This window comes from Vigna umbellata, chromosome 10 (genome assembly GCF_029865625.1).
Source record: "Vigna umbellata cultivar VRB3 chromosome 10, Vumbellata_1.0, whole genome shotgun sequence".
Lineage (NCBI taxonomy): Eukaryota > Viridiplantae > Streptophyta > Magnoliopsida > Fabales > Fabaceae > Vigna > Vigna umbellata.
Genome location: NC_142174.1, coordinates 18697190 through 18765677, shown reverse-complemented (window position 1 = coordinate 18765677; position 68488 = coordinate 18697190). Strand labels below are relative to the sequence as shown.

Here is a 68488-nt window from a genome sequence, read left to right as displayed (position 1 = left end):
TTACCAACTACAATGAATATGTCTATGTCTGTCTGATTCTAATTTAGAGGCTGAAAGAAGTTCTTTTTATTATTATTTATTTTAAAGGATAGTAGTCAATCCACATGACTAGTCTATTGAGGTGGGAGATTCTAATTTCACCACCACCATTCTAAAGGGAAAAAAAATGTAATAACCTTTTTTATATTCACCAAATTTGGTTGATTTAGCGTATCCAATTCCGTTCTGAAAAGACAAAACAAAGAATCTGATTCATTTATATTTATTGGAGGGGCTCACAACATTTACTTTTATAGTATGTGGAAAGGGAATTTTAGAAGGATAACTCATTTTTTAAAAAGTTTAGAATATTATGAAAATTATATTTTTAGATAAACAATTCTAAAATAAATTAAAATTTTGAATTATAAAAGTAATTAAACTTTAAAAAAAGGTCATTACATTGTTATTTATTTTGACTAAAATAAAGATATTATTTGGAGTGGTTATGTTTATCGTTTAATATTATTTAAGATTTTCTTGATTAATGTTTAATTTTTTTTATAAATGAAAATAATATTTTTTTATTAATATTTATTGTTGGGGTATAATGACTTTTTGATCCTCGACATTAATATTTTTATTTTTGAATAATTTGTTATGATTTTTTTAATACTAACTAGGAAAACTTGAGTCAACATTAATTAATACTTGTATGTGATAATTTGGAAAAAAATTTGGTTGTCATGATTTTTCTTTCTAGACCATAATTGATCGTGAAAAAATTTCAACAATATTAATTAAAAAGAAATGTTTCGATAGGGTTTGGAGGTTTCTTGCTCAAAACACTCCATGTTGTCTCTAAGACCAAACGAACCTTGAAGACTAGATGAACCTTGAAGACTGGACGAACCTTACTCGTTGTCTCTAAGATCGGGCATGTTCATTGAAGGCCAGACAGGCTCCCTAGTCGTCCTCGCACTCCAAGTTATGATGTTCGTTCTCCCTCCTCCATCTTCAAGCCGAATGAGCGAGTACCAGGCACTCCAACGCTCAAGTTAGTAATGTAACCGAGCGGTTGGCACAACAAGTAATGCATGTATATTGTGCATCCTAGTTTAAAGTCATACCTGAGACCTTTATTTATACTAGTTGTAATGGACTTTTACCTTTCACTGGCCTAATAACAGCCTAATCCCACCTTAATCTGTCTTTAGAGGCTTAATGAGTCATTACTAGTGGGCCTGGCCTAGGTGGACGACCATGGGAGGACGGTAGACGACTTGGGCGGTCAGATTGGATGATGGTCAGCCTAGATGGTCAGTCGACCTGAATAGTCGACCTGAGAAGAATCATTCGGTACATGGTGTTGAGAGGACCTTGCGGTATGTTGACCTTGGAAGAGTGTTCGATTCACAGGGATTAGGAGAACCATCCGATGCAAAAGTGTTTTCATAGTATACCCTTTTCTCCTTTTGTTAATTTTCTCCTTTTGTTAACTTAGAGACGCAGGATTATTGATCAAAATATGCATGCTTAAATAGGATTTAAAGTGAGAAACAAGTGATTTTTGTTTCTTTTATTATTGATAATATATTTTAGTTTTGAAGTTTTCAATCACCTAAATAAGATCTTTTATATTTTCGAAATCAATAATACTGTAATTACAATTAATAGAAAGTAAAAGGAAATAATTTAATGAAATACTAGTACAAAAGGGATTTTTAAGTGAACTTTATGAGGAAATGTAGAGTGGAAATATGATTTTATTCAGATAATTAAATTATTTTTCAATTTAATCATATTTTAAGATTGATTCAATAATAGTTAAGGTTAAAAATCTTTTTACCGCATTCTCATGTACTGATTTAAACAAATAAAAGAAATAAAAAATCTATACTTAAAAATACTTGACATATCTACTAGCAGAGAGAATCAATGATCTTGTCAAGATGAGATATGTAAGAACAGTACACAACAGTTTTTCGTATGCATGTGTTTAGTTTATGAAGAGTCTCCAAAAAGTATCAAGGAAGTTCCAAAAAGAAGTCAATACAATAACCCTAAACACCTGCTTTATCAAAAGACATCCTGACTAAAAAAGGAAAATACAACAAAGAACTTGTCTGAACCAAAACTAAATTTATCCTCAATTGCAATATGTTCTTTCATCTTTTAATATATAATAATGTACATTTTAAACTCACAATTTACATTGTAATATAAAACTAGTTTTAACTATTAATAATTTTCTTTCAATTTAGAAAAAAAAAAGATAAAGGAACAGATAAAAGTATCAAGGATGTCTCGTTAAGAACACCGATAGAGCAAGATTTCCATTTTCAAATTGGATGTTATAATATATAAGAATAGATTAGATGGAGTGTTAATTCTTTTTTATTAATTTAAAAAGTAGAAGTACTTAATTTAAGCAAATAAAATAACAGGCACCAAAATCAGCCACGTAGTATAGAGATAAAACCCAATTGGGAAATAACAAATTAAAAATGTCAATAATTATTAATTTTGGAACATCAAACCAACTATTGCAGTAACGGGAGAAAATAAAATTCTCTACTTAAATTCAACTATACATACATTAAAAGGACGAAACTAGTAACATATAAGACAAAAGCAGAGTTTTATAATCTTAAACTAAGCAAGTATTCTTCTGCCAATAGAAACTACAGCATATTTAATGTTAAACACCAAACAGGTAAATGATGAAACATAGGATCATCCAGTATAAAGCTCAAAGCTGGGATCAGCAAAACCTCAAAGTAGCTTCAAGCTCCTTTTCATCAGCACAATTGTACCCCAGCAAATAAGCTCGTGCTGTTAAAATGGAAATATGCGTCAGAATAATAAAATACATGCGATGATGCGCAAGGGATGGATTTTAACAATTCCAGATAAAAGGAACGAAGCCAAAGAGATAAGTTTACCAAAACGGCCAGATCCCATAAATGGTTCTGCCTCATCAGTCACACCACCTTGCTGCTGCTCCTGAAATTTCAAAAGAATAAGAAACATTAGGAGGTTTCACAAAAGTAATCATTAACTTATTTTTTTATAAATAGCATAAGTTTGTTTAGGGTATAAATTTATTATATATACTGACCCCTTTAAAAAGATCAATTTTCATGAATATGTATTGCAGTAAACAATATAGAATATCATGTTAAAGAACATACACACTTACAGCATCAGGCTCCATTTCGGAAGGTGACAACAATCTATCAAAACAGTGACCTGATATTGTACATACCAAAAGCTCGTTTGTGGGATCCATAATTACTTCTCTACATGTATCGTCACAAACTACAAAAGAAAATAAGCGCAAATTATAAGTTCCACTCAGCCAAAGGATTTAAAGTTTAATGTAAAAAACGTTAACTAAAACACGTAGAAGCATTGGCATAGATAATGCTCTCACCATGAACTTGTCCAGTCTTCTCACAAATAAATACATCTCCAATTTGGTAGTAAGAGCAATTTTCCCCAGAACAAGTATGATCAGCCACCACTACATCACTTAGGCCTCTGCTGCTTTTCCATGATGCCACTTGATCAGCTAATGTTTTGTCAAGAATTATCCTATCGTCCTTCAACTTCATATAAAGAAAAAAGGTGGGCAAATAACAAACAGTTAAGAAGCATCTATTATATAGATGTATGAGTAGATGAATGAAATCATAATATAAAAAGATGCAAATTTAATTTCCAAAACAACATTAGCATAATATTATAAAATCTCAATCAAGATAGACATTGGGAACAAAAACAAATAATCATTGCTATATAAACTTCAATTCCGTCCTTTCCTCCCCTTCGACAGAAAGGAGAGACACCTGAGGATCATGAAAAGTTGTAGAAGGACTGGAACTGTTAATCTAGGTTTTCTTTAGATAGCTGAAAGGATCTCAATGTATCAGTATAAAGTTCCACATTATAATAGTTTCCATCATTACCTGAGAAGGAAGAGGAGCTTGACTTCGCTTAGCTGCTTGCATTTGAATGTAGTACTCCTTAAACTCATTTTGGCAGTTCCTAACAAGTTCAACCATGTCCTCTCCATCACGCTGCATAATAATAACAAAAGTTGTGAGAGAGATCACACCAACTCACGAAGTACAGTTGATTAACTCCATCCAAGTTTCAGAGAGTAAAGATTAAAATACATTCGTCAACGTGGGTTACGTATATTTCAATTTATGCAATCAAAATCCTCAACCAAAAACTACCAACTGGTGCAATAATGAAATACTACTAAAAATAACAGAAATATAAATTGTGCGAACACCTGAATGTATAACTTCTTCCATGGGCATTCCCTTAACTTCCGGGTAGGGGGGAGAAGACCCCATCGCATACAGTACCTGAAATTTTTTTTACCATGACGATAGCCATAAATATATATTTTAATAATACATATGGGTAAAAAAGGAATCATAAATAACAATAACTTAAAAAGAGGAGAACCAACTCCTCAGAGCCAAGCTGATAAAATAGGGGCAGCCACCACTTCAAACAGGGGAGTTCCGTCTCTCATACCCGGCAGATATGGGACTGGCACTCCTGAGTCAAGTAGAACATCAAGACTAGCTAATTGACAGTGATCAACTCCCAAATCGACAAACTATGTAAAATCCAAACCAGTCCACACAACCTAATCCTAAGCTAAATCTCTAACAGAAATCATATCTCAACAACACTTTGAAAAGATGCAACTTGGAGTAGGAAATGGTATGTACTTACAGACGACGCCACAATGACTCATCTGATGCAGCACAGTTTAGAAACCTACAGACTAAGGAACAAGAAACAAGGTCCTGCGCCCATAGAAAAAAAAAAGTTAGCTAATTCATATACCAAGGTAGACAAGAAAATAAAATCCATCCACATTGAGTGCCACAATTAAAGGAAGTTCTATATTAAAAACAACTTAAAAAAACAAGTACATTTCTATACACGCAAGGCAAGAAAAACTACTTATGTGGTACCTCAGAAGACAGAAATTTAAGGATATGATGGAAAAGCTCGGGTGGAACTTTGCTGAAACAACCAGTCTCAATCCTTCTCTGCAACACAGTATTGTTGACAACCATGCTCTTCTGTGCAGGTGATGAATCAGAAATTTCTTTTCCTTTAGTACTCTCGTCCTCCTCTGTGCGCTTTTTCTTTGCTTTTGGTTCCTCCCCAGTTTCCTCTTCCTGCAACAACAGATACTCAAATTAAACCCACCAGGCCACAATTTCCTATAGAGCCACCACAAAACAAATGTTCTCTCTGCGACCCCCAAATCAAAACCCTAATCTATCATCTAACAAACGAAATAAAATTTAAAACCATAAACAGTCACAATACCTTGTCAGATGCCTCCGAGAGAACCTCTGATTCCAGAAATTGGGCCAGAGTCTCGTCCTCGTCCTCGGAGAAGGTCATGGTGTCAAGGAACCTTAGGAAGGTTCAGAAAGAAGATTTGAGAGAGATAGGGAAAGTGAAATTGAAGAAAGACCGCCCGGTCAGAAAACCAAGAGAGAACTCCGGTGGCCGGAATTCGAGGGACGGAATCAGAACGAAACGGCAAAAGAGAAAAGAAGATTGATGAGATAGTGCAAAGCAGAATGGACGGTTGGATTTTCTCGAATCGACCCGACCCGATCTATTGGCATATGGGCTCTGTCCGATTCTCAGTTATAGTCTTCAGATCAGATATTTTCTTGAGTAAATCTAAATACCTTTGGAACTCACAAAGGTGTTGATCATTTATTTATATACAGTAAAATTTAATATACTTTATATTTATATTTGTCATTTTTAAATATCATATCATTGTCTTAATTTACACATTTTTTTATCAATATGTTTACATTGTGAATTTATTATAAATAAGTTTACTTAGTCATATGTCAATCTTTTATTAAAAAAAAGGGCATTGTGAATTTATTCATGTAATTAATCATTTTGTTCATTTATTCACATAATTAATTGTCTCTAGTAACAATTTTATATTAATTTAATGGTATCTAAATATAACTATGAAACTTGTAGTTATGTATTTAATGACATTAATTTTATTGTTTCTTAATTAAATTACAAGCTGTATTTTAAGTTTTTAACAAGTTTTATATTTATAAATTAAAAGAAACTTCTACTGGTTAATATTAATAAAATTCATTCTATATACTGAGATTAATCCAATTACTATTTTATTGAATACAGCTTTGTAATTTATAATTTATAAAAAACAAAATCTTAATAACAATATACAAATACTCCATAGTAAATATCTATCATCTAGATTTTCGATAGAAACAGATTAAAAAAATGTGTGAATAAATTTAAGAAATATACAGAGCTTCTTGAGAAATATTAGGATATTTTATTATATGGTAATTTTGCTTAATTTAAATAGATTATATTACATGTACTTTTTTAAAAGAAAATTAAATTATGTTTTTCCAATTTCAATAAATTAAGTGGTGTTTGATCACCTATTTCTATCTCATCCATTTATTCTGTCTGTGTCCAAAATCACCAGCTCAGTACATCATAAGGCTTCATTTTCTTTAACAAAACAATAAGTAAGACAATAAGAAGTTACCTATGTCATTAATAATTTGTTATAATAATGAGTTAAAAAAATTATTTTATTTTCATATTATTATTTTATCATAGTTTCAAAATATAATAATATGTACTAATTTTAGTATTTTAAAAAATATTAAAAATTAAAAATTTATTATATTTTAAAAATACAATAGAGATAAAAAGGAAAAAACTTGAACGCTAACAAATCTTACTGATTTTTTGTGCAGTTGAAAATTTTATCAACCCATTTAAATGTGCACATGGTTTTTGAGATATATTTATACTAAATTTTGAGAAGACAATGCTACTAGTTCGGTCCGATTAATTAAAATCAAATAAAATTGATTTAAAAAAATACAAATATTATTTTTTAAAATACCAAAACATATTTCAGAAACATTAGTATAATAAAAATATATATTTCATAATAAAAGAATATATATTTGTTTAGTTTAATAAAATCTTAAAAATATTTTTAAATCAAATATTGTAATTTTTTTAATTTGAAACTAACATAAACAAATGGCTTTGGCCAATATATATTTTAATTTAAGTAGTAATATATATATATATATATATATATATATATATGTGTGTGTGTGAATAAAGTATGCCTAACTTATATTATTGAATAAAAATACTTATATTTATTTACTGGAAGAAAAAAATTAATTAAAAGTTATAAAAAAAATTATCAAAACATTTATTTTCTTTTATTAAAGAATAAATTTGTTAAACAAAAATATAACACTAAAGATAAAACAAATAAATTTTCATTATATAACAGTGTAAATACATTTAAAAAATATTAATAAAAAAAATATTTACGTTCAATACTCAGTTCAAATTATAAAACTATTTTTTATTCTCCTTCCTAGCTCTTTCACCATTTACTTAGTGAATTCCCCCTTTTTTTAACATCCATACTATGGAATTAAATCGGCCAACATAAACATTATATTCATTAAACTCAAATTATTATCAATATAAAATAAATAATTTAAAAATTTGAAGGTATTTATTAGTATTTTATATATATATATATATATATATATATATATATATATATATATATGGGTTTGTTAAGGCGCGTACACTAGTTTTCAGTTGGTACATTTTAACAATGTGTACCGAATTTTAGTAGACAAAAATATCCTTATATATCATGGATTATAAGTGTTAAGGTTAAGGGTATTTTAATAATTTTCATTCTCAAAACTTAAAAAAAAAGAAACCCCAAAACCCTTACTCACCTCTCTCATTCCTCTCAATCCTTTGTCTTTCATCTCTCTCACTCCAACATTTTCTCTGTCTGTGATACTGTAGCAATCAGAAACACTTGCGTTTAAACAATTTGTCTTTGTAAAGAGTTGAGTCATTGACATATTCACCGTAAGACAAAGGTTCATTCAAGATCTCTTCAATTTCACCATCTTCACTAACCTCTCCAGTTTCATCATCTGCATATGTTGAATCATCATCTCTAAAAAAATCCTCCAGGCCAATTACCAATTCTTTCGGATGTCATTATGCTTGTGAAAATTAGATAAAATTATATACGAGAAATATTATAAAATGAAAACTCATTATAAAGTCATTTTTTGTAAGAAATTGTTTAACAACGAGTGTTTCTGATTTTTTCCAAGCCAATTACAAATTCCTTTGATGTCATTATGCTTGTGAAAATTAGATAAGACAAAAATTATAAAATAAAAACTCATTATAAAATCATTTTTTGTAAGAAATTGTTTAACAGCGAGTATTTCTGATTGTTTCCAGGTGAATTACCAATTCCTTTATGCTTGTGAAAATTGGATAAAATTAGATAAGACAAAAATTATAAGATGAAAACTCATTATAAAATCATTTTTTTGTAAGATTGTTTAACAGCAAGTGTTTCTGATTTTTTCAATTGGGGCTACAGTAGGATGACAGAGAAAAGATTGAAGTGAGAAAGATGAAAGAGAAAGGGTTGAGAGGAATGAGAGAGGTGAGTAAGGGTTTCGGGGGTTTCTTTTTTTTTTTAGTTTTGAGAATGAAAATTATTAAAATACCCTTAACCTTAAAACTTAGAATCCATGATATATAAGGATATTTTTGTCTACTAAAACCCGGTACACATTGATAAAATGTACCAACTGAAAAACATGTGTACGCACGTTACCAAATCCATGTAGAAAACCATATTTTTTATATAAATGTTATAATAATAACCAAAACATTAAATTAATAAATATATTAAATTAAATATTTTATAAATAATTAAACATAAAAAAATTATTTTTTAAACTATAAAAATTATAATATTAATTCATTGTGATATTTGGGATCCTATCTCCACCCCATCCGTACATGGGCATAAATATTTCCTTACTATTGTTGATGACTGCAATAGACATACTTGGGCTTTTCTCATGCATAATAAGGGTCAGACTAGGGAACTCCTACAAGCTTTTATCATGAGAATTAAGACTCAATTCAATAAGACTGTCAAAATCATTAGGATAGACAATGGTCCTGAGTTTAACTATTCCAACATTTATGATTCTTACGGGATTGAACATCAAAGGAGCTGTGTTGAAACCCCACAACAGAATTCTGTTGTGGAACGTAAGCATCAACACATATTGAATGTTACTCGTAGTTTAATTTTTCAATCTAATGTTCCTCATGCCTATTGGTCCTATGCCCTATCCCATGCTATATATTTGATTAATAGGTTGCCTTCTCCTGTCATTAAGGATAAAAACCCCCTTTTGATATTCTGCATAACAATCCACCCACCTATCTAGATCTTAAAGTTTTTGGTTGTTTATGTTTTGCCTTTACTTTGGAAAGCAATAGAAACAAGCTTGATCCTAGAGCTAGAAAGGGTATATTTCTAGGATATAAAAATGAGATAAAAGGATATATTGTGCTCGACATTAATAGTAGAGAAATATTCATTAGTAGAAATGTCATTTTCTATGAGGACATTTTTCCATACAAGAACAAGCAGGGAAGTAAAGATAATTATGATCACAATAAAGACAACATATTTTTTCTTGATGATGTTTCCTACAGCTATGAGAGTAACTCTGTTGAGGATAGAAGAGGAAGTCAAGTTCTGCTGAGAGCATTAGTACTGGTACTGAAACACAAATCTGGAACAGGGAAACAATCAAAGGAAATCTAACAGAGTTAGAAGAACTCTTGAAGTACTTGAAGGACTACATACAACAAAGTGATCAGTCTCCATCTACCTATTTGTGTGCCAAGAATGGTTTGAAAACTCCTTACCCCATAACAAATACTTTATCTTATAAATCTCTGTCTGACAAACATTTAAGGTACACTCTAGCTATAACTGCTAACAAGGAACCTAACTCCTATGATAAGGCTAAAAACAGCTCTGAATGGGCAGATGCTATGCAAAAGGAAATTCGGGCTTTACAAGACAATAGGGACCTGGATTTTGACTCAACTTCCTCTTGGAAAAAGATCCATTGGGTGCAGGTGGGTCTACAAAGTAAAACACAAGGCTGATGACACTATTGAAAGATATAAGGCTCGGTTAGTAGCAAAAAGGCTACACCCAACAAGAGGGAATAGATTTTTTAGATACTTTTTCCCCTGTTGCTAAGCTAACTTCTGTTAGGTTATTACTTGCCCTTGCTGCCTCAAAGAATTGGTTCCTACATCAACTTGATGTAGACAATGTTTTCCTGCATGGAGACTTAAATGAAGATGTTTACATGGATCCTTCCCCTAGTCTAAATACTAACATCGAGGGACAGGTTTGTAAGCTCACTAAATCCCTATATGGCTTGAAACAAGTCAGCATACAATGGTTTGACAAACTCTCGGCCTTTCTTATTTCCTCTAATCATGTTCAATCTGAGTCCGATCATTCCCTTTTTGTTAAGAAAACTCCTATAGAATTTACAACTTTACTTGTGTATGTTAATGATATTGTTTTAGCAGGGAATTCCATGGATGAGATCAGACACATAAAGACCCTTTTGCATAACCAATTTCAGGATTAAAGATCTAGGAGAACTCAAGTATTTTCTAGGATTTGAGGATTGCTAGATCTAAGAAAGGGATACATCTTTGTCAAAGGAAGTATGCCCTTGATATTCTTGAAGAAATAGGAATGTTAGGAAGCAAACCCTGCTCTACTCCTTTTCTAAGTAACACCAACTCCTTATACAAGACAAAAAATTATATGGACAATCCTAGTGATTATCGAAGATTAATAAGGAAGCTCTTTTATCTTACTTAATACTAGACCTGATTTATGTTTTATAGTTAACCTTTTAAGTCAATTCATGCAGGAACCTACCAACTATCATTATCAAGCCTTGCAGCATGTCCTTAGATATGTCAAAGCCAAGTCCTTCTGAAGGACTCTTCTTTGCTGTTGATTCTGATGTACAAATAAAGGGGTTCAGTGATTCAGATTGGGCCACATGTCCTAATACGAGAAGGTTTACTACTGGTTACTGTGTTTTCCTAGGCAATTCTCTTGTTTCATGGAGGTCAAAGAAACAAAGCAGGGTCTCAAGATCTTCTACAGAAGTGGAGTATCGTGTTCTTGCTGCCACTGTTTGTGAGATGCAGTGGCTGCACTATCTTCTTCAAGATCTCCAAATTCAACTCGTCGCCACTGTTGTCCTCTATTGTGACAACAACTCTGCCAGGCACATTGCTCATAACCAAAGTTTTCATGAGCGAACCAAGCACATAGAGTTGGATTGTCACGTTGTACGCGAGAAGATACAAGCTAAGTTTTTGCGTCTTCTTCCCATTCGGTCAGAAGAACAACTTGCAGATGTCTTCACCAAATTTCCTCACCGCACTCGTTTCAGGTCCATCATTCCCAAGCTTGGATTGGTGAATATCCACCATACAGCTTGAAGGGAGGCTATTAAGTGTTTATGTTTTATCATTAATGCTTTCTGTTTGTGATTATTGTTCATAAAAACAGTAATCTTGTTTTAGGGTTCTTGTTTCAGGGGTTTTCAGTTTTCTGTTAGTTTTTCTTCTTGTGTAGTAAACACTCACCGGAACCCTATATAATAGGGATTCCAGCGCTTCTTTTGATTAATGGAAAATACATAGAATGATCTCTATTTTACTTAGTAAAAGCAGAATAATGTGATTGTCTCTTACCTCTGTCATCGCGCTTCATCATCTTAGCATTTTCCTTGTCTTTTCTCATCCCAGCGCCACCACCACAAGCTTTGCTGGAGCACCATGAAGATCGCCCTCTTCCTTTCTCTCTGGCACGAAGATTCACGCTTCTTACCTAACTTCTGAATCACAGAAGCTTCGAGTGAGGCCTTTGCCTTTCGCTATTGGGTCACAGGATTGGGCCTCAGTCTTTCAAAGATTGGGCCTACATTTTTGATTAATACCAAATGTTAAAATTAATGGTGTACAAACTGACCTAAACATGTTATATAAAATTATAATAACACATTCAGATTAACACAGTGAAAACAAAAAACATAATTAAATGTGTACCTCCTACCATTGCAGCTAAAATCCGAACACAACTTACTTTGTTTTCTAAACCTTCACTTACTCAAAACTTGATGGTGTGTTTATCTAAAGATAGAAGTAGGCTTAGTGATCAAAAACTGATAGTATCTCGTTCCTTTTATAAAGTATGGTCATTACAGGGTTCAAATGAATGAGTTTGTTAGTTGAAATAAAAATAAGTAACTATTTCATAACCTCCATGTAGTTGAAACAAAAAAAAAAACTTAACGACTTAATGGACCCCATCATGGTCCTTAAAAATAAGAACTGAAAACTGCCACAATATTTAAAATATTGTTGATGATATCTTGTTTGCTGGAGATGATTTATAAGAAATAAACAACATAACCACTCTTTTATATCAAGCTTTTAAGATCAAAGACCATGGAGATTTGACCTATTTTCTCGACCTTGAGATGGCGAGAGTGCGAAAAAGCATACATCTTTCTCAACGAAAGTATGTTATAAATCTTTTACAAGAAACCGACATGCTTGCATATACTCTAGTTTCAACACATGAACTTTTCAAAACATCCTTCTACTAACAATAGGAACGTGTTACTTGATCCCACATCATATAGAAGACTAAATGGTAAGCTAATATATCTTATTAATACACAACCTAATATCATGCATGCACCTCACAACCTTAATGAATATGTTGTTGCCCTTCCATCAAATTATCATCAAGCTCCTACACTATTTAAAGCAAGCTATTGGTTTAAGCATGTTCCTTAATGCTAATATAAACATCAAAGTCACTAGTTTTAGTGATTCTGATTAGGCTAAATGTTCACAAAAAAATCTATCACAAGGTTCATCGTCTATATCAGACATTCACTGATCAACTGAAAATAAAAGGGTTAAATATGTTTTTAGTCCCTAAACTATTGGCCGTTTCTGGTTTTAGTCCCTCTTTCAAAATAAGGTACAATTTGGTCCTCATTCTTTTCGAAACTTTGGTTTTAGTCCTCGAAAACTAACGCCGTTAAAAATGTGCTGATGTGTCTAACGGTACACTGACACAATTTTTTTTCTTGCGTTGAACCTTTTCTCCCTCTCTCTCCCTCGTCTCTTCCTTCCATCTTCCACCCAACCTCCCCACAGGTATCACCTCCCACCTTTCTCTGAGGTTATCTCTTTAAAAACCCAACTTTTTTATTGAGCCCATGACTAATTGGTCACCAAGGTACAGCTTTATTATTGTGCTAGGGTTCACCCTCCTCATTTGTATTATAGATCCGAAATATTTAAAATAGAAACATTTGGTCTGCCTCCAAAGTTCAAGCTAAATGTTAATTACTTTCCATGATTTCTTCCATTAAGGTGCTATAATTATGGTCTTTTATCATTACAGGATCCACAATGTCTTCACGTTTCTTTTTTTAAATTATTTGTTTGATTTGATTCTGTAATCATCTCTTACAAATCTTATCTTTCCAGTCATAATCAAAATACTAAAGTGAGAATCCTGAGTGCTCTGAGGTTATCTATTTATTTTTTGTTTTGTAATTCTTGGTCTATTGATGCTTTTAGCTTTATATAATCCTTCTGAACCCTATACTTAAGCATACCTGACAATGCAGGTTGCAGAACGAACTCTCTTTTTGTGGAATAATGAGCACATTGTCAGCTTAATTGCCCAAAACAGGACTGTAGTATTACCAATCATATTCGAAGCATTGGAGAAAAATATCCAAAGTCATTGGAACCAGGCTGTTCACGGACTGACCGTGAACGTTCAGAAAATGTTCATAGAAATGGATGCAGAATTATTTGAAGAATGTCAGAGACAGTATGCAGAGAGGGAGGCTAAAGCAAAGGATTTAGAAGAGATAATGCAACTTAAAAGTGCAGTTGGATAATCAGTTAGATGTTGTTAGCAATGTCTGCAGATTAAGAATGTTTAATGAAATACTTTCTTGTATTTTTTTTTCACTTATAGAGAGAAATACGGATAATTTTTTCGCACAAAATAGCTTTATAAACCTCAAGATTCAAACTCTTCATCCAAATTTCTGCAGTACATGCATCTTTGCTGATCAATTTTATAATAAATTTTATACACGCACTACGTTTGATCAGGTTCTTGGACAAGGCTTGTATCAGAGTCCAAGAGGGGACAGACACAAAGGAAAGCGCATGGAGATTATGCAGTGTTGGGCAAGTTGAGCAAAGTGAAGATATTGTTATCGGTTATTCCCATTTTCTCGTACACCATCGTTTTCAACACAATCTTAGCACGACTGCAGACATTCTCAGTCCAACAAGGGAGGGCCATGGACACCCATCTCACCAAATCCTTTAACATTCCTCCAGCGTCGCTTCAGGCCGGTTTGGCAGAGACAACGGCGGTTAGCTTCGTGGGTGGCGGCAGTCTTAGAACTCGAAGGAGAGGGAAAGGGTATCCCTTTTTGCAGAGGGTGGGGAGGTTGGGTGGAAGATGGAAGGAAGAGATGAGGGAGAGAGAGGGAGAAAAGGTGAGAAAGACTGATTCAACGCAAGAAAAAAAATTGTGTCAGTGTACCGTTAGACACATCAGCACATTTTTAACAACTTTAGTTTTCGAGGACTAAAACCAAAGTTTCGAAAAGAATGAGGACCAAATTGTACCTTATTTTGAAAGAAGGACTAAAACCAGAAACGACCAATAGTTTAGGGACTAAAAACATATTTAACCCAAAATAAAATAAACAATGCATTATGTCTAGTAGCTCTTACAAAGCGAAATACAAGACTCTTGGGTCAACCACTTGTGAGTTACAATGGATTCTCTTCTTCAAGATCTCAAAATCTAACACCCATAACCTAGTCTTTTGTTTTAGGACAACGTAATTTTTTGTTTTGTGACAACCAATTTACTCAAATTACTTTCAATGAAGTTTTTTACAAGTACACAAAAGGTTTAATAGCCAATTTAGTCCCCACTTTGGTTGAAAAATCTCAATTTAGTCCCTCGTTATAAAAGTGTTTTACATTAGTCCTAACTTTTAAAATAGTGGGTCAGATTGGTCCCTTTCGTTAAATATAAGTTAACGAAATTAATGGATGATGATGTGACACAGCTTAAAGCTGATGTGTTAGATTGGTCCCTCGTTAGCTTTAAGTTGTGTCACATCATCATCCATTAATTTTGTTAACTTATATTTAACAGAAAGGACCAATCTGACCCACTATTTTAAAAGTTAGGAATAATTCAAAACACTTTTATAACGAGGGACTAAATTGAGATTTTTCAACCAAAGTGAGGACTAAATTAGCTATTAAACCTACACAAAACATATAGAAATTAACTATTGTGAGAGAACAAGTTTAAAGTGGCATCATCAAACTTCTTCCTATCAACACGAAAGACCAACACACTTATATCTTTACAAAAGCGTTGCCACCTTCAACCTTTCATGCCCTTCTCTCTAAGCTTGGATGTTAAACATGCATGCCCAGCTTGTGGGGGACTTTCAGAATATGCAAAAAAAAACATTGACGAATCTCTCCCAACAGAGCCTTTCGCAGCCAACGCCATTCTTCAGTTTTATGTTTTTTCTATGTTGCTTTCATTTTAGATATAGCTTTGTTTTCCTTTTCTTTGTAACATAGTCTATATTATTTTTAGAAATAAAACCTTCCTTCGTTTTTTCTTTATGTTTTGTGTGAGATTACAATACCATGCATAATTATGTAGAAGTTTTCGTTGTTCTTCCTGCTCAGATCATCAAAGCTGAGTTTTTCCATAAACTTAAGATATAAAAGAAAAAGTTGTGTGACTTAAAGATTAAAACATAATAATTCTTTTTTGCAACTTATATAGATCAATCCCGAATCACTTACATTGCAAGTAGGTTAGTTTGTCTCACCCTAGGTCAAGCATATTGCGAGTTATGCTACCTACTCTAAGCGAATTAACAAAATAATATTTTTTCCTAGACTTTTTCTTATAAATCAACCCACGTGTGATTTGTCTCACGTCATCTCAATCATTTATTCATGTTTGATTTGCTACTTAATTAATCAACGTTTAAATGCCATAATCTCATATCATATATTATGTCTAATATTTATTTGAAAATAAATTATTATTTGTGCATGAATATAATTACGCAAGCATCAATAACTAAACACATGTAAAATTATGATTTCATAAAAAGAATTTATTCAAATTTTACATAAATTCCTTTACCATATAGTTTATTTATATTATATTATCTTTATAAATTTACGCATTGTTTAAATATATATTTGATAACATGTATTTTTTTAGTGTTTATTTATTTAAATATTTGAATAAATTTAGATGTGATAGAAATGAAAGATAATTTATTTTAATATTTATTTTATACAACCTAAAATACATTTAAATAAAATTTAGAAATATGTATATGTATGATGAAATGCATCATGGTTTTGTATTTTACTATTTAAGAATCATTTTAATAAATAAACTTTGAAAATAGTTATTTAAATATAATACGTTTAAAAATAAGTTATCTAAAATATATATGTATAGCTACATGTCTTATCTTATATTATAATACTCAATAATTTAAAAATTATTCATATATAAAAACATTTTAATTATTATTTTTTAAATAAAAATCATGTAAAAATATAAAATTACTGAATTGATTTTTTCTAGCTGCAAGCAACTTCCACTTCTTGGAAATGACTTGCCATACTGTTTTCTCCTTTGTATCAAGGATTGTGCTACCTTTCCCCATTTGTTAATCATCAAACTGAATTAATCAATAGCTTCCATGTAATTATCATCAAATTAAATTATCATTTATCTGACCAGTTTAATCACAATCGACTGGATTTTGATACATAGTATATGGTAAGAAAACAAAGATGCTAACAAACAATAGAAGAAGAAAACCGATGTTTATGCCACATGACACAACCATAGAAAAAGAAAAAGAAAACTGATATCTAATACCTATTCAAAAATACAACCACCGAACTTCTTCAACATCTTTAATTACTGTTCATGCGTCGAATTGTTCATACATTGAATTGCTAAGTTATGGTCGGAAGATTTGAATAAAGAAATCAAGCACTGCCAAACTGTAAATAGAGAAGCTAACATTCTTTTTCATTCATCGATGAGCATAATACATGAATTCTTTATCTGCCACAATAACAAATAAAAAGAGCAGATTAATATAGTTTTTTCAGTTCCTTGAACAAAAGAACAAGTATATCATGTCAGTGATGAATGTGCCAAAAGAGCATAGTGAGAGAACTCAGATTATTTCAAAGGACACCAACACAATAACCAACCTTTCTCAACAGTCTGCCACTGAAACTCACTCATCACGTTATCATGCAAAATAGCAGATTGAGCAAACAGAAAATTTCAACTTTTTCAAAAACCTAAATTGGGTTCTCAAAATAAGGACACGCGTGTGGAGGACCTACTTCTTAGAAGGCTTCCCTTTCTTTTGAGAACCTTTCCCCTTTGTACTATCCATTGAAGAATCCATGTTACTGTCCTTCACATTAATGGCACCCTGGCTGAATTCCGAGGACAGGATCTTAGCAATCTCAGGAAAGCCAACACTGTTTCTTCCACGCAACAACGATTGCAAATTCTGCTCCCAAATCTTATCCTTCTTAATACCAGGACTCTGCACACCAAACATAATGCCTTAAATTTAAGGTAACATAACCAACCAGCAATCAAAGTTATATAATAAAGTGTTGAATAAAATTGGGGAAAAATAAGTGAGGTGAGGGGAGTGAACCCGGAAATTGTAGAGTTTGATGAACTTGGAGAGAATGAGGGCAATTTCGGAACGAGAGTGGCGAGGGATACCGAGAAAGTTGCAGAGTTCACTTGAAGATTTGCGGATCTTGGTGTTGCCGGTGCCTGTGATTTCTGCCACCGCTTTCGCCACCGTGGACATGCTCCTTCGACCCAAGGACCCCATTTTCTCGACCTGTTGCGGCTGCGACCACTCTGCCTTCAGTTCTACAAAGAATTAAATATGTTTTTTTTGGGTTAACTTTTTATTAAAAATTAGAATTTGTTTTTCGAAAGTTTCAACTAATTTAGTAGTTAATTTTTAGATTTGTGTAATTTTTTTAAACAAAATTTATTTGATGTACAAACGCATCATTTGAGTTATTAATGTCAGTAAAAAAAATGCTTTACACGTTTTCTTTTTAAGAAATTATTTAAAATATTAAATAGACTTTTGATTAAAAAATTATATTTATATAATTTTAAAAATAAGAAATTAAATTAATTAATTTTTAAAAAAAAACTAATTTCAATTTTTACTGAATATAAAAAATTAAAAATTATATTTAACCCTTCCATGAATTAATAAAAACATTATATGTAGTAGGTTTATATAGTTTTCTTTCACTTTCAATTATGTTTTACATTTTAAAAAAAATATTCTAGAGGATGAGATATTGTTACCATGTTAAGAAACAATTACTTTCTTTTTAATGTTTTTTTTTTCATGTATTTGTTTAATTTTTCTTAAATAATTAGAATATGAAAATAATTAGAAAATATATTTTGAATAACAGTAATAGAATTAATTTTTTAAGAAAATTTATTCTTGTTATTAATAATAATAGACATAAATAGCAAAGCGAATATTTTTTTTTGTTTGTTTTCAAATTACTTAATCTTTTGAGTGGTATGGTGTTAGACAACAATAAGAAAGATAAAAGGGTTTTCATCATCTTTTCTTATACATATTGTCAATCACATAAGTGCCATGATTTAGAAAAATGAAGAATTTGTTTTATTCATTCTCAAATTTCATATAAGTAAAACTAAAACAACTTTAATAGAAAAGTGTTAATATAATACAAAACTTATTATTGTAATTTCAATTGGCATCTATTTTATATGGGTATAGTCGATATTCATGTTATTAAACACAATAAAAAAAAGTTCGTTTCCAACCATGGAAACTTCAAAGTTTCCAACCATGGAAACTTGAAGTTTGGGTAAATATCATGTTTGTGTAAAAACCAATGAATGTATAAAAACATGAAAATGTCATTCCTTTGGATTTGAGGATGAATGAGTAAAAATATATGGGTTTAGAAGAAAAGAAACTAAAATATGAGATACTTTAGATTAAGAGTAAGAGAGTTGAAAGTGAAAAGAAATGAAAATAAATATGTAAGAACCTGAAATATAATTATAAAGTTAATGGGGTAGTTGAAATATAATTATAAAGTTAATGGGGTAGTTAGTTTAATGAAACCAGAAACCTTTCATTTAAAAGCCCATTTTCATACACGTTCTGGTTCATTAACACAACCCATTCTCTTTATAAGAAAAACTCAGTTCTTCCTTTTTTTTCTCTCTGTCTTCTCTCTACCATATCTCTGCCTTCTCTCTACCATATCTCTGTCTTCTCTCTTTCATCCCTCTTCACTGAGCCACTGAATTTCTGCTTAGGTGACGCCAAAACGTCCGCAGCGTGGAGAGCTTCGTAACCATTCGATTAGTTTTTGATTCTAAGTTGGTAAGTCCCTCCATGCAAGCTTTTCTCTGTCCTTGAACTAGCACATGCAATCTGTGTAGTTGCATGTGGCTTGTGCTTCCATTTTCCTTCCGTTTTTCCACTCTATTTTAGCTCTAAGAGTTGTTTTTGTCACCAGTGTTCTGTAGGGTTTATTGAGTTCTCACAACTCAAGGTACTGTTGAGGCGAGTCTTTGGGTTGAGCTGTGAAAACTTGAGGTAAGGGAAGCTAGGCTACGTTTTTATAATTTGTTATATGTTAAGATGTATGGACTGATTTATGCTTTATTCTGTTGTTTGGGCTGCATTTTGAGTTGTGAGTGTATGGCATGTTTGTACTGTACTGTTCATATGTGAAATTGAGGCTCGTGAATGTTGTAAATGGGATGGTCGTAAACTGTTTTGGACTCTTTAATTTCTGTAAATAATCATGTTGGGAGTGCCTTGGGTGAGAATCTGTGGTAATACTGATAAAATAGAAAACTTAGTGTTATGGTAGTGTTGGGTCACTTGAGAGGAAGTGAGGTTGTGATTTTTGAAAGTATGGGTTTTGGGCACAATTGGGCTGTTGGGACATCTTAGGCAAGTCAATTGTGACTTGTTAGGATCATAAAATTGAACTAGAACATGTCAAAAGTGGAAAAAATTGAATTTGGATCCTTGAGTTGTGGAAAATGATGTTTCAAAAGATAAAACTGATCTTAATCACTTTAGATTAGTAATAGGAAGAGTTAGGATCATCTAGGCAGGTGTAATTGAGCTTAATACACGAATTGGAGGTCTTAGAAGTTGGCCAAGAGGCATAGAAATGGTAAGGGCTGATTTGAGTGTGTGATTCTGCAGAATTTGCGTTTTGCAGATGATGCAGAGTCGTTATGCGAGCTGTCTCACATAGCGAGACCCTGTAGAGGGTGCTCACTGTCTGGGTAATTCGCTGTGCAAGCTGGTCCGCTGTGCGAATGACCAGAGGGTGTTGCTCTCTATTTGCGGATTCGCCCTGTCGCTATGTGACTGGTGGTGGTCTAGAACGACTGCCCATTTAATTCGAAAGGCAAGTGAGGCACATAGCGAGAGCTTTAGGGTGGTTGGTCTCTATCTAGGCTCTCGCATAGTGACCTGGGTGCGCTATGCGAGAGGTTGAAAGTCTGATGCATACTGCGAGTTAATTCGCATGGCGAATTACGGGGTGCGCTGTGCGAGACCATCCTGTCTCGCCTTGCGAATAGGGTGCGCTGTGCAAACGCTTTTGGGTCCAGTCTTCTCTTTTGCTCTTGTTTTGGGTGAACCAAGTGTGTGGAATGATTGAAATGCATAACATGATGGTAGTAATGTTATTGAAATGATAGTATGTGATGGTATGAAACATGTTTGGTGATTGAATGTAACAAGTATGGTTGATGGACGTAAATCCATGGACCTCAAAGGGAGGTTACGTGGTGGTGCCCAATAGTGTTGGACGTAAGTTACTGATCTTCAAGGAGAAGATTCATGGTGGTACCCTTAGTGTTTAGAATGATTTGCATGGTAGCTTAGTCTTGGGGGTTTTCCTGACGCTCCAATGGTCTTTCATTCACAAGTAGAGAGGATTAATCCATGTGGTGAGGAGTAGCAGGAGGTCCTAGTCTTGGGTGCTTCTAGTATGGTCCAAGGTGAGTGATAACTGACTAACCTCGTGAGTGTGGTAAGGTGAAACCCATTGGTAATGGCTTTGCAAAGCAGTAGAGGCTGTTAGAATTATTGGTTATTGTGTATGAGTTATGTGTGTATGAGTTGTGTTCAAGTGTGTTCCAACTAAGAGTGAGTTGGAAAGGAGTGTGGTTAGTTACTTTGTTTTCTATAAATGTAAGTGTAGAGGTGTTTAAGACCTCAAGTAATAGATATTCCTGTATTCCATTTTAACATGGTATCAGAGCAGGTTCTCTAATCTCTTATGGTGGTCATTGCTGTCTGCCGGCGGCCGACAACCCCTAAAATTTTCATAAGATCCATTTTCTCTTCTTCTTAAATCTCAGCACCCAAAATCAAAGAGACCTAAAGTCTCCTGGGAACCCTAGAAAGACACTCCCTCCGTAACAAGCAACCGTCGCGAGCCACAACCCAATCGATCGCCCCTCTCCGTCGTCGCTAGCCACTGTTCGCCGCCAACCTCTGTCCGCCGTCGGCCACCGTCACAGTTTCGACGGGTGACCAACGGATCTGGACCGTCTCTTCGAGCGACGACCAACCACGTCAGTTTCGGAAGCTACTTCTCCCTCACACGCCGCCACGAGCATCAGATCTCTCCGATCTACGCCGGCCACCGTCACGGTTTTGACCGGTGACCAGCGGATCTGGACCGTCTCCTCGAGCGACGGCCAACCTCGTTGGAGTTAAGACCAGACTCCTCTTCACGCGCCTCCATGCGTCGCCTGTCTTCAGCTAGTCTCGGGTGCGTGTTTGTCATGCGCCGCCTTCTCGTCGGCCACGGTCACAGTTTCGACCGGTGCCCAGTGGATCTGGACCGTCTCTTCAAGCGCGCCTAACCCTAGTGGTCGCCGTCTCTTTCTCGTCCGCATGCGCCGTCACGCGCCTCCTCTCTCCGGTAGATCTCGGACGTGTGTTCATCACGCGCCGCCTTCTCGGCATCGGCATCAAACCGCGTCGCTGTCGGTCGTCTCGCCGAACCTCCCTCTGACCAGCCCCTAGTCCTACCTTTTTTCGCTTTCGTCATCCTCCAGCTCTGTCGTAGGGGGTTTTGCCTTTGTGTTGCTGTTCTTGCCTTTTTCTCACTATATTTGTCGCTTTGTCAATTTCTTAAGATTGCAAATCTTTTTGATCTTCGGACCAGCAACTGTGATACTTCCAATCTTAGTCAACAATTTCACCGTTTCCGCCATGCCATTCACAATGAGGGGAGTATCGTTCCAAGACAACACTGCAAAGGAAATGTCAGTCCACCATGGGTTTAGTCCCTGCAGTTTTGTAACTTTCAACTACTATTGTTGATCCCATCACCCATCTTGCAAACCAAGTTTGGCAGTTTAGCATGGGTGTAGTCCCTACAGTTTTGTAGCTTTTACTACTGTTGATCCCATCACTCATCCATCGTTGATGGGGATTCAGTGTAGTCCCTGCAATTTTATAGCTTTCAGCCACTGCAGATCCCGTCACTCATCCATCATTGATGGGGATTCAGTCCTTGCAGTTTGTCATTGTCCACCGCTGCTCTCCTTCATCCACTTTTGAAGTTGAAGTTTCACAAGCTGCTGTTAGTTCATTGACATGTGATAACCCATCTTTGTTTGCCTCACACTCTTGAAGACAAATCATCCAGTTCAAAACCGAGATCAATTATTCCAAGCTTGGTTCATACAATTTGTATGCTCCAGCCTGAGGGGGAGTGTTAGAATTATTGGTTATTGTGTATGAGTTATGTGTGTATGAGTTGTGTTCAAGTGTGTTCCAACTAAGAGTGAGTTGGAAAGGAATGTGGTTAGTTACTTTGTTTTCTATAAATGTAACTGTAGAGGTGTTTAAGACCTCAAGTAATACATATTCCTGTATTTCATTTTAATAGAGGCCACCACGAGTACATAACCCGCCATAACTCGACAATCATTCTAAGTCTGGACGAGTCAAGTTTAAGTGCAACAAGTCATGTTTGTGTAGTGTAGTGTATCCGCCTTTACTTGCATGTTGCCTATGACTGCTATAACATGACTTTTATATCTAGCTCACCCTTGCTTGTGTGTTTGTGTTTGCTTGGGTATGCTCTTTTTTTGCAATGATCATCCACTTGGATGTGAGCAGAGGCGGATGAGGTGCCTCTGGAGCAGGCTTTGGAGGAAGACGATGTTGCTGCTTAGTCTCTTTAGGATTCTCTTAGTATTTCCTGTATTTTAAATTACTATTTAGTTGTTGAGGATTTCCTATCCTTTTGAAATACTCTATTTGCGTTTAAGTTTTAAATTACGACTCATTTTGGGATGACTGTAAGCTTAACTACCTTATTTACAATCTACTCTAAGTGTTCTCTTTTATTTAAATGTGGACTTACTATATTATATGCTTTTATATAATCTGAGATGTTACATTATAACATTAAAATTAATTTAAAATAAAATATAATTAGTTTAAATCATATTGAAATAAAATGAAGTTATTATTTAAAGAAATTAATTAATGAAATTAAATTTAAATATATTGTGACGGTGGAAATTAAGTTGAAACAAGTGAGTGATCAGTTTAAATAAAATAAAGTTTTAACTTTAATTGATGAAAATGTTTTAAATTAAAATGTGATTAATTAAAATTAAATTGTGAGGGATTTGTTAAAAGATTGTGTTTTAATTGATGAAATTTAAATAAGATGGTTGAAAATGAAAGTTGATAAAATGAAACAAAAGCATGAATTCAAAAAGTTATAAAATACGAGTAGTTAAAATTGCCATAGAAATAAAATGCGTGGTTAGTTAAATAAACTATCTTAATCCATGAAATTAATTTAAATAAAATTTTAATCCTGATTTTTCATAAAATCAAATAAATCTAAATTGAAATAATTGTCAAAGTATATGAAGCAAAGTTGAAACATCTGAAAAACTTAAAAAAAATACAAAATTGATGTAAGAATTTGGTGATGATAGATTATAACACATACAACGTACAATAGAATAAGATTCAAAACATAATTAAACTACAATAATTAAAATAAAATAAAAATAAAACAAAAATATGATTCATCTGAAAAAGTTTTGAAAGTTGTCAAGCATTGGCTAAATTCCAATCCATAAAATTTCATCAATTCGATTCTTTTTCAACCTAAGCACAGATATGAAATAAAACAAGGCTAAAAACGTCAAATTACCTTTGTATAAGAGTTTTGTTTTTTTCGCTTTTCTCACAAGTAAAAGAAGTCCTAAATTCATCATTTTACGTTTTTTTTCATCGTGGCACACACGTGTCACTATTATAAACATATTATTGTAATTTCAGTTGACAGCACTCTATTTTTTACCACAAATGAAACGAAAGGAAAAGAAAAGAAAACTTAAAAGTAATATTTACGAGACAAAAGAAAAACTCAATAAGGAAGGGAAAGGAAACTCAAAAATGAAAGGAAGGGAAGCATTGTAATATTTGAGTTTTATACATAACTGTAGGCGGTTCTTACCCAATAAAAATCCTCTACGAGCTCTCTTTAGAATATTACCAAATAAAAACCCGCCACGTCACTACTAAATGTACGCACTCGTAGCAATCGAAAAGTTTCGTGGGATCATCGAGGAGGAGGGAACCCAAAAGCTTAAACCCTCTCACTGACGCTCTAGGGTTTCGTAATTCCAGAGTAAGGTTTTTTCGCAGAGCAAATATGGCGCTAACTAGGGTTTTCGGTGCGACCGCTGGCAGGGCATTCATGGCGGCGGCAGCGAAGAACGCGGCCAAGGTAAAAGCTTCTCCATCAGGCGGAGCAGCTGCAAAACCCGCGGGGAAGAAGACATCTATGGCTAGAGCCAACACCGGCATACAGAAGCCGGTTCCGGTCTCTTCCGAGCTCGGCAACTTCGTCGGCGCTTCTGAAGTGTCACGAACCGTCGCGGTTAAAAAAGTGTGGGAGTACATCAAGCAGCAGAATCTTCAGGTCTTGTTTCCGTTCTCGCTCAATGCTGCTATTTCTATGTGTGATCTTAGTTTTTCAGCTCATTTTTAAGTTCTAGGAAGAGGCTATTTTCCACTGTAGAAAAATGAAACGTATTTGGGACTTAGAGATTGTTTTAGTGCTTATCATGTGTTAGATTATCGCTTATAGTGCCTGCTATAGCGAGTGTTGGTTATTATGTTTGGTATAATAAATTTTGATTTTGTTCGTGCTTCTTAAGTGAGATTACTAGCATTGGTGATTCAATGAGGCTAGAAATGGTTTGCCTTTTGTCTCTTAGGTTTTAGAGTCGTGGCTCTGATGTGCTTTGTTTTGCGTAAACCGTTGTTCTATTTATTGGAATTGAACGAGGTAGTCATTTGGTCTCAGATTTCATAAAGCCTTCGCTTTAGTTGCTTTCGAGAAAGTCTTTCATTTTAGTCCTTTTTAGCTTGATTTTTTACAGCCCGTATTGCATCAAAAGGGATTTTGCAAAGGGAAAACTATTTGTACAAAGTTGGGCTAGAGTGAAAATGTTGTAAATTCAAGGAGGGACTATAGTAAGACGCATATGACTGCAGGGACTAAAATAGGGGCGTAATTGTTTGTATTAAGAGGGTTATAGATTAGTTACTATTTGGTGATAATTGGTTTCGGGAGGGAGATAGTTTATGATTATTTATGAGCTGGTTTCTGGAGTTTCTGTATGATCCTTATAGTTAATACTTCCTAAGTCTATTTGTGGTCTGAGTTGCTAATGGCATTCTTGATCTTGTTGGCTTTATCCTTCTTTTATGCTGGCATCTTTCTGCTGTATGTTTCCCATCATTTTTGTATTATGTATTTTTTTTTCTTTCTGTTATCAAATAAGTGGAAGTATTCGTGGTATTATTTATAGGGTGCGTTTGGATTTCAGTTGGGAAACCCAAACCAGCTTTCATCTTCAATTGAACAATCGTACAAATATGTATGATGATTTTCTTCACATCCAGTTAAAAGCAAAATTCATCTCCAACTCGATTTGAATCAAAAGTTACAGGGAGTTGTTTTGTTGTTAACTCCAGCTGAAGTCCAAACGCACACATTGAAGTAGGATAATATATTTTGTCTATTCAGTGTTGTCTGTCTTTACAATGCATGACAGAGCTACCCTTTTGCAGAATCCTTCAAATAAGAGGGAGGTCTTTTGTGATGCAAAGCTGAAGACTATTTTTGCTGGGAAGGATAAGGTTGGGTTCACAGAGATTGCTACGTTGCTGTCTAGTCATTTCGGGAAATCAGGCTGATATTCAGCTTTGAAGGTACACTTAATGATGGGAACTTGTTCCAGTATATTAAATAGGTTATTTGATTTTTAATTAACATGGTTTGTGACCAGCTGCTAAGAAACATGGAAATTTGTGGTATCGGACTGGGGGGTTTTGAAAGTGGTGTTATTTTGTCCACTGACTGCTTTCGCGTTGTTCGGGCTTAAGTATATTTTAGATATGTGCATGAATTTTCCAAGTCACATGTCACTCAGCATTGTTATTTTAGAATCTTACATTCAGTTATTCGATATCGTCATCACATTTTGGATTTGAATTAACGATCTGTGTTTTCTAACAAATCAAAACATAAAATTTTATAAGTGACGAAGCAAGTGCTTTTTGCTTCAAAGATGACGCACGTTCACAGTAGTGAATGCTCAACACATCATGTGACTGACCAACTATTTGCGTCACATGAATCCGAGGTGACTGATATTCACGAATTAACTGTGGATTCATGTTAATCCATATAAACTACACTGATTCAGTATTTTCCTTTTACTTTCACTATTGTGTATCATAAATTAAAAACATAAATTATTAAAGGAAAGGGTGCCTAATGCCAATTTCTCTTTGTATTTGGCTATTTTATTCATTGCACATTATAGAGCTTGTGAATTAATTTCTGTAACTTGGTATTGTTGATATTTTTTAATACGGAATTGTTACTATATTCTATTTATATTAAGGACAGGTCTATACATTCCATCTCTTATATATATATATATATATATATATATATATATATATATATATATATATATCCTAAAAATATATAATTTTTATTTTTTTAAGCATATATCAGATATAGAGAAATATATTGGGTGTACATCAATATTTTTCATATATTAATAAATAAAATAATGAGTTTAACATAACATGTTAGTTGCAGATAATATGGCCACTTATTGTTGACTGGTGTTTATATTTAGCATTTGATCATTTATCGAATTGCTGATTAAATTGTTTATGATGGAGGAAGTCTTTGAGAAGTTAATTTATATTATATACTATAAGTCAATATTGTATCTCCTGAAAAAGAAGTCATTATTGCTTCTCTAAATCTTGTAAACCAACATTAATTTGAACTTAAAATCACTATTATCAATCATCTATCACATGTGATCATATTTTCAGAATTACTTATATACACATCAAGTATAAAGATCAAAACAGCTTAAGCTTTAATGAAATAATGTTAGATCACCAAATTAAGGTATACTTTAATACAATTAGATTGGATAGAATGAAATTAGAAACATAAATTGAAACCTAATTAAAATTTCACATATTTTTCATTCACAGCCAATGAGCTTAAACATGTTTCAATTATAAAATTATTAGCATTTTATTCATTATCAGTATAAAATATTTTTTATTTTACTCTTTAATCTTAAATCATTATATACAATAAGTTTCTTAAATAGTTTTCTTTAGAATCATACTAACAAATATATTTTAAATGGGCATAAATTCACTTTAATTTATTATATTAATATATTAAACTTGTTATACATGTACCAGGAAAAACACGTGATAACAAAAAAATTATATTATAATTATAAAAATAGATATAAATAATTTTTAATTTAATTATATATAATTTTTATTATTTATCTAATTTAGAAAATAATTAAATTAAAAAACCAGTTAAATAAGAAAATAGTTAAGTTTATAGGAAATCATTTGAAAAAAAATTAAAAACACGTGGACCAAAATAATGATTCGTTTTTATATGATAGTATATAGATCATGAAATTAAATATAAATAATTTTTATAACCTTTTGCAAAAACCTTTTATTTATTTTATAAATAGTTTTATAATTAAAAAATGGTTAAATTTAGAAAAATCGTAAAATTAATAATAATTATTTTAACTTAACTATTTTTATTTAATAATTAAATTTGAAAAACATAGTAAAAAAGAAAAATCTCCATTATATGTAATTATAGATGTCCGTTATGTCAAAATTTCAGTTTTCTCAAAAAATAAAAAGTACTTGCTTTTATGGATGAGAAAAATAAAAGACTTTCTTCATTAAAGAAGGAAATGAATAAAGGGAAGGCCAACTGCTAATCGAAAGTGATATGGAAAACACACAAGAATCACTTACTCTGTAAAGACAAAAAATACTTTAATAGACATATGGTCACAGTGAACATAACCACGACATTGGTGTTACTATTTTGGCATCCCTTACGAAGACCTACTCTGCCTGATCTAATCATTTCTGACAGTCACAATGAGCTGCTATTCATCGCTTGTAGTTCCTTCTTGACTCGTGATGTTTCTCACGATGATCAGAATAATCGGATGAATACGAACGCTCATATCTACCTCTTTTACTTCTATGATATCCATCGGCACTAGAATCCTTCCATGAATACCGTTTTTTTCTGTTCTCTTTATCCATATCATTCTCGGGATGTTCAGAATACTTGGGTCTATACCTTGGTTTGATTCTTCTATTTTGATAATCTCTGTCCCCATCAGAATCTTCAGGTGAATAAGATTGCACAGCTCCGCTCTTCTGATTTCCTTGGTAGCGATCGAAACCAAAATTTCTCTGATGCTTTTGAGAATCGGAATAGGTGGTTGATGAATTCTTATGGCTGCTCTGTTTAAACTTGGGTTGTCTTTGATGACTAGAATCAGATGAATAAGAAATCACATCCCTGCTCTTGTTATCAGCATGATCACATGCAGGACCAGAACCCTCATTGGAAAATGAAGGTCGTTTTTTTGTATCTTTCCTCTCATGCTTTGGTACATTCTTTTTACTTTGATCATCATCCCTCTGACAGTCAGAATCTTCTGATGAATCAGTATACTTTCTTCTGTCATGTTTACTTTTTTTGGTATATTTCCACTCATGCTTTTGTGCATTCTTTCTACTTTGATCATCCGTCTGACTGTCGGAATCTTCGGATGAATAGGGATGCTTTCTTCTGTCATGTGTACTCCTACCATGCCTACGACGTTCAGAACCTTTGGACAAAAAGGAACGCTCTTGTTTAGACCTACTTTGACAATTCTTGTAACTGTCAGAATCTTCAGACGAATGCAAACTCTTGTATCTGCTCCTTCTATGGCCTTCTTCAGACACCGAAGTTTCAGATGAACTTGACCTTGCATGATCTTGCTTCTTTTTCTTTACCTTAACCTTTTTTTTCTTACGTCTCCTTTCTCCATCGTCAGATGATGCTTCACTATCTGAATTTATTTGTTGCTGCTTTTTGTGCTTACTCCTTTTGGACTTCTTTGGTTTCTTAGAAAAGTTGGTTAATAACTCGGGTATATTATCCATACCAAGAAAACCTGAAAAAATAGACAATAATTCTGATTTCTTATAGACAAACATCCAAGACTTATCACCAAATAAGTTCAAAAGTAAGTTGCTAGCAGATACCTCCATACTCATCAAATATGTCCTCGGCAACTATCTGCTGGTTGGGATCATCTGGTTTGAAACCTCCACGAGGAGGACTGATTCCTGGCCTCTGTTTGAGCTCCCATTTTAGGGGCTGCATCAGTTGGCAAACATGATAAAATATATGTCAACATTCTATCATCTTTTAGGAGATAAAAAACAGTACACATCTTCAATCATCAGTTGGCACAACACATAAAATGCATTTCCCAATAGAAAATTGAGCGTACAATAAAGGACATTGGTGAGAGGCACTCTAAAAAGACTGCGGAAATCTCAAATTGTCCAGCTAACGTTGAGTTTTCAAATTCTTCCTGAATTCATATTCTCTGCCCTTCATCTATAAGAGGGAATTTTTTCCCTTCCATGTTCTAAACTAACTTTTTTTGTGGATGCTTAGTTTTTATTATTTCACCACAGTATCTCACTAGAAAATTTTCATTTTCATCTTTGACAAAAGTAAAACTAGCTAACCCAAATACACCCATCAGAGACTCGACATAGTCAACAATTGGTTGCAAGTGGACTTATGTTCCCGAAGATCTTAAACTAATTAGAGACAGGGGATTGAAATAAAGATAGGCAGAAATGACAACTTTGCACATGCCATTTTCAGCATATGTGAACATCAGTTTGTAGTTAATTTTACCATGACACAAGTTGTATTAATTCTATGAGGATAGGATAAGTATATTGCAATTTAGTAGGCTCGTACTGCGAAATTGAACCGAATAAAAAAGTATCATTTATTAAAAGAGTGAGGAAATAAATGAATACAAAGAACATTTACTTCCAAAGTTCAAATTAATAAATGTCAACAAAAAATATTATTACAAAAATTTAACGAAACTATACTCCACTGACACAAATGCAATCATTCACAGTTAAAGACTGAACTGTAAAATCTTCAAAACAATGGTTCAATTAAATTAGCAACTGACCTCAGTAGGATCTGTGTGAGCAAGGATAGCATTCAAGGGATCATCTCTTTTCAATCTGCTTTCCTCATTAGGCATTATAACATCCTTCAAGGGACATTCACGATCACCACTTTGATGACCATAGTTCCCACATCTTAAACATTTTACATTACGAACTTCAACTGCAAAAGGTTTCACCCTGGCAGGAACTCCTGTTTCCAGTCTAAAAACCATTCAGTTACTAAAAGCACAATTAAATAGGTTGACAAAAGTTCATGGGATCAAACAGCAGCAACTAAAGGTGAAGAATACATTTCATTTCAAAATATATAACTAGAAATTTGGTTTTGTCATATTCAATAATGAAAGATAAGAAGAGTTTTACCAATCTGTCAATTACCAACAAACTGATCTGGGCTGCACTTGATACACTACAGATTACGGTCACTTTCAACACATATATGGTAATTTAACATGTACCTCACATCCATGATGTAACAACTACAGAAAATTTTTTTCCCTGTACCCGACAAGTAAGAAATGCTGTGATTGTTTGAAACTGTGATGTTAAGATCCAGAGTTGTTCTTAAAACGAGAAGAAAGAATAGTTCCCTCTAGTGAATTTATGACTTCCAATAAGTTTAAACTTCAAACCTAAATGTTCTGTTCACTAAAGGATGGTGTACACCAACGAAAAGTGGTTTGCACAAGTTTTCAAAACCCTATTTTCATTAGCTTGTACTGAAATAACAAAAAAGAAAAACCTTTGAAAAAACCAATAAGTCTACTCTATACTTTCAAGTTCCAACATTGGACATAATATAGAATCCATCTTGGTCTAGAGCCTAAATTGGTAAATATTGTACTTCATGTTATCCTTATTTCAACTTTAAAATGTTTTGGACTCCTGCTCAACAAAATAACAAACAAGTTATCTAAGTGGTTTAATGATAAGTAATTTAAGTTTCACTCTGAGAATTGTTTGACCAATTTTAACCCATAATTGAGACAACAACAAAATCTTGATCTCCACGTGCGGCAAAAAGTATAACTTCCTAGACTAAGACTCAATTATGCTTCTGATTGACAACAGATCAAGCAATCCAACCAAATTAAAATAGGCACATCATCAGATAGTCTTTTAATATCTCATAAAACCTATGATGCACCGGTACATCAATTTGTATCAAGTATTCATGTCCGACACATGTCCTTATCCATTACTTTAGAATACTTCTTATCAATAAAGTATCTAACCTATAAAACTGTAATATTTTTATAATGACAATAATTTAAAATTTTTTATTTTGAAAATGTTTAATACATTTGATTTTAATTTAGATTCACACAATAGCAATCATATATTTATCATATTTTTAAAAAAAAATCTATATTTTTCAAAATGCACGGATTGTATCCTATCATTTTAAAAATAAGCGCATATCAGATACGGAGCATAAAAAAAATTCATCAACACCAAAGGTTTCAATCCTAGGAAGAGCAATGCATACCCAGGCAAGGCAATAATACAAACGCACAAACCACAGAAAATAAGAACAATTGACATACCTTGGTGCATTTTTAAGAACTTCGAACTCTTCTTCTGTCGGAAGAGGCCGCCCAAAAACATCCTTGGGCCTCGGTTTTTTCTTCTCTTCAATCAAATTTGTACTCTGCGGTCTGGGAGGCAAGAAACACGAGTATATTCAATCATACAATAACTTAAACCGAGTGACATAATAATTCCATTACTATTTAACACAAAGTAAGCGACGGAGGCGGTACACTGAAGAGGAAGGTCCATCATCGTGCTGAGGTCCCTTGTCCATGTCCTCTCGTTTCTTCTCATCATTCATCTCCGCAGCTTTGGCGCTTTCGGCATTGTAACCTGGAGGACGAACGTACATGAAACTAACAGCTTGCATAAGCTCCACCTACACAAAACCCTAATTTCAATAACAAGCCACGAAAAAAAAATGAAACCATGAAACACGAAGAGAGAGGATGCGATGTGAACCTTTTCCTTCTCCTTCTTGGAGATGAGAGCGGTTTGGCGAAAAAACTCCTGCTCCTGCGCGAACTGGAATCGCAAACAGAAAGTAATTAATTGGAGGACGAATTGCGGTAGAATGGCAGGAATAAAAGAAAACTTACCTCGCGAGAAACCTCTTCGACGCGGCGTTGGCGATTGGCGTGGGTTTGTTCGGCGATCCACTTGCGGCGTTGGTTGGGATAAGAGAGAGGATGCCATGGCTTCTGGTTGAGATAGGAGTGGCTCCATGCGGTGCCGGATTTGGTCTTGTAATCAACTTCTCCGTTCGCGATTCGCTTGCTCAGCCTTATGCCTCCTCCTTCTTCCCCCTCCATCACATAGATTCTCGATTCTTTTTCACCTCTCTATCTGGAACACTGTTTATGTTTGACCCTTCTTCAACTAAGGAACAAAATGATGAATAAAAAGTACTATAAAACCTCGTCAATTTTTTAAATCCAGAAAGGTCACTGAATTAGATTTTAAATTGTTTTTTAGATAAATCAGTGGAAACATAGGTGTATAGTATATATTATAATTTTTTAATTATAAAATAAATAATTTTTAGAATTTTAATATAGATTTTTTTATTAAAGATAGATTAATTGGATTAAGCAAAATAATTGTACAACTTAATAATAAAATAATAAAATAATTTATATCAATCAAGATAAAGTTAGTAATGAATTATGTGAAAAAACAGTTTTTAAATATCATCAAATAGTTATAAAAAATCATTTCAATAATAACTATACATAATGTAATATAGCTTCATTCTATATTATTTAAAAATATGAGTATTTAAAATATTAATATTTTAATTAGTTATTCCTAACTTTAAATCAGAAAAAGATATTTTTACAAGAATGTTCTTTGTTTTTTTCTTAAATGTATAAGTAGTTAGGAAAACTGCTCCTAAAATTTATTGTTTCGGACGTGAGGGGCAGTGCTGGTCCCACGTTTCCACGTCGGTGGGAGACCTGCAAAAGATTCTCCGATGCCAAAGTCAGTTGAGAGCTAAGGCGTTTTTCTCAGACAGTAATAAATGTGCAGTAAATGCGATCGATCTACCACTCACCCTGGATCTGTATTTATAGTTTTCGCTATGGGCTTGGGATTAGTGAAAAGTTAATCACGGCCCAATTCAGCCCAATAGCTTTTAAACCCTACTTACCTTAAATTCAGATGGTTAGTGATGCGACCGGCCGCCCTCGAGTCATATCCTTAAGGCCGGTCGGTCCTGGCGGGCACACGGCCTGGGCGACCGGCTTCGGGTGAGTCTTGGTTATGGGTGGACGGGTGTCTACCCGGCCATATATATCCTTTCACAGCAGTGAGTAATTACGAGCAGATGGGCGTCCGCCCGTCAACACTCAACATTTCTATTCAGTAAGTAAAAAGGAGAGTTTTCTGGGTCCCGTATGGTGATGTGGGCGGCCGGTACGAGGACGCGGGTGTCCTTCCGTACAGCGTCCGATTCCTGTTGGTACATTTATATATTGTAACTGGAACATATAAAAGTATACTTAAAATTATTTATTTATAGGTGCATGCTAATATATTTTAGGATAATGATATTATGACTCATCTTTCTTAAAATATTTTAACTTACATTTTAACTTTGTGTTAAGCGGTAATTGATCCACATTGGCTGAAATTAAAAGAAAAATAAAATAATATGGAATGTCCAAAATTAGAGATTCTATGTTTACTGTTTTCAAATATTTTTCTTAAATATGACTTTCTTTTTGACAATTTTGGTTTATAATGTGCTGTTAAAATCCCACCATTTGTTTCCCATTAAGGTCGCGAGCAAGTTCTGCTCAATAACAAAATTGAAGACAATCAGATTGTGAGCTTTATTTATGTTAAGTAAAACGAATGAAAGTATTGGCAACATTAAAAAATTTATAACAAAATCAACCATTAAAAAACATTATTCAATAATCGAATCTTGTAGCAGTTATTGACTTTCCACATCATTGTCAAAAATCCAATCATAAACATATTTTTTTCCTAAACTGTTGGACTTTCTCCTAAAAAAACAAACAAATACACACAAAAATAATTAAGTGATGATTAAATCACAATACACTGCAGGATAACAAAAACACAATACTAAAATGTGAAAAATATATCATGTACACTACTTTTATCTAGCAAACACAGGAAAAAAAACTAATTGTCAAAATTGAACTCTACAAACTAGCAATTTACATTAAGTTCAAAAACACGTTCAAGAAAACATGTCAATTTTGATATTTATTGATTGTTTTATACATAACTTTTTCCACGTAACTCCAAATGAGATGATTCTTTTTGTTTTGGAAACTATACTCATACGACTTTCTTTTGACACCATACTCGTAATTTTTGGACCTCTAAGCTAGCTGCAGTTAAATTCTCAAAATCAACATTTTTCCAAAACTATACAAAGCACTCTTGCAAGTTCTTCATAATCAATTAAAGAGGAAAATATACTAAAATAAGAGATAAAATGTCTCTTTACTAAAATGTCTCTTTCACGTAATGTCTCTTTTATTCTCTTTGAAACAATTTATAATGTCATGGTTCAAGAAAGTTATACTCAACGAACACATTTTTTTATTCCAATCAAAGGCGTGAGATTCATATCAATAACATCAAACATTTTTTTGAAGAAAAAGTATAGTAAAGCTTCTATTGGCCACAAGTTCACCCTAAGGTACAAGTCAAAAATGATTCTGCCATATTACAACTTCAACAAAACCATAGATGCATATTTCAGAACAAATATCACAAGAAAATCATACAACCTATACAAAGATTAGATCTCCTACCTCAGGTCTAGTAAGATCTGTTAATTCTGGTTGCTCTAAGGTCCACTGCTACTCCCTTTGCACATTCAACTAAGAAGTTCATATTACCTCATGTTTTTTCCTTATTTTCCAATTTGTTTTGTTAAAGTTTGCTTAAGTTTCATTAAGGAAGAGGCCATGACAACATTCACTTTGTTTACCAACTTCTTCCATTGCAAGAATACCTACAATATAAGAAACAAGGAGTTCAAAATTAGAAAAAGAGCCACAAAAATAGACTCAATAACAACCTAAAATGATAAAAAATTGAAAAGATTGAAAAAAAAAATCAAAATAATCGAACAAGAAGAAGAAAACGAAAACCTCAACAACCAACCGCAAAAATTCACATCAATGGTGATTCAATGCTTCCATGGTAGTTCGAAACCAACCCAAGATGTAACGAACGATGACAACAATAAATAGTTGTGAACTCTAGACTAAACGACGAGAACCTCAAAATCTCACGTAAATGGTGGTTTGATTCTTTAATGGTGTTTCAAAACCAATGGAAAGTGAAACGAACAATGAAAAAAATTTGCGAACTCCAATGGTTGAACTCGCATATCATTGTTCTATATTTTAATATAGTTCCTACAAATAAATAACTATTTTATATTATGCATGAGAGAAATTAAGTATGACTAGGCTTTTGTTGTTTGTTTGCACACCCAGATATAAATTACTTCATGCTACTCCATAATTTCCACCTACAACCCTTTAAATTTGTATATTTTCGAATGTATAATTTAAAATATGTTTTTTATATTTTGGATTATAAAATATATATTCTGTATAATGAAAACTTATGTTTTAGATGTATATCACAGGATTAAAAATAAAAGATGTATTCTAGAATTTACATTTCAAGATGCACAGGGAAGAATATAAGAAATTGTGATGGGTGTAGAAAGAAAATTATAGCCACATATGGCTGCAATGGGATTTGGGTCCAATGGGCCAGTATAATAGTAGGCGGCTATTTCTTTCTATACTTTAACAATTTCTTTTTCAAATATAAATTTTATATTATGAAATATATAATTGGAAATATATTTTTTATGTTGTATTTTGAAATATATAATTTAAAATGTAAAATTCAGAATTATTCTACGTAATTTAGAATACATGTATGTTTTTATTTTAAAATGTATAATTCATAATATAAAAAAATGTTTTTCAGATTATACTTCGAAATACAAAATTTTATGGGATTGAAGGAAGAAGTGGCCTGGTTCTTTTTACACACCTTTACTCAGTTTGGAAATTCTAAACTGTTTGAATGGTCTATGATTACATTTTTTAAATTACATATTTAAAGTCGAAGTGCTCGTGGGTTCCATTATTCTTAGGAAAATATAAAGTTAGTTTAAAGGGTTTGGAAAGAAAGGTAAGAGTAGGGATAACAAATATATTCATGTTCACATATATTTATAAATAAAATTTACAATAGATAGTTGGTACCCGTGAATATTTTAATATGTAGATATAAACGAATTGAGTGCATGTATTATATTATCCATACCCAATGATATTCTTTACTTGCAAAGAGTAAAAATTATATTTTATTAAGCTAAATTTAATTAAAATTAAAGATAATTTATATTTTATTAGGTTAAATTTAATTAAATTTATATTTTATATATTTTTTGAATTTTATTTATATTTTATTTTAAAAATTTATAAAATATAAATATATTTTTTTAGTCTAAGGGTATCCACGGGTACTCTCAAGTTTTAAAATATCATCGGATATTTTTTAGACGGGTATCGGATTGATAACTAGATGGGTAATGTGTCAATTTTTTGTTGCAAGTTGGGTAGTTGGTAGAGACTATCCGTGCCTGATTGGTTGTTATCCCTAAGTGAAAGAGGTTGTTGGTTAAACTCCCACGTTGACAAAAACTAGTAACTTATATTTGCAAATAAAAAAAGACATATTTTGGAAATATACTTTGGATTCAACAATGAAAATATATCTCATAATTTTCTTGATTAACTTTTAAGGGGTATTGGAAAAGTCTAAATTGATCTGGGTAAGATTTTATGTGTTTAATTTAGTCATATTAATTTTACTTAAATACAACTTTTGTTCCTATTTTTATTTACTTTATTCAATTTGATTTTTTTTTATTCAATAAAGTTTAAACTTTTGTCAATTTTAATCTTTTTTTAAACTATATTTGAATCGTTAACAAAATATGAGTAATGTGTATCCCGTGTCAAATCATATTCTTTTTTTTCCTTCTTAATTTAAAAAGTGTTGTCCACATTTTAAGTTCACATTATATTACATGACAATGTTAGTGCCATATGTTAACTCAGTATCAATCTCGTGTTAGTGTTAATGTCATATGTAACTTTAGTGACACGTAAGAATGACAACGGGTCAGACATAAATAGAGCATACTCGTATGTGACCTGTAAAAAAAAAATCACAACTACTTATGGGTAATAAATATTCATCGGTACCCATTATCCCTTGTGATTTTTATCTGTGGATACCTAAAGACTTTGTCATTCTAGTATCACGTATCAGTGTTTGTTCAATTTAATTCTAATTTTCATTAATTTTTTTATTAAGTCCCAATTTTGTCTTGTCAAATATAATTTGTACATAAATGTTGTATTGAATATTTTACTAAAATTCATATGTTTATTAAATATTTCTTTCATTATTTCTAAATCAACTCTATCTATATTATTGAAAGGAAATTGTTATATTTATATTTTATTTTTGCTACTTGTAAAAAAATAGGATTAGAGTTGGTTTGAAGATAATGAAGAAATTATATTTCAATAATATAATTATAGTTGGTTTAAAAATAGTGAAAGAAATATTCAATAAAAATGTGAATTTTAATAAAAATTCCAGTATAACATTTATATAAAAATTAAAATTGTTCTATTGTGACAAAATTATGTCTGAATTAAAAAAAATATAACTAAATTAAACAAACCTGACAAAAGTTGGAATTGAATTGAATATAAGACATTAACATATGGCAGTGATATTGATCTCATACATGATACTAACAGTGCCACGTGGTAGAATGTTAATTTGATATGTGGATAACTTTTTTTAAATTAAGAAAAAGTTAAAAATTTACAAAAATTTGACACACACAATTTACGTTTTCTTAATGATTTAAATGCACTTAAAAAGGACCAAATTAAAAAAATTGATAGAAGATTAAGACGACAAAAAGGACAAAGTTGTATTTAAGCCTATTAGTTTAGTTATTTAAGTTTTTAGTGTTCTTCAAAATATATATTTATCGTAAGATGAGATTCTAAAAGACTAAGGAAAACATTTGTTCAACATCATTTAACAATAGGGCAAAAAGATTATTTACCGTGAATACTAGACTAATTCTTGAGTAGTTTTATTATATCGAATAACTGAAATGACAATGAATTAGCCAACAAAAAGAGCACTTAGATTTGTCTGTATATAATCGATTTTTGTCGAGGATGAAGAATAATGTTTCAGGGCTGTGACAGTTGAAAGTTGAAACCTTGCTGGATTTATGTTATCCATTTAGAGGAAAACAAAATAGAAACATGTAATCTCATATTCGTCATTATATTCTTAATTAAGGTACCACTTTTGTGGAGCCTAATTGTCCTACGCCTCTGTTCAGTTTGCCTTCAGTGCAATTTCATTGTAATTTTTCTACAGATAAGATTCGAATTCAATGCATACAGACCTTTAACTTTATATGTGATAAGTGCATGCATATATATATATATTTATGATATATCTCATCTTATACCCAAACACATCTTTGCTCAGCGGTCAATTTCTTTAACTTTCGGTTTTGTTTTTGAATATGTGCAATTTGCTGCAAACATAAACGGAATCACTCAATTGGCTTCTCAAAATGCAGCCCTTTTGAGGTCCCACTCACATGTAAATGTTTGAAATGAAATGAATTGTTTCTCATTGGATTGCTGCAATTTGTAAAGATTTCAGACTCTGGTGGCATCTGGTTCCTAAGCCAACTACCGAATCTTTGTTCTTTACTTTTGACCAATTTCTTGCTTAATACCATGATTAACTGAATGCTAGATTGTTACTTAACATCTCTCGATGATACCGTGATTCTTCTGTGGATAAAAGTTACATTCTTCAAATTTTGTTTATTCTTTGTAGTTGTAACTTCTTGAAACTTTCGGTTATGGCTACCAACACTTTGGATATGTGCAATGTGCTGTAAGGCTTTAAGCATAGCATCACTCACATTGACTTCTCTATCTCAGCATGAAGCCTTTCTGAGGTCCCACTCACACGCAAAATTGTTGAATTAGACGGGTTCTTGCAGCAAATTGGAAAGATTGCAGAACTTTGATGGTACCTGGTACCTAAGCCAAATTTCGAATCTTATATTTCATTTTTGACCAATTCATGTTCAGTATCATGGTTAACTGAATGCAAGTTATAGGACATCTCTTGACGATATCATGATTCCTCCGTGAATAAGTTTCATTCCTCAATTTTGTTTATTCTTTGTAGGTAACCAGTGACAATGTAGGAAAACAAATAGCATATTCTTCCTTCATCATCTCATCTTCCAAGAAGTGCATTATGTTCAAAATAATGACATGTTTTGAAACACACGTCGTACCTTGAAATTTTTAAGTGTAGTGATTTTCATTTGATACACATTCTGCATGTGGGCATGCTTTTGCAGAATAGGAAAAGCATGTAATGAGTGAGTCTTGGAAGTAACACAGTAATGGAGATGAAAAGATAAATTTGGGGTAACATCTAACTAACAAGGAAAATGAGTTTGATTTACCTAGGTATAGAGCTTCCACTGTGTACTCATGTTGGAGATTCCAAAATGTCTACAAATAAAGTGATTTCGTACTAAATAAATGGATACAAGTCTCACTTTACAAACCAGTTTTGTAAGATTGAGTTAGGTTTAAAGTCTTTTTCTTAATCGCACTTTTATTCTGGAGTTAGTGTGGAAGAAGGTAGAATTCTTGCGTCTGTTCAATGACAGGTGCTTGACAATTACACATAATGCCTGCATTAAGGGGTTTGGTTGGTGATCAAAAAATGAGTAGGTATGATTGGAACCTTTCACTTCTGTTGCTTGAGTTAGGCTGAGGCTAAATTGGACCAAAAAATTATTAGACTTCACTGTTGTTTTTTTCTATTTCTATTGCTAGACTTCTATTAATATACATATTTTGGGTTGTGGATGGCAATGGCATATATAATAATGAATCCTTTTTTGCTTCTGAACGTAAGCACAGGGATAACATTTTCTATGCCGCAAAACATTCACTTTCTTAACTTTGTTGATTTATTAAACCATCATGGAAAGCCTGACTATGATAACCTAAAGTTATAACTATGCGTGCAGTACCTTTTTCTTGTTTATGACTAAATACCTAACACTTGGTGAAGATGAGCAACGTCAATTGTGATAAAATAATTGTTCAAGTTCGATGGAATCTATCTTAACTTACTTTTATCTAATAGTGATCCGGTTCTGCTTCTCCACATCTCACATTCAGCTGAACTCTAAAATATATATCCTTCTCCAAATTTATCTGCTAATTGAGTGACAAGCCGATTAGAAGATCATATATTCTACAATTTGTTGGGAAATTTCACATAGTTTGCCTCAATTTGAGACTTACATATTTGTTAGAAAATATCATTTGATGTCAATTGGTTTTAAAACATTCTACTTGTTTCAGATGTTACTGGTTTTAAGCAAAATTATAAGCAGTCATTTTCTATGTCCTACCTCAAAGTGATTAGAGTGGATGATGCACTATGCTGAAGTAGACTCATGGATCTTAGGTATCCTTTTTTATATAGATGAAGTATGAACCTGATTTCAATGGTCTTCTTGGTAATCACTTTTCATAACACATTGCCATCCATCCACTTTCGATTATTTTATCAAGCTGAATTTGATGTCCATTAACTAGGCTTAATCTTTGATTATCATTTGGTTTTCAATTAAGCCATCATTTATTCATCATTGGATGATGAATAACACTTGGTTAGTTGGATCAATTTTAATGGTATGCTAATTCTTCTAAGCACTCTAACCCACCATACTCTTTAATCATGAGTGAAAAATTCAACAAAACCTCTGATAATTTCCACTAAGTTAGAAAAAGAGTAAATAAACAGTGTGTGCACTGAGTGTAAAGTGTTTTTACACTGTCATTCATTGACAGACTGCCATGTATGATCAGTGTGTTGATTTTTACAGTGACTATCTTTAGAATCATTCTTACTAAGTTTTTATTGATTGACAATATAAATTTTGTTTGCTCTGATAAATTAGATTAAACTCTTCGTTGAGAAAGGAAACAACAAACTTGTGGTTTCAAATGCCTGACAATAATCTACAATTGTGTTTGAGAGATAGAAAACGGTTCTGAGTATTCAGCCTTAATCTTCTGGACGTTATCTTTGACCTTTATGCTGATTAGAATGCAGTGTTATTTCTCTTGCTTCTTATCACGTGGCATACATAGACACATTATGTAGTTGAATTTATGTTGAAGAAGAAATATAGAGTTAGTATTCTCTAATCTATTAAAAATAAGTCTTGTACATTCAACTCAGTCAGGGAGAGTTGATAAAATTTCATTACATGAGTTCCATCGAAAGTCTAGTATTCTAGCATTATTCCTCGGTTGACTTGTACAAAAACTCTTCAAGTTCTCGTGCTGTGTGTATGGGAGCTCCGTCATAATTTTGATCTACCTAACTCTATGCAGTGCAAAATAAGCAACTAGTCGATAACCCACCAACATCAGGGCCATAATGCACACATCAACCCACAAATGATTCAAGCCCATTGATTTGATAGGAGGAAAATCTGCCACTTTGCACAGCTCCCCCTTTGAACATTCATAGTAGTCATTTTCATTGTACTGGACACCTAAAAGCAGCTTGTAACAGTAGTAGCTATAGCTCAAATACTTGAGCCACACAATGAATGGAGGAATCTGTTGTATATAGTACCCTCCAGCAATGAGAAACACAAGGGTTGTCACAGAAGCTAGAGTAGTTGCCTGTTTAATCTCCATCAAAATAGCACCAAATGCTAAACCAAGGCTTTGAGAGACAACAACACTGTAAAGAACCACAAGAAGAGAAAGGATAAAAGTCACAGGATCAGGTTTAAGCCCTCCCATCCAATAGATTATGAAAACAAATGCAGTTGGAAGTGCAAGCTCCAGTGGCAAGTCTCCTATTGTTCTGGCAAGAAAGTAGGAAGAAAGGCGATACATTCCTGATGAACGTTCCTTGATCAGCATTCTCCTCTCTTGAGGGAATGTGAAAACAGCATTGTAGAGAGGGTAGAATCCCCAGAAAACAGAAAAGAAAAAGAGCAAGGCAACCTGCATTACACATACAGTGCAACCCCATATTAGTCCCTCTTAAGTGTTAAACTTTACAGAACAAAAAATGTATAGCCAAGCAATATTAATCATAGTTTGACTTCTTGGAGTTCGGGAAACACTGCTTGAACTTGAAAATGGTGTGATGTTGACATGAATAAGAAAAGGAACTCGATCAGATTAAAGGCCTAATCATATATGTTACCAGTACTTTTTTAGTTGTTATTAATTGGCTGTCAATATCATCAACTGGAAAAGATAACCTTGAAGCAATTGCTACTTACCCGATCTTCAATGTGTGACTCCGGAGTATGCCACCACAGTAGTCCACCAAGAAAAGCGACACTTACAACTTGGAATATTCTCAGCCTGTTGAAGGCTTCATACCTTCGCTCCTTCACTCCCCTTTGTAATAGTACTTTGAACTGATGCCACCAGCTTGTGCTCCATTGTTCTGGCTTTATCGAATTTCCTGAATCAATTCATCAATAGAGACATTTCAGGCCACTGGGACTAATAATAGAGCTATGATTGTTTTCCCCTTAAAGATAGAAAAGAAGACCTACTTGCACAAGCATCTTTTGTGATATTTTGGTTGTTCACTTCCATGCTGCAAATCTCAGCTTTCAGCCTCGGAGATATATTCTTCTCATAAGCAGAGATGAGGGATTCTCTCACCTGTTTCCTCTCTTGTTCCAGTCCCTCACTTTGTTCAGTTGCTTGCTTGGAGTCTGGGGCAATCCCTGCAAAGCATCATAACATTAGTGTTGCTTTCTTCGAAAGAATACCAAACCATAACAAATATGTCCTACTAGCTACACTATGACTCATTTTAAGTGGAGTAAAATTTCGAGGTGGACGAGGAAAAAAATAATAGAGCCAGTTAAGTAATGATAAAAGGAAAAAGAGTGTGTGCCCAGCTTCCACTTTTGAAGTCCATTGGTTTTATAGTTATTAACTCTTATTGGAAAAAAAGGAACTGAAAGTGTGAAGCAAAATGATTACTGTCCATTACCGTTGGCAAGATCAAGCAAGAGATCAGCTGGATTGACAGTCACACATGTGGAAAAGCCAACAGAAGAGAAGTAGTCTAAGGCAGTTGAAGCAGGACCATAATAGATGGGGCAGCCTTCCGAGAGCAAGACCACCTTATCAAACATATAGTAGAGCCTACTAGAGGGTTGGTGAATAGTGGTGACAACAGTTCTACCCCCACTAGCTAGGCGCTTGATTGTGTTGAGGATTCTTTGTGCTGTGGTTGAATCCAAGCCTGAAGTAGGCTCATCCAGCAACAGGAGGCTTGGGTTGATGAGCATTTCTTGGCCTATGCTCACTCTCTTTTTTTCTCCTCCTGAAATTCCTCTAAAAAGTGGGCCACCTATCATGCTGCTCCTGCAACGAGTCAGGCCTAGTTCAGTGATCACTCTCTCTACATGTTGAACCTTTTCATCTCTGCTCAAGCTGTTGGGAAGCCTCAGAAGTGCAGTGAACACTAGAGTTTCAGTGACAGTTAGGTGAGGATATAGCACATCATCCTGAGCCACAAAACCTGTTCTTCTCTTCATGGCACCAGAAAAAGGTTGCCCGTTGTACGTGATCTTACCAGATAGTTTGCCGCTGAGCCGGCCTCCAAGTGCTGTGAGAAGTGTGGTTTTGCCACTGCCTGATGGCCCCAGCATAGCTAGTATTTCTCCTGGACACACCACACCAGTAATTCCATTCAGTATGGTCTTCTCCTTGCAAGTCCATGTACTGCCCCAGCATCCTCCTTTCTGCTCTAGTTTAACTTTGTACACCAGTTCCTCAAACTGCAAACCAAGACACAAGAGATTAGCAACAACGTATATTTTTTCATCAATGTATGCATAGACTCAATGCAAGTGTGGGACACGAGTATTATAGGCGCTCTTGTTATGGGACTGGTGAATTACCTTCAGAGTTATTGGGTACATAATGAGTTTTGGAAAAGGTTGTTGTTGTTGTTCATTGGTTTGCATGGAATGAGAAAGGACAGTTGAGTTATGGGACTCAGTCATCTCTGGAGGTCCTTCCACAGAGTGAAGACTATTACAATATTCTGGCTTTGGTGCTATGCAGTTCTGTGGCATGGCTAAAGAAGTAAGGGATTCTCAGTGTTCTGGTGAAAATAATGGTGATAGGGAGTGGGGACGGGTGGGGAAGGATTGAGAACTGAGAGAAGTTAATATATTGCTTTTAACTTGATGTTCCAATGTGTAGCTAGAAGCAGCACATAAATATATAGCAAGGACTAGGATGTGCACTGTGTAATAATCCCGTATATAGGCCACCCTTGGATGGTGGAATCCCACCTTTTTATCTCAAATTATTCTATCACGACCATGCTCACCAAAAAACATAGAAATTCTGAACCGTTGCTTAAGATCATTCTTGCCTTTTCAATTTCTAACACATTTTTTTTTCACGGTTTACCTTTATTGATTTCACTGTTTTCTCATCATAAAGGTTCTGGTTGAAATTGGCTCACACGAATAGAAACGATTCATACAACAGTAGCTAGTTGATCCACATGCATACGAAAAAATTCACTTCTATCATAAGTTCAAATATCTTCTCCCTCTCTAGGTTTTTACATCAATATTTTTCACTAGTCCGTGAAGTGATGCCTAGCCACATCACAAACAAGAAAACAAAAGGATGACTACAGAGTTGCTGCATCAACTTTTTCATTTCTGGTGATATTGGAGGGATTCTTGTTATCGTATTTATGCATGTAGCTGCAAATAAAAAACTAAATGCTAGTACCACCTGTTATGACAACGATAGTATTTTTGTTTCATAACTATGTACTGGCTCAATTTTTGAAGCAAGTGGGTCTCTTTAATGCTTTGTGATATTACCCTCGAGATTTTTAGCTATCTGTTGGATATGCTTTGTTCATTTTACGCTACCATTCTTTTCCTTTTGAAGATTGTACTGTGCATACTAGGTTGTGGACATGTGAAAATAGAAACATTTGAATACTGTTACAAATTACAATACTGTGAGCATGATGGCTCCTGGACCATTTCAACAAGGGACAAACAAATTCAATAGAACAAGCAGTAAACCATGGTGAATAGTCCTTTATACACTTGTGTCAGTTTTTTTAACATTCTTAGTTCTAATCATTTTGCCAATCCACCTTCCTTTCATAGGAAATACGGATACTTTCATATCCCCTTAATCTGCAAACTTAATATTGTCATGTAGCATGACCATGAAGAAGTCTTATAAGATTTATTAAACTTGAGGCTGAAGAAGTTTTTGAAGTAAGATCCAAACTCAATATCTTATGTCTCTCAACTAAAAAGTGTTTTGGTTAAGCCTCTTCGTACCTGAAATATGCTATATCTTTCTGGAATCCGATTACTGATATGTTCTATAAAGGTAAAACGTGAAAACTATTACAAAGGAAACTACACCATTGATCAGAAATTTCAATTCATTTCCTTCATATCTGTCTTACATGTGAAGACAAGAACCTATGACTACATTACGGTTAATGACATCTATTTCTGCATGGATTTTTTTGTTACTTCTTACCCTCTAAAAGATTTGTATCCGAGGAAGAACTCATAAGCACAAGAGATGGTACATTGTTACCTACTGACGTGGGAAAGAAAAGAAATATCTTTTTAAGGATCCTGACATCTGTGGTTGGTCTGTCATTTTTCTCAACCGCTTACAAATAATCATGGAATTTAACATCTTTTTAAAATATGAATGGATGAGAAATTTGGTTGTTTTCATTTAAAAAAATATCGTTTACAATGTTATTATTAATGTTATTATCAATTGGTACGTTTTGAGGACAACGACATGATTTTGTCTCCCCCATGTGCTTGGTGTTAGTTATGGTCAAGCAGTGAGTAAAAGAACCCTCCAAAATGAAACCAAAAGTGCGTTATATTCTCTTGCCTCTTTACTCTGCATGTGACAGCCATCCATCTGGAAAAAAAGAGAGAGAAGAAAATGAAACAATTTTTTGAAAACTTTTAATTCCTCATTCCCATGACAACACTCTTTGCCTTGCAAGTTTTGTTGAACAGTTGTCATGTGTCTGGTGCAATAGAAGGTGATAATAAAGTTGGATGCCTCACAGTGAAAACTTTACATTCCTGGAAGTAGAAGAAGCAAGAATAAATTCAAAAGAATGAAGAACAGGAAAAGGGTACGTGAGGATTTTACCAGGATCATTAAACTTGTCTAGCCATGTATATATACTACTTTATTTTGGATGATAGTAAATGTAAAGGTGAAATTAATGGTGCATTACTTTGCAAAGCTAAGTGATTCCTATATGAATATATATTCCCTCTAGCAACATGGTATTGATCATAAAGCGCTGTGATTTTCAACATTCGTATCACCGAAATTCGATATGACTGTTTTTATTATATCATTCTGTGTTATCATATCACTGGTGTTCAGTTAAAAGGCAAGGGAAGTGAAGTGAGATGCTGCTAAGCAAGCTGTTTACTATTCACCCCTTTCCTCTTTTAATCTAATACTTTCCATTTAATCTGTATGAGAGGAATGATTAAAGGCAGAACCCATCAATCAGATTCCAATTTCTGTCCATAAAAATAATTTATTTTTTCTTTTGGAAGAGCACTCAGATAAATGGTATCCACAATGGGTCCGGTGGGAGGCTACCTTTTCAGTGTGGAGCACTTCAGCATTGGCTTCTTCACACTAAGTGCGCATATATATATATATACACACACACACACACATATATATATATAAATGTGTTTTCTGTCATCAACTTGCGTATTGATTTATGTGTATAGATATGCATAATTAAATTAATTAACCCCTTCTTTCTTCCACTTGGACCCTTTGCTTTTTCACATATTCTCATATTCACACATCTTCTCTGTAATTAACAGCTTACAGTCTTACCCCTGAACTGCACTGCATGGATTCCCTTGGCTATTTTTCCTGGTATATCTGCTCTTAGCATGAACCACACAAGCCATCAATTTGAACCTTCTTGAACCATATATAATGTGGAATATTTATGAATTTCCATTTGGAATGTCCTCCTTTTACATCAAGGGTCTAAGGGATTATATTATTATGATAAGATTCATCAGATAAGTGTCTGGTTTTATGTTAGTACCTTTGTCTGCAAGGTGAAACAGGATTGCGTTTTATTAATCATATATTCTATTATCTTGTTTCATAACGGATAATAAATTGGTTCACTACTGTTTCATTTGACTATGCTTATTCCATAACTCTGATTGAGACTTCTGCTGGGGACTCATATCCATGGAACACTCTGGTGTACATATTTCCCACAGATTTTTATGGCGAACAGATATCAAATTTCACCAAACCATCATAACACGTTTGGCCACACGATTCTCTGTTCTAACATGTAAACAGAATGCATAATGCACAGTGAATTAACTGTGCCGCATGCCTCACATTTCAATGTCGGAGAAGATTCCATGATAGACAGGGAAAGAGTTGAAATTGTTTGCATGATGTTAATGTTTGTGTTGTGTTATTTTTCGTCAGAGATGAGAGAAATGCATGCATTAAACAATCATCATTCTCACTAACTCAATGCTCCATAATGTGTGATGAATTCCCTTCACAGATGAATGATTACTCACATAGGATATCAAAAGTTTGGACTTAAATCAGAATTATAAATTCTTTAATGCACATCTTTACTATATCTTAATTTATAATCATTGTTATTTCAATCTCAGAGTGAATTTATTTTCCTACTTTTGTGTTATATTTGTTAGTTGTTTCAGTCTTTGACAAAAATCTGTAGTGTGACTTGTCAGGCCTCATTAAATGCACCCAAACCTCACCTGTTTAATCTCATTAATGCACCCCAAAACCCATGCTCAGATGCATTAAAAACGCACTCAAACTCTGATGCACTAACGCCAGGTGTCAAGAATGGAAGATTCGGAAGTCAGTTAGTGGAGTGCAGGTGTCGACAGGAGAGTGCACGACCGTTTGGACGTGGGGTAAACGAAAAATGATTTTTCTGAAAACCCTGCCCATTCTCTTCTGCACGCACCTTCTCCTTCCAAACTCTGACTTTCCATTTCCTCCTTCTTCTTTCTAGAAACTTCCCTTCTCTCTACTGTAACTCACTCTTTTTCTTCTCCGATCATCATTCAGAAACCGTAGAAGTGTTCCCGGCGACCCAAGCTTCATTTTGAACCGATCATTTCTGAGTTCTGAAACTGGTAAGTTTTCTCTTCCTTAACCGTTCGTTCTTGTCGACATGAAAACCAAGTTCTGGTTTCATGATTCCTTAGTTTTAGTTCTGAATCATTGTTGGTTCGTTATTTGATTTTGGTTCGTAGAGCAGTTGAGCGTTAAGAGTAGAAGGAATCTTAGTTCTTTGGCAAACCAACTTCAGTCAGTAGGACGTCCGTTTACACTAGAGGTAAGGGAAGCTTATTCAATTTAATTCTTATGTTTTTGACTATACTGCATGAACGTTCGTTGAGTTGTATGAAGCATGACTATGTGATGATTGATTATTTGATATGTGAAAATAACTGAGTTGATGTATGAGTATGTGAAATGGACTATAGTAGTAAGTATGAAATTATGAAGTATTATGCTGAGGAATGAATTTGAATATATGTGAATACTGAATAATAAATTCCCTATGATATTGAACGTTCGTCATTGAACGGTCCTTGACCGTTCGGTGTTTCTTATAAACTCTTTTGAGAGTGAATTCTTTCATTTGGAAAGAGTTCTAATTGAGGACGAGTGCCTTCTTGTAATAGTACTATATTTGAGCGTTCGGCCAAACATAGATTCACTTGCGTGTTACGTGAGAAAATGAAAATCTTGTAAACAGATAATTTGCATGTTTAGTTATTCTTCAACCATGTCTCCAATGTGTTTATCCTTATGATCATAAATTGTTCCTATTATAAATTATTGATAAGTCTCAGCTCTCATTCCCATAATGTGTGGCGTTCGGTCTTACACCGAACACTCATAAACTTTTTAATTTTGTTATCCTGATGAAACCGCGTTCGTCCAAATTCTGTAGAAATTTCGTTACTGTGTTCGGTTATTGACCGGCACTTAGTCTTGATATATATATATATATATATGAATTATTCTACGTCGATTCTTTAAAGGGCGTGGCACGTATCACCTTCACTGTCTCCAACCAAGAATCTTACGTACCTACTGTATTCTTCAAGTGTTGAATGTAGTTCACGAGAGTCAGTTCATTTAACTGATTCATGTTATAAGCAACGTTCGTTACATATTTTTAGTTGTGCTCGAATTCTCCTTAAACTCTGAAAATGATCCTTCAGTCTTATTTTATTCTGGAATGAGATATCTCACGGTCTCGTTCATCTCGTTCGTCCTCGTTCTGAAGAGGGCTGAACGTTCGTTATTTGACGTTATTGGAAAATGTGATAAAAACGATATTACCATGGGAAATTATGAAAGATGAAAAGTATATAATATGAAAATAAGGTTGTGGATTTTGAACGATGTTCCGGGGAGGAACAACTCATGATTGAATATTTGAAAGTGGTAAGGTATGACTGTGGTTATGCTAAGCTGTCGATTCATCCTGATGTTCCGTGAGAACTCGTCCTCACGTAGAGGAGAGTGGGTCATGTGTGGGAACGACAGGAGGTCCTAGTCCTTAGGGTTACTTTGGACAGATAGGGCTAACCTCGGGTGGCAGCTGTTGAGGGTATCCAAGTTACTACATCACCCGGGTGCACGAACGTCGTAGCTACACAGATGTCATACAGTCCGGACGGTCGGTCTAGTAGTAGGCCTTGCTTTAAGTGTATTGTAAATTCCGTATGTGTGTTGATGTATGAATTGTATGTTTGACAACTGAATTAAATTACATAAGCTTACCCTATGTTTTCCTTGTGTTGTCCTGTCATGTACGTTCGTCTTGTCGTTGCGATGATCATCCGTGTGGATGTGAGCAGAGGGAGACACACTTCTTGTAGAGGCGTTGGAAGAAGAAGTTTTGGAAGACGCGAACCTCGTAGATGTGGAAGTAAAGGCCGAACAGTAGGACGTTCGGTTGTAGTTAGTAGTTTAGCATGAAGTGACCGTTCAGTCTCTTTCTTTCCTTTTTGTTATTTTGACCGATCGGTAATTTGACTTTTGTAAGCCGTTCGGTCATGTTTCCCTTGAATCTTGTGCAGTTTACTTTTGGCAAGCTATGTAAGGCCGTTCGGCCAGAATCTTTCGTTGGTTTAGTATAAAACTGAATTGGTTTATCATTAAATGTAATTAATTCTATTATATGATTTTTACTGTATTTTTGGGATGTTACATGACTATTTCACATTGTGAATGTTAAAGGCAAAATATAATAAGTTTAATATTTTGAGGGAGGAAGTCTAAAGGAAAAATGTTTTATAAAAAGCATTTCCAAAATCTGTTTATTTTACGATGACTAAAAATATTAATTATAATGTTTAGAAAATGAAATGTTTTTAATAAAGGTTAAAACATAAATTCACTTTTAGAAACATAACGTTAAGTTCTTTTTTTATTTTTATTTTACAACAAGTTAATTAAGTTGGGTCTATCATAGGTTTAATTTATTGATAGATTGATTTTACTTTCGAAAAGAGCCACTCTTTAGTCCTTGATTACTTTATTTTTGGTATAGTTTTGTATTACTTTTAGATTCAAATTTTTAATTTGGTGAAAAAATTACTTATAATTGTTTGTTTTAAATATTTTGTTTTTTTTATAAGAGCTTATTTTAAATATTTAAGGATGAAATTAACAATTTTATCTTTAAGCTCTCAGCGTAATTTCTTAAATAAATTAAAACTCAAGCTGAATTACTTACCAAACAAGTCAGCAAAATTATACCCTGATTACAGTGACCGTGTGGCTAAAAGTAAATATGTTTTTTTACTTTTGTTTTTGTTTTTTAACAAGATCATTTTCCAGTTATATTTGTTTTAACTGTTATACTATTTATGATATTTTATTTATTATATTAACATTAGATTTAAAGAAATTGATATTATTAATGATACTTTTTATATTACTCTACTTTTCAATTGTTATATAGTTGTTAATTTATCGGTTCATTTAATAGCAGCTTGGTAACGAGGAATAACTTATTACTTTATCATATGTTCACATTACTCATGTTAATAGCAATTTAATTTTAGTTATATATTTTTTTAATATTTCTCTTTGTATTTGAAGATTCAAAAGTTTATAGAAGAACATTCCTTAATCTTTCACAGTTATTTAATTATTTAATAAATTATAAACTTCTCAAATTTTAAATATTTTCACATTTATCTTTTTTATCCTTACATAGAAATATGATTTGATTAGAGATGATAATAAATTGGATAAGACACAAATAATCTTTATTCGTTACCTAATTCACAATAAAAAAATATTTGATATTCGTTTAGAAAATACTCACATTATTTTAAAATCTATGAGTAGCGTGATACTCAAATATGTTTAAAAAAATATATTTTATAAATTTTTAAAATAAAATATAAATAAAATTATAAAAAATATATAAAATATAGTATAAATTAAGATTTTAATAAAATATAAATTAATTTTAATTAAATTTAACTTAATAAAATATAAATTAAATTTTAATATTAATTTTTTAAAATAATAGATACCAAATAGTATGATATCCATACACATTTATTTATAAATAAATATTAAAATATTTACTATCCACTAATAATAAATACATGTAGATATCAATAACAAATTTTATCCAATTGTTACATATAATTTTTTCAATCCCTGTGACTAATAAAATAAACTTGATATTTTCTTAAATTTTACCATCATATTAATCTTATATCTTCAACTTCATATAACTTATGCAATGTATCTAACATGTCAACTTAAACATCAACATCAAGTTAACATTTTCTTTATGATCTACATTGAATATAATGCAAGAATCATATATATCTTAAACTTTTTATACAAAATAATATCAATTTTGATTAGAACAATGTTGAATGTTCAAATCTTAAACTTTTACATCACTTCTTGATATAACCTACAGAAAAGGTTCACCTTTATTTACCGAAATACCATTACGTTTTTTTTTAAGTTGTCAACAAACATTAAATGACATTAATGAGTCTTTGCACACCAGTATTAAAATTTGATCATATCACACTAATTATATAAAACAGTAATTGCATGTATTAAAAAATGTTATTGCATCCTAACTTTAAATTTTTTAATATTGTATCGTACTAAATATCCAGACGATACCATTCCTATTTTGAATGCAACCATATCTTCTTAGAAAAAGGAGGAAAATTAAGCATCATATCCTTGAAAAATCCTTCTCCCTCCCTTAAAATAAAAAAGCTAAGTGAGCAGTGTAAAAAAGATGAAAGATTTAGATACGTCAATCTTGTACCCTTCATCACTGTCTTTAGGATGCTACAATATTGTTTCAAACAATCTATGTATTTACTTTTCTCAAAATATAAGACTACTAAGTTTAAATCTTCTATGTGTAGAAAATGAGAAATACACATTATGTATTGCATAGAATCGGGATCCTCTATGCTTACAGTAATACATAGATAAAGGTTATGTTGGATCACATTAACGAGTATCGTCTCGATTCACATATAAAAATAATAATACGTGAATATAACATTACGATATCATATTTATTACAGAATTCAATCCTTCTTAAAATAGAAACATATTTCTAAAATAAAAACAACAAAAGTAGATCAAGTTCATCCAAATAATAACTTAAATAATGAAATATATAAAAATGATCTGTCCCCAGATAAAATGTTACTTCCAATTTTTATACAGATATTAAACATTTGGCTCAGACTTTAACATTAAAATTTTTAGGTTTAATGTCTCGGTAGGTTCCTATTTTCGGCGTGAATCTCAAATAGGTCCCTTTTCTTTTCGGCGTCTCAATTGGGTCCCCATTTTTGTAAAATTGTAACAATTAGGGGTCTGCCGTCAAATTGGACAAACGGCCGTTTAATTGTTTCTTACGTGTCAGATGGGAATCATGCCACGTGTCATTACTGAAAACACTGTTCTTGCCACGTAAGAAACAATTAAACGGCCGTTTGTCCAATTTGACGGCAGACCCCTAATTGTTACAATTTTACAAAAATGGGGACCCAATTGAGACGCCGAAAAGAAAAGGGACCTATTTGAGATTCACGCCGAAAATAGGGACCTAACGAGACATTAAACCAAATTTTTACATATATCTCTTCTCGTCGGACAAAAACTACATATAGGAACATTTTAAACGTGTGAGTAGAAATACGTTCGATTCCACACGAACACAATGTGCAATTTTCACCATATACATATATATATATATATATATATATATATATATATATATATATATATATATTCTAATTTTATTTAAATTTAATTTTAAAAATGTATAAAAATATATTTTTTAAAAAAATTTTGCAGGTATTTGCAGGTTTTAAAATACTCGCAAGTATTTTTTAAGCGGATACCCACCAAGTAGCAAGCGTGTTACGGGTCTGATTTAATTTTGTAGGTCGGATTGTGGGTAGACACTATTTGTGTCCAACTAGACCTGTTGCTATTAGGGATAACAACGAGTCGGGTCGGGTATGGATAATGTCTATCACTAATTCGACCCACAATCAGCCTGCTACTTGTGTGGGTACCTGCTTATAAAATATCCGTAGATATTTTTAAATCCATATATACTCGCAAAAAATTAAAAAATATATTTTGTACATTTTAAAAATAAAATTACAAAAAATATATAATATACTATAAATTAAATTAAATATAATTAAAATTAAATTAAATTTAACCTAAAAAATATAAATTAATTTACTTTTAATTTAATTTAAAGTATACAGTTTTTTTTAAATAACGGATACTCACGGGATCAGATAATATAATATCTATACCCAACTCGTTTAGAAGCAAATATTAAAATATCCGCTACCCGTTATTCGCTGATAATAAATATTTACAGATAATAACTACTTGTCGCATATTTTATCCGCAGATACCCGTACTCGTAGATTTTTTGTCATCCTAGTTACCAGAGCAACCCTAAAGTTATTGTTTGCTTTACACATTAACAAGAACATGAATTTTTTTTTAAAATGATTTATTTCCGACAATTAAACAAGTAGATTTACGGTCTATCAAATTGTGTGTGTATGTATTTTTTTAAAAAAATTACCTTCTAAAGTTTAATTTATAAACAATATAAAAATAGCATGAGTGGAATAAGTAAACGTGAATAATATAAAACAAACAATGTAGAGATATTTTCTTTTTATTTAGAGATATATATATATTTTTGATGGATTTTTAGGAAAATATTTATTCGAGAGATATGATAGGAATGAAACATGATTTAACCTCTAATTGACTTTATTTTCAAAATTAAAATTCTTAAGACAGCAAATTTATATAGATCTTAACTTTTAATATTTATTCAACAGACATCATAAACTCCTTACCATATTTATACTATTATTTTTAATTATCTTGTTAAACAAAATTTTTACTATTCAATTAAAAATCTGAAAAGTATAATATGCTAGTTCATGTTTCTCTTTTCCTCATCTAAGGGAACTGTTTCAATTAGGTAATTGGGCCCTTCCGAGAAAAGCAAAGTAGTCTTTTGCCATAAAAAAAATATTGAAAAATTGCGATAAAATTATGTAAAAACTCAGACGTGTTGTTGATTTGAGTGAGAAAGGCAAATTATCATAACATATGCTTATTATGTTAATGAGAGAGACTTTTACATATTAATTTCATGTGTAAAATCTTAGTTTTTTACCATTTATTTATAATTATGTATCCCTGTATAATTTATATAAAGTATTGTAGCATTTAAGAAAATTATTTTTTTATAATTATGTATCCCTGTATTATTTGAGAAAAATGTGTTTGTGTGCGATGTTGACAAAAATGTTAAGCAATTATGATGATTGTTATGATAACGAAGGAGCACAATGTTGTGACTGTGGTGGTATTTTGAGACTATAGACTATAATTTTCCACTTTTATATAGTGGTTTTGGCGTGTCACTGTGCTGCATTATGTTCCATCTATGGACACGCGTATCTTTCAGCAATAAGGGCTTCCTCCTTTTCATCTCTTTCTTGTTAAAGAAACAAAACCTTTTGCAAACTAACTATATTAAAAAAAAAAAGAATTGGTATTTTATTTTTCTACGTTATCAACAAAAATAAATAAAGAATTATTGTGTGATCGAAGCCGGGGAACGAAACGACGAGTAGGGGCCGGGTAATGTGTGCATTTGAGGAGGAGAAGGTGTCGTTTAGGAAGTTAGAAAAATGGTGTTAGGAAGCTGACACGTGGCACCCACTCCCATTTTGTAGTGGAGCAAAGCTTCTTGTCGTTTCCTCGTCTAATGCTGATTAGGTCTCGACTCTCTCACGCGCATCTCCCCACAAATCATTTGCTGGCGCGTGGGATCCACTCCTGCTCCTCCACTCATTTTCATTATTATTATCTTTTTCTTCCTTTCGATCTCACTCACCTCCGATAAGATGTCCTTTCAATCCTTGTTATTAGTTAATTAATCCGTTTTAGTGATAATATTGTTAAGTACATTGAAGATGTAATCAACGTGATACTCGAATTTTATACGAGATTAAGATTAGGGTTAGAAGTGGATTCTTACAAACTAGGGTTAGAAGTGGATTCCTTACAAAGAAAATCTATGTCTATGCTTTTAGTTTTTTAATTCTTTAATTTTTAATGAAAATTAAAATTATTCATTTTTTAAAATTTTTTAAAAGTAAAACATTAAATAAAATTAACAAAATTTAACTAAAAAAATTAAATTGTTTATTTTTAAAATTAAGAAACTAAATTAGATTAAAATTTTGAAGATGAACTAATTTTCGTTAAATCAAATACATATTTAACCCAAACGGTCATATGTGAGTACAGAAAGTAATAGGCAAAAGAAGTGGTCTCATCGAATATTCACGTACCATTTCTTAAAAAAATAATATTATTTATTTTAATTAAATTTTATCATATTAATTTAATTTGGTTATGAAGCCATCCAAAGTTAATTTTAGAATGTTATTGTGAATTTTGGAAGAATAAAATAAATAATAGTTAAAACTAATTGTAAAAATTTAATTTAATTTTTTAAAGCATTAAATCAATAATTACGCAGTTAAAGCGATGCGAAAGAAGTGGTGACATAACAAACCCATATAACATTAAAAGATCCCGATTTGTTAAATAAGTATCTCTACGAAAGTTGTTCCTCGCTATTAAGATATTTGTTTGACTTAAAATAAACTAACAATTTTGCATATGTTCATCCATTTGAGGATATACTTTTTAAAACTGATGCAAAAGTTAGCGTAATTTAAATCTCCTTCAGAAGAGAAAAACGTCATTTATTTCATTAATTAACAAAGTATGCATTCTTATTTTTAACCATCAAAAAACAAAACCAAAAACATCTTGATCACATACCTAAAAAAAACATCTTTATTAATCACCGTACCTTTGTTCTATAAATAGTATAAAACACTTCACAAATCAAACGTAAATTCACACGAAAAATGAAAGAAATGGATATCGCTTGCCAAGTCATGTCTTTTTCTTTTGGCATTGCAAATAAAATGGTTGTCATTTTCTTTGTGGTTAAGTTTAAGAGCTTTTCATATCTTTAATTACAATAATTGCTGCTTTTAGTGTTGACCCTTTTCAACCCATAGGACATATATACAAAAAACTTTTTCAAAAATCGACGTATGATATCACATAAAAAAATAAAATCAACGTATGATTTTGATTGGGTTTAAAAAATGGTGATAATGCTGATATCTTATATCAGCTTTTAATTAAAATTGCAAAGGACAACATTGATATAATCAAAATTGAAAAACAAGTGGACGATGTTTCATTACTTTTAATGCCCCACGCATCTTTGTTATGTACTCGTCTCTTTGATGAAGTAGTTTGTATTCACTTGTTTCTATATTGTACAATATCCTTTGCCTTACTATATCAGTGTCTGATGTGACATAACAATTGATCCAAAACCGAACTTGTGAAGTAATTTTAAAGCTTATATACCAGTATCTTAACACTTAGAAACTTTTTTATAAATAATTAAAAATAAGATTAAAGTATATATATACGGAGAAATATAATTTTATAAATAAATTTTATGACATTGAATTAAATTAAATTTTTTTTAATATTAATTTTAATATTATACATATATATAATTTATTTGAAAATATAGTATCATAATCTTTGTGCCGGGAAATCAAAACTAAATGTGATCTCATTCATAATGTTTGTCAATCAAATCAATAAATCAGAAGAAAAGAGAAAGAGAGATGCTAAAGTAGCTGGTGCACGAGTGACTAATCGTTGCTTAGCCTTTAGTTGAAATTCCTTTAGAATACAATATATGGAGTAAGATTTGAATATATCTTCGTATTCATTTTTCAAAAATAATGTTTTAATTTTGACTCACGTCTTTCATGAGTCGATGAAGAAAGCAAAGGTGTACATTCGATTTTACAATTATATATTATCACTTTATAAAGTTTGAACATGTTATATGTTAATTTGAAGTTTTAATATTCATAAAATCTTATAGTGTTAGCATTTTTGAGTTAAAATTTGTATGAGTTGGGTTCAGTTATTATTTTATTTTTTTAAAAATACGCATACAAATTTAAATTTCATAGTTAAATTTAATTATTTAAATTAAACTTTAAATAAAAGTTATTTCTTTTAAATATTTTTTTTTATGATTGTGGAAAGTTTCTATCATTTAAGTTTTTGTTTTTGGTTATGGGAATTAAATGATGATTACGTTGCATTATGGTCATTAACGTATATATTTATTAAATGAAAATGAAGTTTTCAAAAGCTTTGTTTTTGTAAAATCCTTTACAAAAATGAAGTTTATCAAATAAGTTTTGTTACACATTATATGTCTTTGGTCTTAATCAAATATGTTTATAAAAAATATTATTTTATTCATTATTATGATGTATTCTAACTTTTATTTATAATCCTGCTTTCCATATTATTGTTGTTTAAATGTAATTTTTTTAATCTTAATATCAAACTAAGATGTATTTCAAGATAATTTCACACACAACATCAATAGGAATGATGTATTAATTTAAATGATTTATTTCCATTTCTTTATTAAGTTTAAACCTTCTATTCATATAACTTATTTTTTCAAAATAAATATTCATTTTTAAAAGGTTAAAATTTATTTTATTTGTAGGTTTTACTTAAAATTGAAAAATATTTATATGATTTATATAAAGTAATATAGTTATTCGTATAAAAATAACTTTTATTTTATTTATTTATATATCACCTAATAGGCATATTAAAAAACACGATCTAATAAAATCTTTTAAACCTCTATCTAATTAAACAACTTAAAGTTACTATCTATTTCTATTTGAATCATATTTATATATTATAATTATTTATTATTTTGTTATTATTTATTACATTATTATATAGTCTTAGGTAAGTATTATTTTAATAAAAACATAGGATTTATCCTCTATATTGATTCTATAAATATTTTAATATATATTATATTTACAAATATTTTAACTCTTTTATTTATCAGGTAGATCACCAACAACAAAGAAATATTTTCTCGACAACAAGAATAGTCAAAATCACTGTTAAAATTTTATCACCTATCTACAAATCTATGCTTAAAATCCATATAAAAATATTATTAATAATTATTACGAAGAAGACCATGAGTTTTTATCAATACTAATAATAATAATTTATGAATATTTTTTCTTTAATTTGTAGGGTTTCTTGTGCAACTCAAGAAAAGTTAAAGAGGAGATTTTAGTTTTAAAATGTGTAAGCCTAACAACATTTTGAACTCAAAATATTAATACTAAAAGAGAATCTTTGACTTTGTACATAAACTTAGCCTAAACTAGAGTGTTACTTGTTTTAGTACATTAAAAAAAATTCTAAGTCTAAAGCATATTGTAAAGTTTATGCTCAAAGTACTTCTGGGCAATCATAAGAAGGCTAGGTGCAAGAGAAACATTTCTCACACTTCAAATAAGTTTTTCACCATTTTTTTATCTTAACTTTTTTTTTTCTCAATAATTTTTCTCTCTATTATAAGATAGTAATATTAACTGCAGTACTAACGGTCCTATGATTAGCCATTCTTCAAGTAGTGTGTGGGAATTCTAATATGTGTTTATTTTTGTAATTAAAAATAGTTGAAAAGTAAACTTTAACTGTTTATAATATTTTGTTTAATTAATTCAAGAAAAATATTTTTATACGGTTGAATTGATCTTATAAAACCATTGGTTATTGGTGTTAAAAAATAAATTTTAAACTCAACTTCAGTAAAATGAATTTTAATTTTATTTAAACAAAATTTAGTGAAATTAAAAATAATTAAAAGCTATACTTTAATGGTTTATAATAATTTGTTTAATTAATACAAATAAAATATTTATATAAGGTCAAATTGATCTTATAAAAGCATTGTTGGTTATTATTCAACCTTATAAATAAGTTTTTTATCATTTTTTATCTTAACTCTTTTATTTCTCAATAAATTTCTCATATAATAATATTAACTGATGATGAAATACTAACAATCCTATGATTTGTCACATTATATACAGTGTGGGAAATACTAATATGTGTTTGTTTTCGTAAAATACATTTTTAATATATGTGATCACTTTTCAAACAAAATTTAATGAAATTAAAAATAATTAAAAGTTAAACTTTACCTATTTATAATAATTAATTCAAGTAAAATATTTTTATAAGTTCGGATTGATCTTATAAAATCATTCTTATCAGTGGTGTTAAGAAATTATATTCAATTCTACAAAATTAATTTGTAAAGCGAAATTTATATTTATTTATATATTTTTTAAATTGATTTTATTTTTAATAGGTAAGACTTCTAATAATAATTAATATTATATTTATTTTCATTTTCAGTTTTTTTTTGAAGATGATACCTTTAACTTTAAAGTTAACATCTAAAAAACAGTTTTATAAATGTTATAAATATATATATATATATATATATATATATATTTATATTATAATATTCACCTATTTATATTACTTTATTTTATATATATATATATATATATATATATATATATATATATATATTATATTAAGAACATTCCTACAATCTCGATAATATAAAATCTTATATTGTTTAGGAGTCATATAATTGAAATATTTATTCTTTTTTTTAAATATCTTTTAAGAATAAAACTGTTACGAAATTTTAAATCTTTAAAATGTACAACATTTCATGTATAATCAAAATACCTATTAAGAGATTTGATCTTTTTTTAAGGTAATATTATTTAATTATATGATTAATTAATAATCCTGAATTTGTATTAAGTCATTGTTGATTTGACCAAAAATATCTTAACTACATATGATCTCGACAAGCTTATTATACATAAACAATCTTATTATACATAAGAAAGATGCACGTAACTTCACCAAATAAAAAACAAAGAAAAAGGGGAGAGTAAAATAAGGTATCTCCAACACATGAACCGAAAGTGTTTATATTTTCATATCATTTTCATGGTGTTAATGTTACTTTTTTTTAAAATTTTTTTCTTACAAGACCCACAACATATAAGATGCTCTAACAAGGGGTCAACTTTGATGCAAAAAATAATAGTATAAAAATATAAAAGAATAATTTTCTTTGGAAGGGCATAATTTTTAACCTTTATGATGATGCTTCCTAATGATATCAAGTCATTTCAATAGAAAAAATAAAAATAAAAAAGGTGTTATCCTAGTCCTATTGTCTTTAGTTTACACGCTCTTTCGGTTCTTTCTATCTTTGCTTATTCTACAAATAGATATTATACATGGGATAAATTCCTTGTATTAGTGATATACTTTACAACTCATTAGAAAAGAAAAGAAAAATTGGCATAGATACAAGTAATCGATCCCAGTATCTTCTCAATCAAAATCATGCACGTATGATTATATTAGTTGAAACTTTTAGCACATGATAAATTAGTTTAATTAGAAGGGAATAATTTTCTGGTGGAAGCGATTATTCAAAAGGTATTTAGATTTTAATAAAACATCTGAACCAAACTAAATTGATATTGAATTGCACAAAAACAAAATTGCTTAAAAACTGCACTGATATGTTTTGTTTATTTAATTTTTCAAAATTATTACTACTTCGTAGACTTTCATTTAAACTGAATTGTGATATGTCAGACCCATTAAAAATTTACCAAAAATCCAACTGACTGGAAGACAAGTGTTGAAGAAGGGGAGTTGGAAAACAGAAAGTGGAAGACAGGTGTGAGCAGTGGAGTGGCCATTCGGTTTTGATGGTAGGAGTAAAACTCCGAGTTTTCAAAAATTCACGCCACTCTCTACATGCAACCATCTTCTTCAACCTTCTGAAACTTCATTCTTCTCCTCCTTCTCTCTAAGATTTCTTAATCTTCTTTCTACAAAATCTTACTCTTTTCTTCCTCCGATCATCAAACAGACCACACCTGAGCATTCCTGGCGTCGAGGGTGTTCGTTTGAACCGATCAATTTTTGATTCCGAGATGGTAAGTTCATCTCTCCCTCAGCCGTGTGGTTTCCTGGTATATGCAAACCTAGTTTATGGGTTGTATGAATCAATCATCTTGTTTTGAGAGTTTCTGGATTTTCTGTTTGGTTTAGTTTCGGAAGTTGTCGAGCGTTGAGGGTAGAAGGATTTGTAGAGGTGAACCAGTAACCATATCTGTGAGCGCTCGATCATGTTAAGAGGTAAGGGAAGCTTATATAATTTGATTTTTATTCTCGTTTTTGAATGCTGGCATGCTTCTTTGATTATTGGATGAAATATGAAGAATGATTGTTACTATGTTTTGGTTGTATGAATGTATGAAGATAAATGTTGAGGAATGTATTAATAAGAGTATGAATTCTAAGTCTGTATTTCTATTGGAAAATTGATGTTCGTCACTGAAGGTCATTGACCGTTCAGTTTTCTTGTAGACTCGGTTGGAACTGGATTCTGTCATTTGGAGAGAATTCTAGTTGAGGACCGAACGTTTTCATTTTGGTTATAAACTTCAGTATATCTATATGTATTTGTATATTTCGTTCATTCTTGAACACTAGTTAAATGGTATCTTATATTTATCAAGCCTTTATTCTATGAGTTTAGTAGTGCTCAGTCTTACACAAAGCGCTCGTACTAAGTAGTGCTCGGTCTTAAACCAAGCGCTCGACCTTGATTATGTAATTTAATTTTTAAATAAGAGTATTCGGCCAAAACCAATAGCGTTCAGTCTCTACAGTGCTCAGTCTTCGACTAATACTCGTTATCCTTGATGTTAAACTCATAAATAAGCTAAGTATTTATAACGTTCAGTTTATTTATATAATTCTGTCACTTATTATTATTCGATGTCCTACAATATCAGTTTCTATGGTGTTCGACCTAGAGTCTTAGTACTCAGCCTAGGCTTATTGGCATTCGATCTAAACTCTCATGAGTCGGTTCATTAAATTGGCTCACCTTGTAAATAACGTTCGATTCTATTAGTCTTTGAGAAATATTATTGTAATCGGTCTCTTTCTCAACCCCGATAGTAACTCTCTCGGTTTTGATCTGTTTTGGAACTGGAGACCTCTCGGTCTCACTCCAAGTTTTCAGTCTCGTTCTGGGTTAAAAACTAACGTCGGTATTTGGTATCCTATGAGATCTTTATTCAAATTGGTTAAGTTGAAGTTTTAATGATGAAAGATGATGGAATATGATATGGATGAAATGACTTTGATTATAAAAGAGTATTCCGAGGAGGAATATCTCATGAATGGATATTGGAAATTGGTAAAGTATGAATGTGGATAAAGCTAAGCTGGCGGTTCATCCTGATATTTTGTGATTACTCGTTCTTACGTAGAGAAGGGTAAGTCATGTGTGGGAATGGCAGGAGGTCCTAGTCCTTATGGTTAATTTGGACAGATAGGACTAACCTCGGGTGGCAGCTGTTGAGGGTATCCCAGTTACTACATCACTTGGGTGCACGAACGTCGTTGCTACACAGAATTCATACAGTCTGGACAGTTAGAGTCTAGTATTAGGCTTTACATAAGCTTACCCTATTTTTCTGTATTGTCCGTTTTGCACGTTCGGTTATTGTCCTGTCGCAATGATCATCCTTGTGGATGTGAGCAGAAGGAGAAGAGCGGCTGGAAGAAGCGCTAGAAGAAGAAAGTTTGATCGAGGTAGAAGTTAAGACCGAACAGTAGAATCGTTTGGTCAGTAGTTAGTTTATTTATACAATGACTGCTCGATCATCTTTTACCTTTTTCTTTTGTATGACTGTTCGGTATAGGTCTTATGTAAAACGTTCGGTCTAGATTGCTTATTTGTACAGTTTTAACTTCTCGTTATTCTGTAAGGTCGTTCGGCCATAAGCGTATGTCTTATCTTTTGTAAGACTGATCTATAGTATTATTAACATGTGATTATTCTATTATATAGTTTTATACTGTATTTTTAGGATGTTACATGATATTATACTTAAAAAACGTATGTATCTTAAACAATTCATATATACTTCAAACAAATTAGAGTATTTTAATTCAATAATTTAGGATTAAATATGTTTTTTTAACTTTTTCATATGAAATTTGAATTTATTTTTGTTCCAAAGTTTGATACAAATTTTCAAACTTTAAAATAAATAAATAGTCATTATAATTTAATTGCGTAAAATTTTTTTTTACAGTGTCCATCATTTTGATAATTTTAGTTCAAATTTTAGTCATGAATAATAATCTAAAAGAAATTAATATCGTTAAATTAGAATGATTATATCTATTTATTTTTAAAATTTAAAATTAAAATATATCAATTTTTAGACCATAAATAAATTTTATTTTCATATAAAAATTTAGAAACTAAAATATATTATTTAATCATTTAATTTCATTCACTCAAATTATACTAGAGTATTGAAAATTTCTCATTAATTAAAGATAATTAAATTTATGATATGTAAATAAATATAAATCTCAATTTAAAATATGATTTTATAATATTAAACTAGACTTAAATCTGTTACTATGATATCAATATCTTAACATACTTTACTATTTGTTAGACTATTCATTTAAACCATTTTAAAATTGACTTCAATTCTTTCAATAATTCAGTTGAACATTTTCGTCAATTTTGTCCACTCATGAGACAATTGGAGTTGCCATTAATCTGGTTTATTCATGTTAAAATTCCACATAGTTTAGCTGTAAATTTAATAAATTCGTGTATCTCATAATTGAAAGCAATACACAACATAAGAATGATGAGTAGCTCTCACGTTGGGGAAAAACATGACCAAGTTGCATGTTTCTTTTTCGACCACGGTTAGATTCGAGACGCATGTCCCATTGTCCATGTTTCTTCAAAAGTTAACGCATAAAGAACAGGTAAAATGGTAACAAAAATCTTTTTATGGGGTTACATCCATATCATGGGTGTTGTGGAGATCGAGTCACAACATACATCTACCTAAATAATTTTCTCCTAAACTTTGACTAAATATCTTTCTATTCATTTATGTATAACATAAAATACTAAAAATTTTGAGAAATATTCAGTTATGTCTAAATGATTAAGTAAGATTAAGAGTGAGTGAGTGTTGAAATAAGTAGGTTTATTATATATGGGCACTTTCTTTAATAATGGAGATGACGGGTTGAAACTGATTGCGGCACTTGCACTGCACTTTCTATTCTCTTTGTAACTGACATTAATTATATTATCTTTCGTAGCAACTATTCCTATGTTGCAAAAAGAAGATGGGAATTATTATTAAACAATGACAACTTTGTGAGCACTTTGGAGGATCACTAATTGACTGGTTCAGTGTAATTAATGATTTTTGCAACACTGCATGTCATCAGAAGAATGAGAAGAAGTAGAGTTAGAAAAAAAAGAAGTTAATTAGCTGTTGCAAAAGCGGGGCATTACTGAAAAAAGATGCATTTTGGTTGTTATGATGGGTGTTTAGTTATGACTTGTACTTCGACCTGAGAGTTCAATGATTGTTAGCTAGGCCTATTGTTGGTTTTGAGGTAAAGTAATTAGTGATGGTTAATTAAGGTTAATTTGTGAGTAGAGAGATTAATTAAAGAGAGAAGCATTGGTCCATAATGGCACTGAGAAACGGAGCCCCACATGCATGAATGAAAGTGGGGATGATGTGGAATAAGGTAATGACAGAAAGAGTAACCGGCAAATCTCAGGTGCCACTGCAAGATTTTGAGACAGCAAAACCCACATAAAACACGCGCGTGTCTCCTTTGTTCCTTCCATTATTATTATTATTATTTATCATTTCTCTTTTTTCATTTCAATTAGAGCACACCCATAATTGGTGAAATGATGCATAATATATTGAGGGATCTAGAGATATAGACGGGCCATGATGATGATGATGGATACGTATAATATGTGTAGGGATGAGTCAAAAGAGATGAAAAAGTTAAAATTGAATGTAGATGTTAGATTTGTTGAAAGTGGAGAAGCACATGATAATAGGAATGATTGTGTGTATTGAATATCCGTATGCAGCAGCCTCTGGGCAATGTGCTACTTGATACGCTACAAAAGCATGCGCAATATCATATGCCACAGTGTTGCACTTCCACACATATCTCATCTCATAAATAATACACAATCCCTACCTCTGTTCATTCACTCATTCTCACGTAAGCATTTCACCCACCATGATGCATTTTCTCTAACCACTTTAGACTAATACAATATTATTTTTCCATCAAAACTCTTGAGAACTCAAACAAATTCTAAAAATATCGTATTTTTCACATCAATTCCTTCAAAATTTTCAACTTCCTTTTTCTTGCTGTTTATCATTTCCTGTTTTTTCTTCCGTGTATGGACAAGAGTGGTTCAGTGATTATTTCTTATTTTGAGAGATGATTTGATTTTCACTCTTTTGAATATCACCAACATTTCAATTTCAGTTTCCCTTTTTTATTAATGGATTACCTTTCCTTTTCTTTCAATATCCCCAGTAAAACCTTTTTCTGAAAGAAAAATTCTCCCGTACATGCCCAACTTTTGGCATGAATAATTGAATATTTGTCAGTAGCTTTTGCTTTTCTTCATATATATAATAATCTTAAGTTTTGAATAAATACTAAATGCAAGACTCTGGTTTTAAGAGTAATAACTTTTCTAGGTGATGTCTTTTGTTTACTGCGTTTTAAACTATCATCAATACATTTATTCTATTAATGTAGCATACAGGTTTATAGATTACTTTTAATCGGTAATTTTGATGTGCAATCGAATATGAAATATTGATTTGAGTATCATTAGTGGTATTATATATATTTGAGTCGAAAATGGATTCCCTCTTGGTCTTGATATGAAGTAGTGAAAGAAAAAGATAAATAAATTGGTATACTGTTACAAAAAAAAGATGAATTATAGTTCCCTTTTAAATCTAATTATGAGTGTGAAATAATGAAAGCAATAGGAGAAGACATCTTTGGATTCCCTTTAGACCAGGTCAATGCTAAACCTACTCATATATATAATTCATCATCACATTCTCATTCTCAAAATTCTTTCTCTTTAATTTGATCTCAGTATATGCATCGCTAATGTATCTCATAATCTAATAATCAAATGTATATTTTACTGATTAAATAATTAACACAGAGAAAGTGGTAGCTTAAACAATGATTTACGGTACCGAGTTTGAGAGAGAGATTTTTATTTTACGATAAAATATTATATAAAAGTAGAAAAACTTGAACTAAAGGACGTGATAGCATATTTTGTGCAAACTAGCTAGAGAAGCACTAATTCTTGCTCCCTTGCTTGGTAGGCCAGGGAATAATTCTTATTTCTCACCGTACCACTACTCTCTATTGCTTTCTTCTTTCTTCTTTCATCTATTCACATTGTTTCATGCTTCTTTCTTTCCTCACTTCCATCGTTAAACTATTCATCTACATTATTCTCATTCATTATCCAACACATCAAACTCAAGTTATCAAAATCCATCTTCAAAACAATCATCAAAAACTATCCATACCAATCATAAACAAAACTAGCTATATTCAATGTTGAGCACCAATATATATATATATGGGGTGAAAGAAAGAAGACAAAAGAAAGAAAAAAGACAGAATTTGTTCGAGTACAAAATTACAACCGTTGATCTGAATAATATGGTACTTGGTCCGTTTAAC

At 32.0% G+C, this 68488-nt stretch overlaps 5 protein-coding genes across 7 annotated transcripts; 1 reads left to right on the top strand and 4 right to left on the bottom strand.

The window, feature by feature from the left end:
• Window positions 1-2449: 2449 nt before the first annotated feature.
• On the bottom strand, window positions 2450-5704 carry LOC124819962 (F-box family protein). 2 transcript variants are annotated; one of them, XM_088100104.1, is made up of 9 exons: window positions 5347-5704; window positions 4983-5192; window positions 4738-4811; window positions 4283-4358; window positions 3951-4061; window positions 3416-3590; window positions 3174-3300; window positions 2925-2985; window positions 2450-2814 (listed from the first exon to the last, which is right to left on the bottom strand). In XM_088100104.1, exons 1-8 carry the CDS (start codon window positions 5422-5424, stop codon window positions 2964-2966), a joined length of 873 nt encoding a protein of 290 aa, XP_087956230.1. In that variant the 5' UTR covers window positions 5425-5704; the 3' UTR covers window positions 2450-2814; window positions 2925-2963. The 2 variants fall into 2 exon arrangements, with proteins under 2 accessions (XP_087956230.1, XP_047147535.1); XM_047291579.2 differs by having other exon boundaries at window positions 3182-3300; window positions 5347-5702.
• Window positions 5705-17001: 11297 nt separating this feature from the next.
• LOC124849147 (uncharacterized) lies at window positions 17002-18074 on the bottom strand. 2 transcript variants are annotated; one of them, XM_047327027.2, is made up of 3 exons: window positions 17841-18074; window positions 17515-17723; window positions 17002-17224 (listed from the first exon to the last, which is right to left on the bottom strand). In XM_047327027.2, exons 1-3 carry the CDS (start codon window positions 18024-18026, stop codon window positions 17221-17223), a joined length of 399 nt encoding a protein of 132 aa, XP_047182983.1. In that variant the 5' UTR covers window positions 18027-18074; the 3' UTR covers window positions 17002-17220. The 2 variants fall into 2 exon arrangements, with proteins under 2 accessions (XP_047182983.1, XP_047182982.1); XM_047327026.2 differs by having other exon boundaries at window positions 17164-17723; window positions 17841-18073.
• A 6718-nt stretch (window positions 18075-24792) lies between these two features.
• LOC124849148 (upstream activation factor subunit UAF30-like) lies at window positions 24793-26716 on the top strand. The gene is made up of 2 exons (XM_047327029.2): window positions 24793-25209; window positions 26367-26716. Exons 1-2 carry the CDS (start codon window positions 24940-24942, stop codon window positions 26490-26492), a joined length of 396 nt encoding a protein of 131 aa, XP_047182985.1. The 5' UTR covers window positions 24793-24939; the 3' UTR covers window positions 26493-26716.
• Window positions 26717-28530: 1814 nt separating this feature from the next.
• On the bottom strand, window positions 28531-33305 carry LOC124849144 (zinc knuckle (CCHC-type) family protein). Its single transcript, XM_047327019.2, has 7 exons — window positions 33023-33305; window positions 32886-32948; window positions 32654-32802; window positions 32438-32548; window positions 30890-31091; window positions 29928-30042; window positions 28531-29836 (listed from the first exon to the last, which is right to left on the bottom strand). The coding sequence occupies exons 1-7, from the start codon at window positions 33233-33235 to the stop codon at window positions 28773-28775; spliced, it is 1917 nt and encodes a 638-aa protein (XP_047182975.2). The 5' UTR covers window positions 33236-33305; the 3' UTR covers window positions 28531-28772.
• Window positions 33306-42268: 8963 nt separating this feature from the next.
• Window positions 42269-45539, bottom strand: ABCG14 (ATP-binding cassette 14). Its single transcript, XM_047327023.2, has 5 exons — window positions 45055-45539; window positions 44139-44931; window positions 43690-43866; window positions 43408-43595; window positions 42269-43123 (listed from the first exon to the last, which is right to left on the bottom strand). The coding sequence occupies exons 1-5, from the start codon at window positions 45229-45231 to the stop codon at window positions 42479-42481; spliced, it is 1980 nt and encodes a 659-aa protein (XP_047182979.2). The 5' UTR covers window positions 45232-45539; the 3' UTR covers window positions 42269-42478.
• Window positions 45540-68488: the final 22949 nt, after the last annotated feature.

What these genes read in the sequence shown, in the direction of transcription:
- LOC124819962 (XM_047291579.2), bottom strand. Translation starts at nt 5,424, where the DNA reads ATGACCTTCTCCGAGGACGAGGACGAGACTCTGGCCCAATTTCTGGAA. An exon ending in GGAAGAAGTTATACATTCAG is followed by an intron (nt 4,062 to 4,282) that starts GTGTTCGCACAA and finishes ATTATTATGCAG; the next exon opens with CGTGATGGAGAGGACATGGT. An exon ending in TATGGGATCTGGCCGTTTTG is followed by an intron (nt 2,815 to 2,924) that starts GTAAACTTATCT and finishes CCATTTTAACAG; the next exon opens with CACGAGCTTATTTGCTGGGG.
- LOC124849147 (XM_047327027.2), bottom strand. Translation starts at nt 18,026, where the DNA reads ATGGGGTCCTTGGGTCGAAGGAGCATGTCCACGGTGGCGAAAGCGGTG. An exon ending in TCAAACTCTACAATTTCCGG is followed by an intron (nt 17,724 to 17,840) that starts GTTCACTCCCCT and finishes TTTGGTGTGCAG; the next exon opens with AGTCCTGGTATTAAGAAGGA.
- LOC124849148 (XM_047327029.2), top strand. Translation starts at nt 24,940, where the DNA reads ATGGCGCTAACTAGGGTTTTCGGTGCGACCGCTGGCAGGGCATTCATG. An exon ending in TCAAGCAGCAGAATCTTCAG is followed by an intron (nt 25,210 to 26,366) that starts GTCTTGTTTCCG and finishes ACCCTTTTGCAG; the next exon opens with AATCCTTCAAATAAGAGGGA.
- LOC124849144 (XM_047327019.2), bottom strand. Translation starts at nt 33,235, where the DNA reads ATGGAGGGGGAAGAAGGAGGAGGCATAAGGCTGAGCAAGCGAATCGCG. An exon ending in TCGAAGAGGTTTCTCGCGAG is followed by an intron (nt 32,949 to 33,022) that starts GTAAGTTTTCTT and finishes TTGCGATTCCAG; the next exon opens with TTCGCGCAGGAGCAGGAGTT. An exon ending in CATATTTGATGAGTATGGAG is followed by an intron (nt 29,837 to 29,927) that starts GTATCTGCTAGC and finishes CTATTTTTTCAG; the next exon opens with GTTTTCTTGGTATGGATAAT.
- ABCG14 (XM_047327023.2), bottom strand. Translation starts at nt 45,231, where the DNA reads ATGCCACAGAACTGCATAGCACCAAAGCCAGAATATTGTAATAGTCTT. An exon ending in TGTACCCAATAACTCTGAAG is followed by an intron (nt 44,932 to 45,054) that starts GTAATTCACCAG and finishes CTTGGTTTGCAG; the next exon opens with TTTGAGGAACTGGTGTACAA. An exon ending in CACAAAAGATGCTTGTGCAA is followed by an intron (nt 43,596 to 43,689) that starts GTAGGTCTTCTT and finishes GAATTGATTCAG; the next exon opens with GAAATTCGATAAAGCCAGAA.